Below are 54863 nucleotides of genomic sequence, written 5' to 3' on the forward strand. Positions count from 1 at the left end.
AAACACACATAACTACTCTCTACAAAAATTGTGGAATTTATCACTGAGCCCTGATCGTGACTTTAAATTTTGCCCTTTAAAAATATGTTTTTATAAGATTCCTTCTCTTTCTAAAATTGTGCTCAGAAATGGGTAAATTTCACCAGTTGCTTGTTCGAAGCCGCCAACAGATGTATTGTGGCCAAAAGGGTTACATTACTCTGAAAGGTACCCGCCCTTGCGAGCGTGCGGGTGCTAGCCGCTGTTCCAGTGTCATCTCCGGTTCAATCAGGTGCGTGTTGGGGCGAAAGAAAGTCAGGGCGAATGAGGCTGTCATGTCACGACAAGATGGCACCACCGTATACGTTCGTATTAAATTTAATTTAAAGCCACTTTTCGCTGTGATTTCAGACTCAATGAATTCTTCACTTGATATGCTTTCTTTCTCTTCAGCAGTTCAGCCATTCGCCGTAGAAACGTTGGAACAGATATTATGCTTCAAAAAATAGCTGCGCTGTTTTCGCTGTTGCATTTTTAAAGTGAAATAGGAGTTCACGCTCCTTTACACTTGCCCTTGTCTGAACAATGCGTTCGATAATTCCCGTGCAACAGAGGAATACAGTATGACAAAATATTTGATTTTTGGTTGTTAATTACTGCGGTTGGTCTGGAGCGCAAAGCTCGATCGACACCGCAGTGCAACACCAATGTGCTGGATTAATTACGGCAATTCAAAGTCGGTCCAGTTAAATTTTTCTTGGCTTTCCAAACTTCCAGTTTATGACCCCCGGACTAATGTAGCGGTACAACAACGTGGTCCTGCTTTTTGTTGGAAGCCAACAATTGTCGGCGGTTTGAATTATTGTAATTTTGCATTATTGTTTAACAGCAGAAAGATGATTTTAAAAAAAGAATTCAGTTTTCGTCCGTCAGCCAAACGGTGCTGACGTGATTTCTTTAATTGTGCAGAACCCGATTCAAAGGGGTGAGTCCAACCGTCAGTTAAACAAAAGAATTTATAACTTATTATTGTAAACCATTTCAGTTCTTGTACTTGATTAAAGAGGAATGATACTATGGAAAAGCCTGGAAAATGCTTGTTGCCAATGCATAAACTCGTCCCTTAGGATTCAGTTAAAGCCTAAATTGACCTAGGGAGCGCTGTAATTTTTTGAGAAAATTGGCTGGAAAGTTACCGTGCTTTTCAAATGGCAATGGCTGTCTCCTTACTTGAAATCCGATTTAATTTCAAAACCAAGAGTTTCCCCAATAAGTGGCATACACCGTTGAACAGATCTCGACGAGAGGAATCGGAATATGCCAAGAAAATATGTTCGAGCACTGTAAATTTGGGAGAAAATTGGCAAAATTTTAATTTTTACTGTAGGAAGGTCCTTTTTTATTATTGCAAATTGTTGAAAAAATTGTTTATGGCATCCAACAATTCAAATTATTTTCAATTGTTGCCCAGTATCATTCCACTTTAAGTATCCGATCGGATTTCCAACTGTAACTAATACACCAACAAAATTCGTCAATCTGAATTCAGCGGTCTTCATCAATTCAACTCTCTTCAATCCCCAAACATCTTTTTTACTTAATCAATAATTTTCTCCATTTTTGTAATTTGGAAAATATTCTAAAATGTACATTATCAGGGTAAATGTTTAAAAGTATAGGCACTGGAATTCTACTTCGTTTTGCTAATAGGGTCTGGCCAAAAACTGTTAAAGTAGCGGTGTTTACGTTGCTACGCATTTTCGGCACTTCGTGTCAAATTGTCGACTGAGAGAATCAACCCTCAGGAATCGATTAGCACTGTCAAAAATGAAATTCCAGCGATTGTTCAAATATGTAAAATGAATAATAGAGGATTTTTCCGAAACTTCAGAATTTTCTTCAACATTTTCTGAATCATTAAAAATAGACCAAACAACATAATTATGAAAATAAGATTGAGGAAATTGCTTTGGAAACAATCGATCGAGGTTGAAGCATCGCAGAAGCCGTGACGTCTGTTCCCATTCCGGAGAAGCCAGAAATTAGTCGCGAGTGGCGTGTGTGTGCGCGAAAGAGATTCGTCGGTATGCGAGTCACGAGATCGGGATATAGCATCCAATTTGCGACCCTTAAATTCCACAAACAGGCAGCGTAATTGATTCAGCAGCGGCGGCGGTGGCCAACAAAAAAGTATTAGCTCTTGTGATGGAAAATCAACATCAGCGGGCAAATTGTGATTTTGCGCCTCTTTCTATCTGTGGTCGCTCCGTTGTTCCTTTGTTGTCCATTGAGTCGCGGTGCGAACAAGATAGAGAAAGAGAGAAAGAGGACGCCGGGCGAGCGCTTATTGGATTTTATGTGCTCCAAAAGAGGATTGCGGCTATTCTAAAGAGGAGCTGGCTTGGCTGGCTGGCTGGCGGGAGCAGTTGTTGGTAATTGCTAGACACGCTCGCTTTTTGCTCTATCACATACATAATGAGAGTCAACGGACGCTGTGAAAAACGCCGAAGCGGATCCAATCGCTAAACCCGTCATAAGTGATTCTATTTCTCTCGCGCCCGGTGCATTCAAATCAGACACTCGAATGTGCATAAGTGCCTCGAATTACATTAATTCTTTTTTGCTTGCTTATTTTTTTCCTTTTCACTGCCGCCGCCGCCACATGTGAAGGGTTATAATTAAATTAGACAGAGCATCAGATGAAAGCCGCGGTTTGGAAAACTGATTTTTGTGCGTGCGTGTTTGAGAGAGTAAATTAAAATTAGTTTCACAAACAAAACAATTTTGCAGTGAAACATGCCACCTGGGGGTTTATTTCTTCAATCTAGCATTTCAATTTTTTAATCAAGTTGCACATAATGTTACAATAACCTTTTTTGTCTTAATTTCTACATAAAAATCTGTTATTCTGTATGAAACATTAATTCAGGACGGTTAGCTAATATAGCTGAAAATTACAATAGCTGATAATTATAAACTGGGAAATTTTAGTGAGGAAATAGGATAAAAAAAGGTCAAAGTTGAATGTACTCGGAAATGAGTAGCCCGCCGGGAAAAAGTAGAGCCATTAGGTTTTTTCCCTAAAATTTCAAGTTTGTGCTTAATGTTGCCATACAATTTGTCATTGTGTGCAACTCATGACATAATATTTTTATTGGTGCTTTATTGCAATTTTTTAGCTAACCATTGCGTTTCCGCTCTATTGGGCAATTAAAGTGGAATGATACTGGGCAACAATTGAAAATTATTTAAATTGTTGGATGCCTTAAACAATTTACCGATAAACAATTTGTTCAACAATTTGCAATAATAAAAAATGACATTCCTACAATAAAAATTCAAATTTTGCCAATTTTCTCCAAAATTTACAGTGCTCGAACATATTTTCTTGGCATATTCCGATTCCTTTCGTCGAGATCTGTTCAACGGTGTATGCCACTTATTGGGCAAACTTTCAAGTAAGGAGACAGCCATTGCCATTTGAAAAGCACGGTAACTTTCCAGCCAATTTTCTCAAAAAATTAAAGCGCTCCTTAGGTCAATTTAGGCTTTAACTGAATCCTAAGGGACGAGGTTATGCATTGGCTACAAGCATTTTCCAGGCTTTTCCAGTATCATTTCTCTTTAAAAATCAAATCAAAATTTGCAACAAGTTACACAATGAATTTGTTAAAAAGGATTTCTTTATTAATTTTTTGTGGTAACCTGCTGTCCATGGTTCAACTGCTTTTGTCCAATACATTTGTAACATTGTTTTAATTTTTAATCCGGCAGGGTTCAATAATCGCTTGGCATTTTAAATTGACGTGTGGTCAATTTTTGATACCATTTCACCCAAGACCGAATGTAAAAGTCTGAAAATTGATTATTAAAATTGTATTTATTTTTACGTGGTGCGAGAATTCCAAAATTTTCGCCTTTAGGAGAATACCACGCGCGTCAAGTCTTCACAAGCGCTTTTGAAATCTTTGTGTCTGATATCCCCTGTGTGTAAACAATCGTTAAAAATTTGTCAACCAACCCTGATCACTGTAGGAGCTTTGCTCCAGGGTAGTGTGTTTCGGTCTTGTAAATATGCGTTAATACAAAGACAATTTCTGCAAGAAATCCACGTTGGCCGTATGTTTTCAGCTCCCTGAGACAGGTGGTGCCAAGTTTGTTTAACTAAATATTAATTTATAAATTTTAAATAGTTTTTTAACATCCAAATCCCTCACGGGCTTTTTAAGAATTTATCTTATTTTTATTAAAGATCAATTTTGTTATATCGTAGACTCCTAGAGCTAAAATAACTCTGTTAATATTATTTGAATAGCATATACACTCGGTTCGAGACGCACGTTCTGTATAGAGAAGCATCATGAAATTATTTGACTTGCGCCTGACAACACGTGTCAGAAGAAGGTTCACTCGAGTGATGGGTTCGTTTCGAAAACGAAGACGAAAACAAAAACGCGCTTGCGTTTGTGATATTTCAATTTGTTGGGACGAAAATTATTAATCGCAGCAATCATGGAGGCGGCCGGGTCTGGCTGGGCAAGAAAAATGACGGCAAGCACACACCTCCTTTTATTTTAACAGCCTCGATCGCTCAGCACTTACAATTAGGCGAAAATAAATACATTTCCGTCAGACGAGAAGATGAGATTTGCCCCGGCGATTAATCAGATGCTTTGTGCTCCTTCAAATGTATATCATGCATATTACACCGCACGAGAGCTGCTCTGAAAATATTTCTCTCGCGCTGCGCAGTGATTTATAATAGGACGACGATTGCGCTTGAAAAATCAGGAGAAAATCACGCTGTGCGCGTCTCCTTTTCTACATTACTAAACACGTGGCACATACACACAATATAAGCGAGCGCGAGCAACCTGTCGGGCGAAGATGAAACACAAAATGTGTAGCAGGAATATTCATTGCAACACGCAGAGGCGATTGTGGCCGTTCGGATTCAATGCACCTTGTTGTCCGGCCAATAACAAAACTTTTGTAAAGCTTCCTAGAACTCCCAGCGTGAGTTGAGCGTTTTATAAAGCTCCCTTAGTTTATCTTACAACCCTGAGAGATTTAATTCTTTTCTTTCAAACTACGACAGGCATTATAATACAATGCAATTTGATTTACTGGTTGCGTGTTTCTCAACTTGACAATTTTTACTGTCACGGCTGGGGGTTGTAACATTGTAAGTTTTATCTCAAACTATGATGTGCGGGGAATTTGTCCGAACTATTGGACTATACACGAACATTTTGAGCGAAAGTATTTTATTTATACCAAATAAATAGAAGAATTCGTTCTTAAAAAAAGCTCGTTTGCTTTCTTTTTGGTACTTTTGAAGGTTAGTCACTATACCGCTCTTGCAGTAAAGGATAATGGATGTCTTCTTGAGGATAACTCTTGTACAGAGATGACCTCATGCACCATCAAACTTGGACAGAGTTTAGACTAGAGTGACCTTTTTTCACTCCTAAAACCCCTAATATTTAGGTCCTTTAGGTTAAATCGTTGTTTGCTCTTTAAGGAGTCACTTCGCTTTGCTTACGCACGCGTTTCAAATTTTGAAGAGTTTTTTTCTTAGTCGCACAACGCGCAAGTTTTGCCTTGGCTGGGGTACATTGTGTGGTGTCAAAACGAAATCTCGACACAATTGTGATCTAATTTGAATTAAATGAATTAATCGGATCAGAAAAAATAACTTCCGACCCCGACACTCGTGTAGAAAGCGACGGAGAGCTCAAATTTTCTTACATTTCGACTTCATTTTGGGTCTGCCCGTCAATTTCATCTGGCCACCAATAGCAGAACCGGATATTTTTGTTTGAATTGGATCGTTTTTTGGAAGCCACTTAATAAATTGACGCTAATAATCCTCTGCTGTTCCTGACTGATTGAGTTAAAACGCGTAAATTCGGAAAACATTTTTTACCACCAACTCCATATTTGTTTACAGATAAATTCCTGTTGGAAAAATGTGAACAATTTCCAATTTTTCTGGTAAACACCAAAATATCTACTTCCGACAAAGTGTATTACCCGATTGTGTGCCGGTAAAAATGAAACATCAAAGGCTCATCTGAACTATAAAAAAAGCTATTAAGGAAACGGTTTGAAAATCAAAGGAAATTTGACCGTCTCTTTACCTTCTCATTTCAGAAACAAACTTGATTCCTGATTCCTGAAGGCTTCAAGACCGGAAAATATTGCGGGCAATCAGAAAAGCCTGAAGAAATGCACCCCCATCAAGATATTGGATATCCGGGTATCTATAAAAGATGTCTGGATGATATGCTTTTAAACAGCCTATGTTCATAGGCGGGTTTATCGCTGGGAATTTTTATAAGCTGCTTAAAACTGACGAAAATACTTGCATTAAAATGGTTTTTAGATCTAGAGCATATAAGAATAATCCACCCGGGCACAGATATACGATAAAATTGGTTGCAATGAAAAACATTGCTCGCTTACAAAAAGGGAGAGTGAAGGAATGTTTTTCAAATAAAAGTATTAGTCCATTATCGGCGGATTAATGGACTATCCACATATATCTATTATCCCTGTGCAATCAAAACACGCCATCCAAACCTTTTCACAACAGTTCCAAACCGTTAGGCACCATCTGAGAAGCAGGGGTAACTATATAATTGAATAAAGTTTACCATTAAGATTATAAGTTGTTTAACCATCAAAGCTATTTACAAAAATCCGATACATTTTTTGAGTGGCTTAATCTAAAATTTCATACGCCAGTTTAGAAATATTTTCTGCTCTCAGAGACTCTCAAATTATTGATGTTGTATACATTGTTTATCCCTTAAAATTTAATTTAAAAAATTTAAACCTAAAATAAATTCAACATTTGGGTATATTTTTGTTGATTTGGTAATAGTTTCACTTTTGTCGTCAATTGATCTCTTGGAAATTCTTTTAAACATTTCTAATCTATCAGGAAGGCTTAAAAATGGAGAATTTTTAATTGGAGCAGATGAAACCAGAGAAAGCAACTTTTTCTCAAATGTTAGCTCCAACCAGTCCCAATCTAAATTTTTAAACAAAAGAATTAACTGTTATTTATTAATTTACTATGGAAGGATCCATATTAAGTGAACCCCTGTTTGGCAAGTGGTCTTCAGATCTTGATGAAATTCGTGGAGATGATGCCCTAGAGAACCTAAGTTAAACCCTAAAATATTAGGTCAAAATTCCAAAAATTGTTCATTTTACAGGGGTTCAAAGTTTGAGATTTTTGAAAAAGGTGATGTTTTCGGCGATTTGTAACTTGGACTCTGTTTATAGTAAACACAAAAATTAGGTATCCAAAATATTTTACGTTTGATGCCAAACAACTTTCCCACGATGACCAAGTTCGTAGGTCAAAGGTCAAGGTCACTAAATAGGGGTCAAACTTTTCAAAAAAATTCCACATACCCAAGTACATAAAATTTGGGAAATTCAAAATAGCCAAAATGTGCCTCATATCCATGGTAACAACATATAAAAAATTGGCGATACGTTTTTTTTCGTTTTCGAGATATTTTGAATTGAGTGTTTAAAATCGATGTTTTCCGGGTCTTCTGATCATAAATAAAAACACGTTTTCCGCTTAATCTCAGCTTCTATGGGTCCGATTTACAAAAACCGCACACCGTTTGATACCTAATGACCTCCCCTAGGTAATGCAAGTGATCATAAGGGTGCCCACCCCCCTCAAACCCTTAACCACCCCCTGGAAATCCAAAAAAATTATTTTTTCATATTTTTAACCTCTATCTCGACAAATTAAGCGTGACACCAATCAAGTATGTCCCAAATTAGTTACAATAATAAATATTAATATTTTCTTTGTAGAGAAACCTTCAAAAAAATAAAATTGCTAATATGAAGATGGTAAAAAAAATTTAGATTTATTTTAAAAATAATATTAAATCGGGTTTTAGTTTATTTAAAATAACTTGATTAACCTTTATTTATTAATATTTTAAAAATAAATTTATTATTTCACACTGTTCTTTTATTATTATAAATAAATTCAACCAATAATATATGTGGAACCATCATTATTTGGTGCGTATTGTGTGCAATTTCAGATATTTGAATTGGTTGCATTTATTAATTTTTTTGTTAAAATATTAATAAATAAAGGTTAATCAAGTTATTTTGAATAAACTAAAACCCGATTTAATATTAATTTTAAAATAAACCTAAAATTTTTTTTTACCATCTTCATATTAGCAATTTTATTTTTTTGAAGGTTTCCTCTACAAAGAAAATAATAATATTTATTATTGTAACTAATTTGGGACATACTTGATTGGTGTCACGCTTAATTTGTCGAGATAGAGGTTAAAAATATGAAAAAATAATTTTTTTGGATTTCCAGGGGGTGGTTAAGGGTTTGAGGGGGGTGGGCACCCTTATGATCACTTGCATTACCTAGGGGAGGTCATTAGGTATCAAACGGTGTGCGGTTTTTGTAAATCGGACCCATAGAAGCTGAGATTAAGCGGAAAACGTGTTTTTATTTATGATCAGAAGACCCGGAAAACATCGATTTTAAACACTCAATTCAAAATATCTCGAAAACGAAAAAAAACGTATCGCCAATTTTTTATATGTTGTTACCATGGATATGAGGCACATTTTGGCTATTTTGAATTTCCCAAATTTTATGTACTTGGGTATGTGGAATTTTTTTGAAAAGTTTGACCCCTATTTAGTGACCTTGACCTTTGACCTACGAACTTGGTCATCGTGGGAAAGTTGTTTGGCATCAAACGTAAAATATTTTGGATACCTAATTTTTGTGTTTACTATAAACAGAGTCCAAGTTACAAATCGCCGAAAACATCACCTTTTTCAAAAATCTCAAACTTTGAACCCCTGTAAAATGAACAATTTTTGGAATTTTGACCTAATATTTTAGGGTTTAACTTAGGTTCTCTAGGGCATCATCTCCACCGAATTTCATCAAGATCTGAAGACTACTTGCCAAACAGGGGTTCACTTAATATGGATCCTTCCCTATCCATATTTGACATTTAAGTGTATTTTGACAAACCAAAAGAATCACACAAAATATCAAATCAATTTTGCAGAAAATCCAATGTATGGAAAAAATATTTATTTTGTTCATGGAAAATTCCACGCAGTTTAGCAAAGCTGCAATTATTATAATATTCTGCTTCAACGACATGTTTTAAATTACTATACATAGAATAAAATGAGTTGAAATTCCATCCCTGTGACCAATTCCGTGGAGCGTGTGTGTCACAAAGTAATCAAAAGTGGAGTCAGTTGGCGAGAGGAGCGCACCGAATCGGATTCCGCGTACAAATAAACGGGCTCGGCTAACGAGGAGTTACACGTATGCGCGCGTATATATAAAAATAATGTCGGCGCCGCGCGCTATATGGCATTAACAACACAACACATTTGCATTTTATTCCATTTCTCGGCCGCGTCGTCGCGCGGAGATGCGTGCACGCTGAAAATAATTATCCGCGAGCGAGTGAGTGCAATATAACCGCCGCGCGACGAGAGTGAGTGAGGAAAAAAGGCCGCGTGATTTGTGCAGCGTGCAGTAAGCTGCTTTTTCCAGCTATTAGCGATGCTTGTCGAGCTCACCAGTGATAAATATGCACGCGCGTTAATCGTTACATTTAAAAATGACTGCACCGCGCGACACAACACTCTTTTTTCAATGAGCATTTTTCCTTGAGTGTCACGCACTCTTATTTGAGGTGCTCGAAAAGCTCTTCTCACAATTCACAATCAAAAGTCGGGAGAGCAGAGGGGCCAAGGCGACTTCTTAAACGGCGTGGCGATATTTTTTATTATAACTGTGTAAAAGGAAAAAGTGGAAACACGTGTTTCGATCACGGAATTTCAAAGGGTCTCGCTCCTTTTGTGGTGCACGTTTGATACCATTAGTGTCACGCACTAATTTTCCTCTCCAATAATGAATTGGCCGTTTAGAATGCAACAAAAACAATGTGCTCTTCTCGCGTCTCCAGACTATTTATTCCCAATCGTTTACATGAGCATCGACTCGTTCAAAAGCCTAAATAATGTTTAGACTTGGACAATTTTATTGGATCTTTTGGATGTATAGTGGTTGCTAACATAAAAAGCCGGTTTTAAAGAGGTTCAACCGGCAAAGACAATTCAGAAATTTAAAAACTGTTTTTTTAATTTGGTAAAATTTGCTATTTATCTGCTTTGGAAGAAAATAACTATCGCATTTACGGTGTATATAGCGATTCCCACTCACACTCACGTTAACTCTCAGTTTGTAACCTATAGACGTCGCTATTCTTTATGATAAGCTTTTCTGATGGACCCTACTTATACAATACCCATCGACAAGGGGGGGCGGAGTTGAGGGGCGGAGTTGAGGGGCGGAGTTGAGGGAGTTGAAAAAATCGCCAAAACGGGGCCGATCGGGCCGAAACCCGGATGGCCGACGCGCGGTCGCCAACAAACGCGTAAACAATGGAGAAACCCACGATTCCTGCCATAGGCGAATTTAAAAAAAAAATAAAACCAAAAGAGGCATTTTGGAGGGTCTTTCCGGGGCATCGGGGGGTGCGAGGGGGATGGGGGGTTGAAACCAGCGCCATCGCACGCAGAATTTAACCCCGGATTTAACGAACACCGGTTTTGGCCCGCAGGTCCCATAGGAGCCGAGATATAAAATTCCAAAGACCGAAAAACGTGGTTTGGACAAGAATTATTTTTTTTGAGGAGCCCCCGCGGAGGCCCGCGACGTCCGATGGCCCGCCGCGACCATTCATTAGAAATAAGCTGCAATTAGCTTCATTTTGATGTGCGGGTTTGTCATCCTGCTCGAACCGCGCGGAAGGTGGAAGTGCCGAAAGGGTTAAAACAGGCAAAAATCGAAGCTGACATAAGATTAACACGGCCCGGGACATGGAAAGCTAAAAATCCAAAAAACCCCATCAAAAATCAATTTTGCCCATCCTAAGACCTCCCAGCGAGTTTTAGGCCCGTGCGACCTCCTCAGGGTCAACGGTGACCCTTCAAAGTTCGAAAACGCGATTTTTCGGTACTCGCGGCCCCCCGCGGGGTCCCTATGGGCCCCAGCGCCCCCAAACTCGAGATTCGAAGAGGCGACGAGTGGAGAAAGCCAACGGTGTGCGGAAAAGATTTTTCCGCCCCATAGCGAAAAAGTTATTAACCGGGCAAATTTGCCCATTTGCTTCCTGAGCACCTTTCACTTAACGTTTGTTTTTTATTTTTGATTTCTCAAATGGTCTGCGTTGCATTGAGTAGCATCCCTTAGTATAGTACAAGTATCTTTTTTAATTGAGAATTAAAAAATTATTGTAAACTGAGATGCAAACATAGTCTGGAAGAAAATGGTAAAAATTGAAAAAAAAACGTTTTTACCACTGCACTGTTTCTTTAAATGCCGGTCTTTTGCAACCCTGCTCTCTATCCACCGAGGAAACTGCCTTTTATTTCATTTGAAAATTATAAAAGTTCGGGGCTGGGGGGGGGGGGGGTAGTGGGCCGCGGTGGCTCAGTGGGCCGCCAAAATCGACAGTCCCCGGTAAAAAATTTGGTGCCAGTCCGGGCCTGCTGACCGCTCACCCTTGCACGCATAGGGTCATGTCGCATTTACCCCTTCGGTCGGGGAGCAATATGTCGTGCGCATATTTGACGCTTATAATAACTAATAGACCCGAAGATTATACCGGGGTAAGCATTGTTAATAACTGTGATAATAATTGTTATTCTCGACTCGCATATTGATGCGTATATTAATTGTTTATATTATGACTTATTTCCTTTGTGATTTTATTGTGACTATTTATTATGTAATATTTACAGTCTTAATTATGGATTAAATACTACTACTACAAAGAACCCTTTTGTCTCGAACTCCAGTTTCCCACAACAGCAATTAACCAATTTAGTTCAAACTTGTGTTGAAGAAATATTTTTTTAAACGAGATTTCAAATGTTCGTCTAGTCCGTAAACGCTATTAAAGAAAAATTAAACTCATGACTTTAATTTAATCTGATTTATTGTAAACGCGACAGTCTACAATAAAATAACAAGCCAAGAAAATGCCGACGATCTTCAAGAAGATTTGTGCAACATTGATATTTGGTGCTGCGTTGGCACGCGCACACCGAGATCGTACGTGCAAAAGCGGCCCAAACGCTCAGTTTTGCGGCGCGCAACCTGAGAGGGTGCTCGCCCCGCATCAAGAGGGTGGCGTACTTGACGTTCGTTAGACCGGTCATGGCATACGGCCTCCCAGCCGGGCACCCGACAACCCAAGACAACATCAACAGGCTGGAGAGAGTGCAAAATAGGGCAGTGCACTTTATCTTCGGCCGAAACCCGCCGCCGATCCGCGAGCAAAATATCTTGCCTTTCCTAATGTTGCTAAAATACAACGAACTGAACTTATTTAAAAAGTGTGAGTGTGGTGAAACAGACTTCAATGCGCGCGCAAGAATCATTCAGGGTCGCGCTCTCAGAGGTGATAACGCCTTGCACCCGCGCTTACAGCCACCCCTCGCAGTGTTTTCGGCCAACGTGCACCCTGGAATGACTTGCCACCTGTGCTCAAAAACAGCTCCGCCGCGCAATTCCCCGCTCTTCTGAAGCAGCAATTGTGGAGTGATTTTTAAAGTGTTTTGTGATCGTCCAAAATAGTGCTAAGTTAAAATTCAAACGGGCGCATCGCGACGACTACGGTCTGTTTTATCGATTTTTCCCTACCTTTGTAGCCCTTTTTCATCTGTATATAACCTGAAATTGCATTTTACGTGTATATTGACTTAGATGAAAATAAACAAATATGTATAATAGATCAATATCTACAATTTAAAGCAGATTGAAAAACCCATCTTCTCACTATGTAACACAAAGTTGAGTGTTGCGACACGAAAATCCAATCCAATAACTCTTTCTTGTCACTTATGTAGGAAAAAAGGCACTGCAACAGCGAAATCCCTTGCCTTTATTTACCATTCATTTTTAGCGCATTATATTATGCGGTCAGTTTGTATGGATGTTATTTTAACTGAATTGACGAACCCATTGTTTGGATTTCGAAGGATTTTCCTCTGTATTTTTCCTCTGATTTTCGAACATGTATATATGAATGAATATCACTTAAAAAGCGTAAAAGTTTGTCATTGTGAGGGCGGCTCTTTTTCCCTTTATGTCATTCATATAATAAATGAAATCTAATACAAAATAATTGTTGAGTTAGTTCGTTGGCTCGCATTGATATTTGGCATTTCTAGGAGTCACAAAGAAATGCAGGTGGGAGGGTTTAATTTTTGTCAGAGATGGATTGATATTGACTCGAAGCTCTCAAATATATTTACAGCTCAACGGGCTGCGGGAAGCGAAAAATCTTCTTTGGGAGGCATACCATTATTTTCTGACTTCAGCATCTTTCCAGCGGATAAAGGGACAATATTATTGTCTCAATTAAAGACCTCGGCATATGGGGGTGCGAAAAGAAGGGCATACATTTGGTCCAAGCTCCTCTGCAGCTGCTCATGCTTGGCGGTGCAGAGGATTAAAAAAATTTAATGAGTTTGCAATTTTTAATAGTGAAAAGAGGATATTGTTACAATTATTAGAATTCAAGTTTGGCCAATTTCCTCCCAAATTAACTGCGCTTGACCATAATTACGCTTCAGATTTCGATTCCTCTATCAAGATTCAAAGCGCTGCGCCTGACACCTTTTGGGTATACTCTTTACTGCGTGAAATAAAAAAAGGCTTCAAGTACGTAGTTAGACAGGAAAACTTACAAATAAAATAAAGTTCTAAGCTTTAAAAAGACGATTAGAAATCCAGAAAAATATTAGTTTAAGTATTATTTTTATTAGTTTGCTGCTCTGTAAACGCATAAAAAGTAATATATTCAAATTAAACAAACTGTTAACCGAAAATGTGTGACATTGCGCATTCATTTTTCTGTTCCAAAGTTTGTTGTTGGTACATTATCGCTTCCCAGAAATGCCACATTTTCTCTCGTTCTGTCCTAACAATGAATCTAAATTTGATAATGCGCACATCGAGATAAGAATAAACTCAGTGCGGTCGAATGATAAAAGGGAAATTAATTTATGTCCGTTTGCGATCGCGCAGATAGGAATGAATATTCGGCATTTGTAGAATACAGCAGCTCTCTCTATTTCTTTCTCTGGCTCTTTAGAATCGAGCGTGCGAGTTTTGACGGGCGCGACACGATAAAAAATTGAATTCTGGCGACTCAGGGTGACATGACAAATCGCGTGCAGCATTGCACAACACAACAATAATGCCCAAATACATTTCACAGATCAGTGAATGAGATCATAACGGATCACGATCATAAATTCTCGAATTTTCACTGCATTATGACTTTCCTCTTGAAAAAGCCAAGCGAGGTGTAAGATAATATCCCCGTCCCGCGCGTCACACCAGCAAAGCAGGTATGAGGGTTGTAGAAAAATTCCACCCCCCTTGACTCATCTCTTCTTGGGTCCATATATTTTTATTCTTATTCTAGAAGAATAAACTATGTATGGGCGCATATACAGTAACAAAGCATTTTTCCTTTTTACGATTGCCTCTTTCTGTCCACCAACAGGTATACTGATCTAATTTTGACCTGACAACCTTATAGGGATGCAGTCTTTAAACGTTTTTCCACCTTTTGCCTTTTGTTATCCTCAGGCACACAATTCGTCTCGGGCACCTGGGGAGAACCTTTTAAAATTTTGACACCCGCACACGAATATCTGCTGCGAGTTTCTTCAAAACTATGAAAACTATATAAATATTCGAGGTATTCAATTAGGATTTTCGTAATCGGTAAAATATAATATCATCTCCTTCCATATTTGGATTTATTTTTTTCCTAGTTATATCTTAACAAACTCAGAAAAAATTTTAAAAATTAATTTTGTGTCAATATTGATTTTGACAGCGGCATTCATAGGGAGAAACTGAGGTTCGACGAGTGAACGCGCACCACCGGCAAGTCAAATTTTAATGGCGGCCATTCCGGCGGTTAATTTATGATTCACATGAGCATAACTAGAAAATGAATAAATCGGAATTGTTTTTTTTCACGTAAAATGCCTCCATTTAACGGATTAGAATATTTTTGGACTTTTGAATGTATGCCACAATTCTTATTTTTTTTCTAATTTACGGTTGAGGGTTATTTCCCCCCCCCCCCCAATAGCTGTCAATCCAAAGCTTTGTTGCGGGGGATCTCGCATAGTGATGCCGACACTTGGGCTGACTCGATTCATTCTTACCGGGGTGAGAAGTGAGAAAACATAATATTTGAAAAGTTTGAAAATAAAGAAAACCCCTTTAGACTCCATGTTTATGGTTTAGATTTACTGATAAATCTACAAAAAAATCTAACTATTATATCGTCCTGGTCAGGCCCGGACTGGCACCAAATTTTTTACCGGGGACTGTTGATTTTTGCAGCCCACTGAGCCACCGCAGCCCACTACCCCCCCCCCCGCCCCCACCCCCGAACTTTCATAATTTTCAAATGAAATAAAAAGCAGTTTCCTCGGTGGATAGATAGCAGGGTTGCGAAAGACCGGCATTTAAAAAAACAGTGCAGTGGTAAAAACGTTTTATTTTTCAATTTTTTTACCATTTTCTTCCAGGCCATGTTTGCATCTCAGTTTTCAATAATTTTTTAATTCTCAATTAAAAAAGATACTCGTACTATACTAAGGGATGCTACTCAATGCAACGCAGACCATTTGAGAAATCATCAAAAACAAACGTTAAGTGAATTTTTCAAAAACATTTTAAGCAAGTGCCAAAATGTCCCAGAAAAAAACACAAAACATTCATTGTCGCCAAACACCCGTGACTAGGGTTGAGATAATAAATGACAGTCTTGGATATATTGGACGGTCCGGGGCGGCCACCTGGGCCGCGGCTCACCGGGGTTTCGCCAGGTGCGCCCCGATTACCAGTCCAGGCCTATTATACGAATATTGGTTTTATAAAATTATAGCTCACTTTGTCACTTCAGTTTAGCTATGGTTGAAATTCATCACAAAGAATTAGAAAGTAATTTTTAACAAGTGTCGAGTTTTTTGCTTAAGCGTACGTAAACATCGACAGAAATTCATAAATTACAAATATACATAAAATAAATTAAAAAATAAACAACTTAATATAATATAAATTTTGTAAATTATGGTTAGTCATATTTGTTGGTAGAAAAAATCCGTCTTAATGCCGCTTTGTCACCTTGGCGAGGAGAAAGGTTGGTTTTTGTGCGAAACAGGCAGAAACCGATCGCTTTTCTCGAGCCCCGAGTTTATGAGATCTGCAATAAAATCTTTGCGGATTTATAAATGTGAGCTGCTTGCGGGGCAACAGGATACTGCGCTGGCATAGGCTCGGAAAAATAATAAATAAATTAAGAGCTCGTCGAGTGTGCGCGAAAATGTGGCACAAGCAGGCCGTTGGGAACAGCATCCTTCTCACTTTATAATACTTTTTGCATGTGTGTGATGTATGTGCCGCGTTTGGCTTTTCATGTTTTTTATCTTTGATTTAATAAATGCTTCATTTTTTACTCGGGCCCGTGTTAAATCTGACCGGCTAAAGGGCACGTAAAGTAACTTTTGCAGATCCTTGGAATATTAAATGTGTGCTTAAAGGCTCAAGGCGGCGCGTCTGCTTTTATCCGATTTTTTGTCATCTTCCCCGTGTGCGTCTCAAAAACATGGTTTGCATAACCACGTGCTTGCACTACATACTGTACCAAAAATTACTACACTTTTGCACAAAGATGCTGCCCTGCTTGCTAAATTTTCTCTGAATTAAAAAAAATGTCAATCTGACCCATAAGCTTACAATTTTTTAAAATTTCCACGACTTAAAATATCCAACAGATGGTGCTACCGTCCAATTAGAATTAATCCGATCCTTACTGTTGCTATACATTTTTGTCATGAAAATACTTTCTCGAAATGCATTACTAGAAAGATCTTCATTTTAAGAACAGCATTTTACCTCGGTTGGCTGAGATATTTTTTCCAGTTTATTTGTAAAGCGTCTAAGTAAGCAGGATTTATATTGAATCGGGGCATTTAAGGTATTCCCTTGACAGATATCGATCATTTAATCCATTTCGTTCAGCAACACGTTCCCTGTTGGAACGCCCGAGCAGGTACAAACCTTCGTTGGAGCAGGCCACGTCATGCAGCCACTATTTCTCATACTGTACCAAAAACTACTACACTTTTGCACCAAATTTTCTCTAAATTAAAAAAAAATCAATCTGAGCCCTAAAGCCGATATGACTGTTACAGTTTTTTAATACCGTGTTTTTTTTGATTATTATTTTTTTTAAATTTCCATGATTCAAAACATCCAAAAGATGATGCTACTGTCCTTTAAGAATTAATCCGTTCGCGGTGTTATTGGGACCAGCGCGGGTTTCACCATTCGTGCTAGTGCAATGCGCGCCATTCTCGGTCCTCTGGAAAGCGTCTTAACAATAAGCAGGATTTATATTGATTCGCGGCATTTAAGGTATTTCCCTTGACAGATATCGATCATTTCGTTTATTTCGTTCAGCAACACGTTCCCTGTTGGAACGCTCGAGCAGGTACAAACCTTCGTTGGTGCAGGCCACGTCATGCAGCCACTATTTCTCATACTGAACCAAAAACTACTACACTTTTGCACAAAATTTTCTCTGAATTAAAAAAAAAATCAATCTCAGCCCTAAAGCCGGCGGCTATTGAAGTTTTTTAATACCGTGTTTTATTTATTTATTTTTTTTTAAATTTCCACGATTCAAAACATCCAAAATATGATGCTACTGTGCATTAAGTATTAATCCGTTCGCGGTGTTATTTTCACCATTCGTGCTAGTGCAATGCGCGCCATTCCCCGTCTTCTCGGAAAGCGTCTAACAATAAGCAGGATTTGTATTGAATCGGAGCAGTTGAGCAATTCCCTCGACAGAAGATATACATCATCTTCTATTCGACGTTGCATTTTCGAGCAAACTCTTTGATGTGAAAACAAGATTTGAGAGAGAATGAAGCAATCGTCGCCATTTTTTTAAATCCGGCTTACTTTTGCAGCCATTTTTCCCTAAAATGTACATGGCTTTAAACTATCTCAATTTAGGCTTAAAATGAATCCTCAGCGATTAGTTTATAGGGAGCAAATAATTTGCTCTGGACATTCCATATTTAGAATTGTATTTATAAGATTGCTGCGTGTTGATTGAATGCGACTTCTGGTTTTGGGATCACGTCAGGAATACATAGTAGCTCAATGTGGGCTGCATGTGTCTATGACGAGGTAGCGAAAAAGGACTAAGATGAGAGTCGGCTCACTCGGCACGTTGCGATGACGTGTTCTGTTCCTATATTTGGTTGACAGAACAGGAACGTTCCCTGTTGGAACGCCCGAGCAGGTATAGCCCACGTCAGCCGAAGTGTTTTGTACCAATTGATGGGAAAAGAGCGCATCATCAGGGACAGTGAGTCATCTCTATGATCTGCAATCTGGGTTATAATTGAAAGAATTCTTGTTATTTTGAATTGTGTAATGCCCATTTCTATTCTTCGTAAAACAATGTGATGTGTCTGTTGAGATATTTGTGTGTTTTAATGGTCATTGACATTGTACATAATAGGTACTCCAAAAATTTCATGCAATGGCGGCAAAAATTTCCCGCGGGATGCAAGAAGAAATTGAAAATTATTTGAATTGTTGGATGCAATAAGCAGTTGATCAATAAACAATCTGTTCAATAATTTAAAATAATCAAAAAGAACATTTTTGCTAATTACTATACCAGAAAAATTTCAATTTTCTCCAAAATTTAAAGCACTTGACCATATTTTCTTGGCAGATTTCGATTTCTCTTGTCGATATACCTATCAAACAGTTTACCACTTAGGGAAACTCTTGTTGTGAAATACATTATAATAGAATTTCAAATTAAGAGACAGTCCTGAACCAATTGAAAAGCATGCTAACTTTTTGCAGTCTCTTTTCTAAAAAATTGCAGTGCTGCTTGGGTCAATTTCGGCTCCAACTATGTCCGGGCATTGCGGCAACAAGGATTTTCCAGGGGTTTGCAGTATTAATCCTCTTTAAGTGACTATTGTTCAGACGTTTATTTATTAATGTGAAATTTTTCAAACGTCGGATGTTCCATCCCACAGTGAATTTTAACCATCTCAATTGAGATAAAATTTGATTAAATCGACAACAGCTTGCACCCTTTAATTAAGTACACGCGAAAAATAATTGTTTTATTACCTTTCAAGTCGTTGCTAATTATCCGGTGAGACGGCGGCCGGGGTAATTAATGTGGTGCTCACGCGCATTCTTTCAGTTACGGCGCGCCTTACATATATATACCCGTGCTCTTTATTTTCCGAATGTTATAATTACAATCGACGCGCTCGTTGGTATCGCACCGATAATTCAACGTCTCGTCTGTCGACCTGCCGGGGAGGAATAAAAAATAAATGTTAATGGCGGAGATGATAAAGCGCTTTTGTGCTTTAAAAATGTGGTAGTGTGAGCAGTGTGTGTGTGTGTTTGATATAGTTGCAATATATGATCTTGAAATGCCGGCGCGCAGAGAGCTGTGCTCTTCCTCTCTTCTTGAAACGTTTCGTAACCCGCGTGTCAAGGGCACGCCGTTAATAAACATCAGCAAAGCACAAATAAGAATGCTGTCCCAGCGACCAACGAGTAAACCTCTTGTAAATGCACATCGCTCTCTTCTCTCTCGCGCGCACACACACACACACTCACATATAATTTATAAACTAGCGTGCCCGCACGAATCATATTTAGCAGTAAAAGTCGGAATTCAAAATTAATGCTCTCGTCCCAGCCCTTTGCTCGCTCGCTCGCTCTCGCACACAGATGAGACACGATAGTAAAAATGTCATTTGCATTTTTATTCTATCCGCAACCAAAATAGACACTCAAGCCTGCGAGAAAATGTCGCGATTAGCAAGTGTCAATATTTTCATTTATTTTAATAACTAATCAAAACATCTCATGCGGGATGAATTATGTGCTTTTCATGTTCTCAATATAATTGAATTTGGCTTCATCCTCGTTGTCAAAAGGAATTCGTCATTTTTAGCCTCGACTAGTTTCGACGTCCTCATCATGAGTTCGCCTTTGTGATAATATTTGGAAGAATATTTTACGCACTGAGAGGAGAAATTTTAGCTCACGGAACACAAAAGGGACCCTACCCTCTGTGAGGTGCGCGTATTTTCGATAAAAAGAATTTTCACATTTGCTCTTCGGAGCAGCCTCAACTGCCTCATGAATAGGTGGGTGATATTTGTTAGGAAATGTTTGGAATTTTTATGTATGGTTATTTCAGACGTGACAATTTGTATTATTGTGATTATTGAATGTATATGATTGTAATTAAAAACTCGTGATTAGGACGTATATATAGTCGAGGATTAAAAACGACGGATTCTTTTTGACAACGAGGATGAAGTATAGCCTTGTGTTATTTTATATTGAACATGGAAACAACCTCGAGTGTGGTCGCATATTTCAAAATTTATATATTTTTCATTTAGGAGAAAAGAGATCAACATAAAATACAAGTTTTAGATTCATTTCATTTGGATCATTATAAAGTATGTATTAATTTTGTCAGCACTTAAATTGAAATTACGGAAATTAATAAAAGTGAACGTGGCTTGGCATGGTTATTTAGATATATGATCTTGATTAAGTTGGCGAGGGCGTTTCCCTCTAAAATATTATAGGTTATTATGTGCAGCGGTTCAAAGTTTGGAATTTTTGAAAAAGGTTAATTTTTCAGATAATTGAAACTCCTTATTTTTTATATTGGGGAAATCCAGCAATTATCTTCGTTTGACGCACAACAACTTATCCATGGTGATCAACTTCTTAGATCAAAGGTTGATTTTTCAAACGTTTATTGGTATTCCCTAAAGTACAAAAAATTTTTAAATTGAAAATAAACGAAATCTGCGGTCCACAAAATTTGGTTAATTTGCAAAATCTTTATCCATTTTAATAAAGGCCCACATTTTTAATTTTCCAATCGATCCCTGAGGGTTGAAATTCGAAATAAGTGGGGTACACAATTTTTGTCCACGTATTGCAACCCTCAGGAATGCAGGAATACATTTGGAACAAATGAAAATGTGGTTTCAGTGGCTGTCTAAAAATTTATTGAAATGTTTATTAAACAATCCGAACCAGTTGAGGTTTTTGAATAATGACATAATGTATTTCTTAAAGAGGAAAGTGTTCGGACCATGAGTAATATTATAAAATTCCTGGAATTTTTCGCGCGCCTCTTTTCGTTTTTGTTGTAAAAGCATGAAATGATTAAAGGAAAAACATGAGCGCTTCTCGCGAAGAAATTGTTTCTTTCTCTCTCGCGCGCTTTCACACATGAGGAGTCAATTAATGGCAAATTAGCGTGTAATAGAATATTTTGATTTTCGCACTCGTTTTTCCTCTCCACCTCCACCCAAGCAGCAGTTCAAAGGAAAGAAATGGGAACCGTATGTGTGCTGCTGACGTCTATGCAAAGCGCACGACTCATCACGATTCGGCGGGTTTGGAAATAAACCAATTATGCCGGCAATTACCCAATTAAATGCATTAATTATCGCTGGCGCGCGGCCGCGGGTATTTGGAAACGCGATCACACACGAAACAGACGAGATTCTCACAGGCCGCGTTGCTCTCGAGCTCATTTTCGTAGCGTATCACTAGAAAGATCAAATGTCAGAGCATCTCTCGTGATGCAGGTTTTTTCACTGAATTGATTTTATTATTAGTGGAGCATTTAAAACCCGCCGCTGCCGCTGCCGCCGTTGCCGCGCCGCGATTTTATTTTGTAAACACAGCCAAGCGATGAGAAAACGGCGGTAGGCACTATTTAAAATCACGACCTTCGACTCTCTCATTATCATTTACACAAAAATGAGGCATATTTCTGTCTGTGGGAAAATGCTGTTCGCTCCGTTTTTTCGTTTTATATAGACCGCGTGTAGGAGGAATTTCCCTGCTCTTGAAAAAACGTTTTAACGTATCAGATCTGCTCTCTCTCTCTCTCTCTCTCTCTTGCGGCTGCCTGTTTGACCCGCTGCGTCGTGCAATACATTTTCACAACAAATATTTATGCATGTAATTCAGAGTTTTATGTGTTCCGCGAATTTATAGCACGATTTATTGCACTCCGGTAAGTGCAAATTAACAAAATAAATAAAATCATAAAAACGAAATTAAGCAGAAGCATTTCATTAGGATTTTGCGTTGAACACGTTGCGTAAAATTTTCCAGGAGCCGTACAATTACTTTCTTTTAAAGTGTAAATGAATGGAAAGTACATTGAGCTTTGAAAAAATTGTTTAATCACTAAAAATATTTCAATGGTTTTTGGTTTAATGCCGTTCTCAATCAAGGTGGCGAAACACGTTGACAAATTTTTCAAACACCGCCAGGTAGCGAGCAGTTAACAAAAGATAAACAATTTTGTACTGACCCGCGGGTAAGATTCCCTTTATGAACGCCTGACGCGGTCGTGTTGTTTTTTTTTACCGACCAGTGAACTATTTCAGACGGTTTTTGGGACACCCCTTTCGCCCTATAATATAAAGAGTAAAAAATACTAGGTTTAATGATGATTTAAAACCACGTTCTAATCTATTTAAGATTCCAATTCAAAGGTTTTAAACACATGGCGTAAAATCAAAAATATTTTTCTCACATTTTTCCCCACAGACGGGTTCCAACCAGAATTATGTGTACATTTTTCATGTTTTACGTGTTTTAACAATTTATAACTCCTTAATGGGTTTTTAGAAAAATTTTAGGCTGATTACATAACCATTCATTTTTACCTTTATCACTTGCGGGCTCATTAAAAGCTTTTTAAGAAATCCAATTCATTCTAAATAAAATTGTTGAGAAAATATTTTTAACTTTTCCCTGAAAACTCTCGTTAATATTACAATCATTGGTAAGAAATTTGTGAAACAGAAAATAGATAAAAACTTGAATTTTTCTGACTGAAAACTTGAATTGGTATATATTTATTGAGTCTTTGGGGAATTGAAAGGGTTGACAAGTAAAACAGCAATGTCACTACGGGTTTTTGATGACTGAAAACGATTTCTTTTCTCTTCTGAAACAATCATGAAAATTCGTTAGAGATGCTTACTGATTTTTAACCGTAAAATGGAAAAGGATTGCTTTTAAAAAGACAGTTCAAATCAGTTAGATCGATGAAGGCCCAACCAAAGAAATTTAATTTTCATTGCCTTCGCCCCTCGCACTAATAAACTCGAATCCCAATAAATCACTATAAAATCGAAATCTCGTTTCGCAGATATAGTCAAAGGGACTGCTTTCGCTTTCGCAGCTTTCCTATATCTAGCGCAACGAATTGTTGATCCCGTATTACCTATGGGGCAAAATGTACGTTTGAATTGGCTTCTTCACCGTGAATGCACTCGAAAGAGAAATAAACAAAATACATGCGCGCGTCCCCTGAGAGCTGAATTGACTGAGCGGCACCCAGGACGAATGAATGAATGGAAGGTGCTCAAGGGTGCATTGTGCGTTGCGCGGTGCTGTCAAAACACATACCCAAAAATTTCTGCTTTTCGAGTGCATTAAGCTTTTCACGCGTGATTAACTATTTCCAAGCCTGTAAGCAAGCTGGCTGATCCGGCGAAAAGCGCAGCTTGCCGCCGAGGAAATCCAATTATTATCAAAGCGAATGAATAAAATTTATTTAAACGGCACAAATGGGGAAAAAAGGGCGATAGCCCTTTTCATGCCGCAGACACGTTTCCAAACCGAGCGGATTTATTGCCTTTTAATGTGGCAAATGCAGAAAATCGATTCGACGATATTTAAGAGCTGCATTTGGGGCCCTGCCGGCGGCAATAAATCTGTCAGACACAGGCACACCGGCGTGTTTGCGGTCATTCGTGTTGATAGTTTTTCTATAACACTCGCAACGCGCGCAGCATCCCCTTTTTCCTCTCTATTTAATTCACTGCCGACGCGAACAATGCGAATTTATCGACTCCTGACAACGCGGACGCACAAGCAATAGGGACCGAAATTCATGAGATGAGATGAGATGCGATTCGCCTGCATCCCGCTGATGGCATTTGCTCTGCAGGTATTGCACAAGCTTGAGGGGAACTGCTAACTACGAGGAGGGACCAGCCGCCAGAGGAGGGGGGAACACTCTCACCACCGTAATATTCGCGATTCTTGCATTCGAATCTCCGCGAGCAAAATTTAAAAAAATAAAGGAATTTAAATAGTTGAGTTATGAGAACGAAAAAAAGCAAAAATTTGAAAGTAAGGATTAGGTACGGAATTATCATTATTTATTTATCTAGAAAAACGTAGAGATGTGCAGGTTTAAAACTAATTGTTATTTGATTAGGCAAAACTTGAGTTAATTATTATACACTTCTTTTAATTAAACAGAAAATAATTAAATCTAGATTAGATAAGCACTTAACTATATTTCAAGTACAGTATACAAAGTTAAGGCAAAAAGATAAATGCAATAAAGATGTAGCAAGAATGAGACCAAAAACAACTTTTTTTGTGGTATAATAACACTGACAAGTTCATTCCACGCACATTTATTTTGAAATATTTCTAAGGGTTTGTTGGTTATTTGAGTATACGATATAATAAATCTCTTTCTCGTTCGTCTTCTTTTATCTGTATACAATCATGGATTTTTGATCTCATAGATAGAGCCATTTTTCTTATATTGTGGGCTATTCTTTTGCTTACGAAATAATAAAGTATTTCTATCAATCAGATTAGGTTCGATTGAGTAAAAAGGGAGGAAATCCTTAACTAATACACCTGTTCCCAATAAAGTTTATATCATAATTTTATTTCTATAAAACGCAAAAACATCAACCCTCGAGCAAACCATATTGTTCTCGTTCTTACAGAGCAGAATTATAAATGTTATTTGTGTTATTATCCCTCTCAGAAACTTGTGTAAATGAATTGGAGCCATTCAGTTCTTCTTAAATTTAAAATTGAAACCTTTTGTGTTTATTTTGAAACTTGTTTAACAACTCCAGTTGATTTTGTTGCTGGAATCGACGTTTTTGAAATTGATTTAAAAGTGATTATCGAAAGGCTAATTTTTAGCTTGATAATTCCTAAACATGTTAATTATTTTTAATTTAGTTTAATGTCTGAATCAGAAATGAATATGATTAACACGTGAGAGAAGAGTAACGCATTGCCAGATTTGATGCCGGGGGCTGCTATCGCGAGAGGCGGGGAGATACGTAGGTGCGAGCGATGCTGTGCGATTGGCGCTCGCAATAGCAGCTGCGGCATGTTCATAGGTAGAAGCGAGTATGCACTTAATGATCTCACTCTAAATAAGGCACGCAAACGGAGCACATCTCCAAGTCGCGCGGCGACCCGCACCGATCGCACGTATAGACCAAACAAACCTGATTTCGCCCCTGAACCGAGGCAGCAGGCATTGGTCGGCGCATCCGTCGGCCCGAAACATGTCCCTGTACTGAGCGGCCCCAAATCGGATCACCTTTGACCGCCCGCGCGCCCGCCTGCCCGCTCAGGGTCAGCCCACCTGACCGATCGCGCACCAGAACAGTGAGTATCGAGCATTTTATTTTATTTTCGAGCAGCGCCGCAGAAGCGCAGACTGATTTTTGCACAATGGGCGCGTCGTTGGAAATATTTCTGTCTCTTTCTTTCTTTCGTGCGTGCGTGTGTTATGGATGGACCTAATTAAACAATGGGTGTATGTAATGTACCTTCTGGTGGCCGCGGGATGGGTGGGGGGACCACGAGAAGCGCCTTGCAGCCCATCATTGTTATTTGTGCTGAATTATCAAACGCAGTCGTTTCGAAATATTTTTCCCAGTCGCGGAGACTTCAACTCCCGGCGCACGAGGAAAGCGATTATTAATTTGCTCTGCGTGCTATGTGATTTACTTTTAGCCATTGACGTCATCAGCCGCAGCTTTTTGGTCAACGGTGACCTCTGGCGCCCTCGCACCTTCAGCCGCGCATCAAATTAAAACCGATTCCGCTACACAAACCATAAAGCAAAATAAATTTCGCCAGTTAACACTCGGGGTCGCCAGGCGATTTTTAATACTGATCATTGCCAATACATACTTTTGCTTCTTCCAGAGCCAATATAATAAATATATGCAAACGTCAGGTACTAATTTATAAATTGAGGATCTCTTGTGATTTTAAAGTGGAATGATGTAGTAAGATACTGGGCAACAATTGAAAATTATTTGAATTGTTGGATGCCATAAACAATTGATCGATAAACAATTTGTTCAACAATTTGCAATAATAAAAAAGGACCTTCCTACAGTAAAAATTCAAATTTTGCCAATTTTCTCCAAAATTTACAGAGCTTGAACATATTTTCTTGGCATATTCCGATTCCTCTCGTCGAGATCTGTCCAACGGTGTATGCCACTTATTAGGAAAACTCTTGATTTTGAAATTAAATGGTATTTCAAGTAAGGAGACAGCCCTTACCATTTGAAAAGCACGATAACTTTCCAGCCAATTTTCTCAAAAAATTACAGCGCTTCTTAGGTCAATTTAGGCTTTAACTGAATCCTAAGGGACGAGTTTATGTATTGGCAACAAGCATTTTCCAGGCTTTTCCAGTATCATTCCTCTTTAAACTGGCAACAATATAGCAATAATTGTTACTACAGTTATCAGCAGTTGATCAAATTGTTAGGTTGAGCAATTGTCTTAAGAATTATTTGCAATAATGAAATTAGAACCGTGTTACAGACAAATTTATCAAAAAATTAAACGGTTATTTATTAATGCTTTTTCTTTTGATTTTGATTCCTCTCGTCGCGGTCTATTCAGCAGCGGTGTGCAGATTTTTCCTCCAGGCAAAATAAATCATGATTTTCAATAAGAAGGCAGTGCTCGCCGCACAGGGTTACGAATTTTCCCCACCCGGGTAAAACCCACCCGGGTTTTATCGGGTTTAACCAGGCTAAAAAACCCAATAAAACCCACTATTTTACCCAAGCCTCCAATATTTTTAGTATCATGATTAAAAAATGCTGGAAAATAAAAAAAATCGTTTTTGGCTATTTTTTAACGCTAAAAAGGTAGTGCTGCATTTTTGCACATTGAAAAATTGGCACGTCTCGGGGCTTGAGGATTAAATTTCTTTGTTTCTTGAAAAAAAGCCGTGAATAGCAAATTTGAAAAAAAAACAGGAAAACCCAAAAAAAACCCAATAAAACCCAGGTCGGCCAAATGTAAAAAACCCGGGTTTTTCGGAACCCTGTTGCCGCATGATGCAGCCCATTTTGTTGCAAATTAAAATGCCAAACCTGAGACAATTTACGCTCTTTCTTAACTTTCAAAACTAAGGAAAAGTTAAAAATTAAAATTCGGTACATATTTTGCCTTTTCCATTTTGTAACGAGAATTGTTAATGTGGAGAGTGAATACAACGCACTGGAAAATTTTAAGAATTTGCCTGGGTTGTCGTACATGAATGGTGAAACACAACAGCCCACCAGGACACATTTTGGGGAAGGTAATTTATCACTTTGACTTACCCTGAAGGGGTTAATAGGGATCTACAAAAGGAATGTCTTACAAACTACACATTTTACAAAATAAATTCTACACTGGCGTACAATTTGTAACGGTAAAAAGATCAAAAGGGACGAAGAGAGAAAGAATTTTTAAAAATATTGAATATTCGTTAAATTTAACCCCAACGTGTATTTACTAATTCTCTAAATGAACAATTCCTCATTATATCTTTTAAAAATTTAATGTCTAATTTATAGGGTTTCCTTTCCTATTAACGATTGGCAGGTCAGAAATAAAATGTCTCTGTCCTAATGCTCAAAATTCAATTTTTTAATTAACGTGTGTTCCTTGGAGCAGAAAGAAATAGCAGAGATCATCTGGTTCTTGTTCAACATATATGTGATTCGAAACTAATTTAATTATCTCTGAGATCAAATCGAGGCTGACGTGTTTGGGTAGTGTGCGCACCAGGAATCTGACAGCTGAAGATTTGGGAAAAGCGCAGGGTGTTGACGTTGAGATCTGGTCCAGCTCTGCTCTAATTGAGGCCTGAGTCAGCGCGTCCGATGCCGAGAGTGATTCAGATTTAAAAGCAATAAGGAAAAATGCCTGGCGGGAATTTTTATTTTATTTTTTGTCTGTGATTCCGCAAAGGATGATTTACGGTTCGTCCCATTTCTAAACCGGAAACAATGCCGAAATCCCGAACAGAGCACCAACCATTACTGGACCGCCTGCTTTCTGCTTGCCTGTCACAAAAACGTACGTACACATAAATAAAATTCAAGGGCAGAGGTGCAGGAATTTTATGAGGAACCGAGAAAAGAAATAATTCCCTCTTGTAGAAAAATAGTTTGGCCGCGGTGTCATGCTGGGAGGTCAAAATTCTTTGTGACGCAGTGTGCTTTAAAATAAATGTGAACATAAAATATAAAATTTTCCAGTGAAATTGCTCGCGCAGCTCTCTCGGCGCTGCGATTGTGAGCTGCATTCCACATACGCCTCTGGCACTTTTACATTTCAACCTGCCCGCTTTATTTAATCTCATCCAGCCTCGTGAACTGATTTATATATATTTTATTTCGCAGTTATCTGCCATTAAAACGATGCACTTTTGCAAACGCATTCCGATTCGCACCAATGGGGAACAACTAGCAGGACAGTTTTAATTATAACCTGCTACAAATTATAACTGACAAAACCAGGATTTTGTTTTTTCAATAAAATAAATTCATCCACACTCTGACTTTTTAGTTAAATTTTAATTTTTAAATTAAAATTTTACTTTCAGAAATAAGTAATTATTTTTGTTCCAATTTAGCCTGCAAAAAAATTCCCATGGAAAGGATAATAAAATCAAAGTTCGTTCGTGTCAGGGCAATGAGCGCGCCACATTCATATTTGTCGCCCGCGGCCTCGCGTTTTTTTCGGAAGGAAGGGTCCACGCGTAAACATCCAACACGAGAAGCACTCCAGCCGCTCTTTGTAATTTTTTCTTGGATGAACAAGAAGGGGTCGTGCGTTTTCACATGTAGTGCATTTTTCATTGTCACGCACCTCATGAAAACGGGGTTGCTGCCCTATTTATTCTCCCCTTTCAAGTGTCAAAGGAGCCATTAAACTCTTGACAAATATTTATACCACCGCTGACTAAAATCGCGCCAAACAAAATCATTGTGTTGCTCTTTAAGACGCTATTTTCAAAGCAGATTTTTATTTATCAAGATTTAATGCTTATAAATAGGCTCTTAACTTCAAATGCTTTGAAATGACAGCAGCCAGTTTTGTAGGAAAACGAAAATAGTTTCAAATTTATTAAAACCTATTTCAACGTTTTTTTTTATATTTTATTCGCACAGAAACAATCAAAAGAGTAATCATGTAAAATTCACAAAGAATAGCTAAGTCTAAAAAATAGCATATTTTATAGTTATTGGTATTGGTAAAGCGTTTCAATTGACAAAAAGGAGCTCTCGAATTTTCAAGACTCACAAAGGAGTCGCGTAATTTAAGTTTTTTCCAAATCTTGGCAGTGATCGATGATATGTTTGAACACTATCTTCATTTCAATGATTTTAAATTTAATTTTTTAATATAAATTTTAATTCAATTACAGAATTTTTCGTGAGGAACTACAAGTAACCATTCAATATATAGCATATTATCCAACTATAGCATATTATCCAACTACTTGTTCTGAACACATTATTTATTTAAAAGTGTATATAAATAAAAATGTTAAGTAGGTATTTTATTAATAGTATTTTTGCACATGTCAGCGTGTTTCGTTGTTCTGATTATTTTTAATTGTAAAATGTTAATTATTAGAATTTTGCTTTTTCTCATTAAATATGTGGCCAGTTACGATTAATTTTCTGTAAAATAAATAAAGACAATCCTAAAAGAGATTAATTTCTCGCAAGCTTGAGATCCAAAGATACGTTTAAAAGGAAAAATGGTACCGTTTTAAAGTTCGATGTGTGCCATAAGTCTTGTCGGCTATATTATCACATTTTTCTCGCTTCACTTTACATCTCTCATGAAACTTCAGGCCGGATCGTGTGTCCCCGCTCTCTGTGTGTTCCTTTAGCTTTGATAAATAATCAGTGCCTATAAAGCTTTTGTGAAAAAATGCGGCTGCCGCGCGCGACTTTTATCATTTCTCAGCCGCGCGGATGCATTTCTGCTCACAGAGGATTGGCGAGATGGCTGACGGATAAAAATAGGTGCGGTGCAAGCGGCACATTGTTGCGTCTATTCGAACAACTCGCCCGACGGAACATCATTAATTTTGAATAATATTGCCCGTCACTAGAAAGAAGTATTTATTCTCTCTCTCTATCTCTCTGGTGTCGCCCGAAACGACAATTTCGCCGCTGCGTTTACTCTGATTTTTTGCCCGCGGCTCGTTTCTCATTCGTCATGTGTGTGTGAGTGTGTGCCGCATCGTACGTATAGATCCCCCAGGGGGTAGGAAGTTGTAATTTGAATAGCAGCTATTTGGCCCGATCCGCGCTTTTATTTCGTTAATGGGTCGCGGCTGACACTGCAGAGTGCCACGTCAAATTCGCCTTTTGTACGATACACGGGGTAGCACTTTTTTCTATTTCTCCAAATTTGCATGCACAAAAGGCGAATATGAAAATCATTGGCGCAAGTATCACTTTGATTGATTGGGTTTGAGTTTGTGCGTCAGTTGAAACCATATGGCTCTCGCTCCAACTTGGTTTTTTATTCGAGCTGAGAATTTGTGAGCATCAGGCGCGCACTAAAATAAATCTCGAGGTTTTTGGGAAAAGTCGTAAAAATTTCAGCAACAACCAGCATTTTCGGCTCATAAAAGAGAGCGGAAAGTGCTGTTTAGTGTTTTCCTCCTTTTTTGCTCAAATGCTGTTCTTTTACCAAATACATCCTTTGATTAGACTTACAAAGTTGGAAAGACTATATTTTTTTGAATTTTAGTTCCATATTCTTCACTTTCTGTAAGCCTTTCTTCGGCCAGAGGACAGAAAAATTAAGTGAAATTACAGAGAAGAATGGTTTCAGATCGTTGCAAATCGTTTAAGTAAAATTTTGCTTACACAATATAAATTTATATTTTAAATATAGCAAGACTAATTTGAACTCTTCTTCGGCCTATTATTATCTTAGTTGAATTACGTCAATACTGCTCGAGGACTTTTTGAAGTTTAAAAAAGTCATAATAAATTTATTTCTGTAATGCCTTATTGCTAGACGTTTATACCATGATGAAAGGGATTTATTAAGGATTGCCAATTTAAAGAAAATACCCACAGTGTACAAATATTGACAAATTTTATACGAAATGAACAGTGATTTATTAAAAGACTTTTTATTTTGTAATTTTGTCGTCGTGCAACACGGTAAAAGACTGCTAGAATTAAGTTCATGTGATAATGATGAACAATCTCGTGATTTAAAAGAACTAAGAGACAAATCCGAAGCGATTAAAAAATGGTTTTATACATCTCATATCTTTATCACTTTTTGAAGACATGGAAGAAACAAAGACTGTGGAACGAGTAAAGGTTCTTACAACATTATAATTCGTCCTGGTCCCGGAAAAATTGCGCAACGCTCAACAAACACCCAAATTTTCATTGTCGAATTGATTGTTGACCTTTTCTTGCAACAAGGAAATTAGCGGTTGATTGTTGAAAGTTACGCAATTTTGCCGGGACCGCAGGACGATTTAGTATTTCCGCAATTTAAAGAACACCCACAGCGTACAAATATTGACAAATTTTACACGAAATGAACGCAGTGATTTATTATTTAGACTTTTTATTTTGTAATTTTGTCATCGTGTAACACGGTATTATACGAGACTGCTAAAATGAAGTTCATGTGATAATGATGAACTATCTGACTTTTGATTCGTGTGGACGAAAACCACCATCAAAATGCGGGTTTTCTAAATTAAAGGCATCTTGGAAACCCTAGCGGTGGTTCGAAGACGATTCAGTCATGAACGCTCCTGCGACATCGTGATTTGAAAGAATTCATAGCAATACTTGTGTTATAGATATTAACGTTGTAAAGGTTCTTACACGTTACAAAGTTCTTTAACGTCGTAAAGGTTCGTACAACGTTACAATTAAAGTGGAATGATACTGGCCAACAATTGAAAATTATTTAAATTGTTGTATGCCTTAAACAATTGACCGATAAACAATTTGTTCAACAATTTGCAATAATAAAAAAATGACCTTCCTACAATAAAAATTCAAATTTTGCCAATTTTCTCCAAAATTTACAGTGCTAGAACATATTTTCTTGGCATATTCCGATTCCTCTCGTCGAGATCTGTCCAACGGTGTATGCCACTTATTGGGGAAACTCTTGGTTTTGAAATTAAATAGGATTTCAAGTAAGGAGACAGCCACTACCATTTGAAAAGCACGGTAACTTTCCAGCCAATTTTCTCAAAAAATTACAGCGCTCCTTAGGTCAATTTAGGCTTTAACTGAATCCTAAGGGATGAGTTTATGCATTGGCAACAAGCATTTTCCAGGCTTTTCCAGTATCATTCCTCTTTAATTGAAAATAGATAGTTTTAATAGTTGGCTACAATAAAGCATGCTGAACTGTGGGTGTCCACATTGTTGAGTAAAAACTTATTTGTTGGAATCAAATGAAACAAGTGTTTTTAAACTTCAAAATGCCGACAAAATTTAAACTCACAATCAGTGGCCTTATTTCTAATGTGCAATAACGAAAAGGACTTTGTAACCATTATAATTCACATTTTGTCCGTTTCTCCAAAATTTGGAGCAAGAGTAGACTGTGTTTTCTTGGAATTCGAATCCTCACATCGATATCTTAGCCCTTTTGGGGATAAACTCTTTATTGTGAAAAATGTATAGACCTATAGATTTCAAGAAGGGAGCTTACATAAGCTTACAAACTTTGCAGCAATCTTTAAAATACAGTGTTCTGGGCTTAAACCTAATCATATAGATGTTAGGGATTATTTTATTTACTGTCAACAAGTAATATTCTTGGGTTTCGCACTATCTACGTCCTCTTTAAATTGAGCGGTGCAAACGTTAGGAGCCATTACATGCCAATTTGCGTTTTCTAGAGTGAGTTTGCGGCCGCTTCCAGATTGTATCCAACGCTGTGAGAGATGCAATTCAGGCGCAAACATTTGTTGCAACAATCATTCTACAAGGTAGAGAGACGCGAGGAGAGTTTAACGCCTGAGATTTATTTGGCGTCTGAGGCAAACAACAATACGAGAGCGAGAGAGCAGGTCTCCATCTTGATCTGGTACACATATATACACACACACACACTCGCGTTGAAAAGTGGCAAAAAGGGCCGCTCGCGTGTCGCAACTTTTTCTATATGCATGCGCTCGTGTTTTGATGGCGAGAAACGGATGTCACCGCGTGTATCTGATGCACACACCGAAAACTGTGTTTGTTTTTCCTTCCCGACTTTCGTTGAAAAACAGAGAGTGCAATGTCGAGAACAATGCGCGCGAGAGCAGCCGATTACCGCCGCCTTTTATATTTATTATTATCGCGCGTTCGTCTTCGGAAGAATATCGTTCTGTGCTAGCATGCATTCTTCGCTGGCATTATACCTTTTCACCCCTGCAGCAGCAACAGACGAGCATAAGAAGAAGAAGAAGGTATCGGTGTGTGATTGTGCAATGATTAATGACTCGGCTGCTTTACTTCGCGCGCTCAGCTCGCGATGCAATTGTTGCGGCACAAAAAGCCACCGCGCCAACTATATACGTGCGCCCAGCTTGCCTGCTCGCCGACTTTGCCACTGCGTACGTCCGTTACAGCCCAAAAGCGATTTCTGCAAATGCGTTTCATCAAAATATGCTCTAAAATCTGGGAGAGAGCTTAAATTTGACCAATTTTTGAGAAAATTGGCACAAAAGTTAGCACTCTTTCCATTTTATAAAATGTGGCTGATAACTCAAATTAATTTCAATTGTTTTCCTGAAAATTTCCAGGCAATTTAAATTGCTGCTAGTCGTGATAAAAATGAATTAACATTTGTTTACAATAAGCCACACACCTTTTTGGAACAAATTACAACTAAATCAGCAAACTATACAATTTTAGCCGTGCAAAATATAAAAAATGCCGAATTTCGATCGTTGAATGACCCTTCTATATGTCGTTGTACATTTTAAAGCATGAACTCGCATTGCTTTATAGGATTCAGTTGAAGCCAAATTTGACCTAATAAAATATAAGTTGCACTGTAAAATTTTGAGAAAATTAAGTGGCTGTAAAGCCTGTAAAGTTAGCATGCTTTGCAAATGGTGAGGATTATACTGTCTCCTATTTGAAATCCTATTTTATTTCGCAAAAATAATCCTAAAAGGTTTCATACGCTGTTGGACAGATATCGACGAGATGAATCGAAATTTGCCAAGAAAATGTGGTCAAGTGCTCTAAATTTAGGAGAAAATATAAAAAACTTAAATTTTTACTGTAGCGAGGTCCTTTTTTATTTTCGCAAACTGTAGAACAAATTGTTTATCGATTAACTGCTTATTGCATCGAACAATTCAAATAATTTTCAATTATTGAGTCACTTTAAACAAAATGGGCATTATACATAATAGCTTTTATGTTGGAGGTCAACGTGCCGCTATTTGGAATTTTCCAGCAGTTTTATTTTTTAATTCTACCTCTAGGTAAATTTGGCTTTAATTTTGTTTCTCAATATCACGTGTTGAGTTCGTACCAGCACTGCCAGGGCATGTAGGAATTCCACAATAACGTGTATTTTTCCTCAGAAAACTTTGATTGAAAAGATATGTTTTGTCCAAATTGGAATTGCCTCAGATATTGGTAGGTAACAGCTGAAAACAAATCGTATCATATTCCACTTGGAAGAAATACTAAGTTTGGCGCTTTCGGTGCGTAACGTTTGCCTTTAAATACATGCATATACGTACACACGCGGACAGGAGTAAAAAAATGTGTCGAGATAACTGCTGCGATATTGCTCCTTTTCATGCGCCAACAGCAGCAGAACCGAGATCGAGCTCTGATATTATATTTTGTGCACAATCAAGCACACTATCGATATCGCACAATATAATACACACACGAGAGACGACGAGAGAGAGAAGAGAAGTGTAAAGCTCGTGCACGCACGCACACACATATACGGCTCCTGTGTGCTGCTGGGTGTGATTATCTTTTGGTAAAAATCCCGCCGCGGATGATGCGCACGAGAGCTAAATCATTATATATATTGATTTTGCTGCTAGATTCGAATTAACGGCTATTGTGGAAATTCGGTTTTGTTGCTGTGTAGATTCTTATCAAACAGGAAATCGTTGTGATGGTATATTTATATATTTCTCCGTGACAGTTGAAGCCGATTGCTTTCAATTGTTTGTGCAACTGGACAATAATTCATCTCTGCCGTGCACCAAACAATAACGATCATTTTCCAGGGTCCGCCGATATTTTTGTGTGATCGTGGCTGATCATTATAATAGACTCTCTTCTCATCGCACAGATTAATGGCAACGCAAAAAAAATCCAAATTAATTTTATCTAAACATTAAAAGGAAAGATCTCAAATTTGCACTGATAACCGTTTCATTTTCCGGGATAATTGATGGTTTTGCACTTGAATTCCTTTCGAAAATCATGAATTGAATTTTATTTAAACTGTGGAACAAATTGGAAAAAAATAATGCACATATATAGCATGCCAGTCCAAATAGTGCAAACTATCAAGACACTTTTTCTTCCTGGTGACAGCTGCGGTCAAAAAATTTATAATAAAATAAATAATGCGTGGTCGGAACGATGATCATTACATGGAAAAGAAGTCGCACAGTCATATGGCACCTTTTTAAGTAAGGGAGCCACACACGCAACCAATTATTTTGCGGGTCTGGAGCAAATTCTGCTCGTCGTCGGGCTCGTGCATGTTGTCAGTTAGTCCAATTATTTTGCAATCCGCCGCGAGTTTGAACTCTGAACTTTGCTGGCAAAAAGAAAGAAAGAGAAAAATCGATCGCAGCCCAAAATGCGCCACTCTAATAAAGGTTACTACACACTGCCCGCCCATCCTTTAATAAAAAAGCAGCCGAAGAAAAATATTGCGCCCAAGCAGAATGCTCTCGTCTCGAAGCAGCGCAAATTTAGCTCGTCAGCAACCTTGAATGTAAAACACGAGCTAAACTCACACACACACAACAGAGTTCACGAGGCTAAAATTGATCTCGGCGCTGCACCTTACCTTTTCCAACATTAATATACCTCTGACTGCGAATTACAAAGGTAAAGAAGGAGGAGGGGAGCGCGAGCAGGCGGATTCTAGTCGAAAAAAAGATTTAACTCCGGGATGTGAAACATTTAATGTTTTAATAGAGAAAAAATGCGATTCAAATTGAAATCGTCTAGAAATTTATTTCGGCAGAGGACTGTTTTTCACCGCCCTGTGAATAAAAATCGAGTATCGGCCCAGCGCTTAACATTTATTCGGCACGATCAGAGAAGAAAGGATGGCGAGTGATACACTTCCAAAGCATTATATGTATCGGGACACAATGGTCGCGGCCCGGCCGGCATTCTTTCTTGGCTTTGTATATAAATGGATATTGCGACTAGAATCCATCGCCGGTGCGCGGTGCGGTGCGGCGCGAGAGGAGAGCATAGCGCGAGAGAAATAAAAAGCAACAGGTTGGCCGGAGCTGAGACCCAGATATATGCGTGGCGGCTGCGCTAAGGTCATAATCCGCCGCCGCCGCCGCGCGGCCGATTGTCATTATTGCCTGCATGGGAGCAATAAGTCACCTGCCTTTATTCACTGATGAGGATCCTCTCGGTGGATCTTCTTCTTCTTCTGCCTCTGCTGCCGCTGCAATCCCGTTATTCAACCAGCTAGCTCGAGATGAAAAAGAGAAACATCCACATATTAATACATGTGTGCATGCTTTTTGACCTTACACTTTGAGAGCGAGCGAGCGAGCGAACGAGCGAGCGAGAGCAGAGGAGCCCCATAGCAGTTCATCTTCTTTTCTTTTGCGCGGAGCGCGCGAGAGCCACTTTCCCATAATGATCCGCAGGGATGGCAATCCAAGACAATCAACTCTTTTTTTTCTGTGCGGATGCGGAACTTAGTCATTTAACACGAATTATGAATTTTAAAAGATACGCAAAATCGTCTAATTCACCTTTTAGCTCACCTCAAAACTTTAAGTTCGTTAAAATCATCACTTTTCAGGTGCAATCTTTTTGTCTTTACTCATGGCGCGCTGTTTTCTATTTCGCTTTTAGTGTCCAATGCAAAATCAATTGACAAGGAGTTGGAGGAAAATAGTAAAAGGTTTCTTAAAAGGATCAAATTTTCTCATAAACTATCATCTGAATTAGACATAACCCTTTTTTTAAATTTAAAATGAAATTAAGCTTGAAGGTGAGTAAAAATCGGTCCATTAATGTCACGGTCGTGAATTTGTGTGGATTTGCCGGGCCATCTCTTACGGATTAACACCTGAAATGGGCTAATTTATCTGTATAGGAGAACGAGAGCAGGCTTGCGAGCTTGGATTTTTTCCACTTTGACCCTGAGACAGAAAGATGCTGCGACCGCTTCCCCCTTCCCCGCCCGCCCCATTCCCCTGTTTTGGTCAGGTCTGGCAGGTCGGCCTGCCGGCCGGCGCTCTTGCTCGCACGTTGTGGCGCTTGACGCAAAAACGGCCGCCGCCGCGCGCTTTGGCGGCACTTAGCTTTTGACGAGTGTTTCTCGACTCGACGACTCGTCTGTCCGTCGATATCGCTTTTTGCGAAGCGCAGTGTCGCCAGCTAGGTACTCAGATCGCCGGATAAAGGAACGTGCGTCCAGGCCAACTTTTTTCTCCCTTATATAATTGACCGAAAGTAAGACCGAATGCCTTTATTAGTCTTTTTGCCCAAAATTGGAAAGTGCAATAAAATATACCACGAGACACACACGTGGGAAATTTACTGCTTTTTGCCAGACGGATTTAATTTTGCCTTTGTAAAAGATATTTCAATTGATGAAAGATAAAATTAATAGTCAGTCTCTAGCTTAGATTAAATTTTTCCATGATTGTAATGTCAGTTTTTAAATAATTTTAAAATTTTGTGCAGCATTTATTTCACTGGAATATTTTGTAATTTTAGCCAATCATTCGAAAACTTGACTTTAAGAAAGAAATTTTAATAAGAAATTGTGGTTGTTTGCCTCCATTTTTTTCCGTTCTTGTGAAAATGTCAAAGTAGGTTATGGGCTTACCCTGGTGGAAGCAATCTACCATTATCCCTGTCACTGAAAACTGAACGTTCTGATTGGTGGCGTTCAGGGTGCTAGAGGGGGTAAAGAGCGGCAGCAGTCGTGAAAAGACTGCTGCTAGTAAGAGACGGTCCAGCGACGCGAGCAGTCGTGTCCTCCCTCTAGCAGCCCTGAGCAGTCGAAATGTATAATAGCAGACAAGCACCCAATACATATAAGTAAGTTAAAATCACTGTTTCCCTGCCTCGCACCCTTTTCCGAACATTAATCGTACTAAAGAGACAGATAGAACTATTAGATTATATTATTTTACGAGTCCTATAGCCGAACGGGTATTACGGGCGGGATGCACCCCCCTACCTACGGCCTCGGCAACCGAGGCGGCGATGGCCGGCAACGAACTCTCCTTCCGCGCAAAGCCGCCAGTATTTATGCGGGCGGGATGCACCCCCGTACCACGGCCGCGGCAACCGAGGTGGCGATGGGCGGCAACGAACTCTCCTTCCGCGCAAACCCGCCCGCCGCGTTACCCTGACAGAAAATATTTTGTTCAATAATAATAATAATAATTCAAGCACGCATGTTAAAAAGATTTATTGGTTTCTGGAATGTTCTAAATCGACTCAAGTCTAAAAGTGGTGCCAAAGAAAATTAAAATTCACATAAAAATTAATTAATTTCTATTTGGTTCGAAATGTATAATAGCAGACAAGCACCCAATACATTTAAGTAAGTTGAAATCACTGTTTCCCTGCCTCGCACCCTTTACCGAACATTAATCGTACTAAAGAGACAGATAGAACTATTGGATTATATTATTTTACGAGTCCTATAGCCGAACGGGTATTACGGGCGGGATGCACCCCCCTACCTACGGCCTCGGCAACCGAGGCGGCGATGGCCGGCAACGAACTCTCCTTCCGCGCAAAGCCGCCAGTATTTATACGGGCGGGATGCACCCCCGTATACCTACGGCCGCGGCAACCGAGGCGGCGATGGGCGGCAACGAACTCTTCTTCCGCGCAAACCCGCCCGCCGCGTTACCCTGACAGAAAATATTTTGTTCAATAATAATAATTCAAGCACGCATGTTAAAAAGATTTATTGGTTTCTGGAATGTTCTAAATCGACTTAAGTCTAAAAGTGGTGCCAAAGAAAATTAAAATTCACATAAAAATTAATTAATTTCTATTTGGTTCGAAATGTATAATAGCAGACAAGCACCGAATACATTAAGTAAGTTAAAATCACTGTTTCCCTGCCTCGCACCCTTTACCGAACATTAATCGTATGCTAAAGAGACAGATAGAAACGATATTATTTTACGAGTCCTATAGCTGAGAACGAGTATTTATACGGGCGGGATCCACCCCCGTGCCTCGGCAACCGAGGCGGCGATGGGCGGCAACGAACTCTCCTTCCGCGCAAACCCGCCCGCCGCGTTACCCTGACAGAAAATATTTTGTTCAATAATAATAATAATTCAAGCACGCAAGTTAAAAAGATTTATTGGTTTCTGGAATGTTCTAAATCGACTTAAGTCTAAAAGTGGTGCCAAAGAAAATTAAAATTCACATAAAAATTGATTAATTTCTCTTTGGTTAAAATAAATACGTCTTTCCCAAAATTGTTACATCTGCATTTGTATTTCAAGTATTTTTTCTTTGGCGCGTATTTACATCCACGAGGAAATTGAATGCACACGAACAAAGCCGCCGATCGTTTTCCCACCGTAATTTTAACGCATATCTCAAGTCAGGAGCAAGCACAATCTACGTACGGAGAAGCAAAGCTTTTTTGTAATGAGGAAACTGTTAACGCAGTCACGCGCTCGTTTTGTTTCTATTTTCAATTTGGTCCAATTACAAATAATTGACCGCACCGTATGAGAGTGAAGAGAGAGAAAAAATACGCCAGCCCGTTTAAAAGCAGCCGCTCCAGAAAGCAAATTATACGATCGGGGATTATTTTTATTTTGAGAAAAACCGCACTGCCGGCCGGGCCTGATTAGTTAGGGAGAAAATTGTTATTGCATTGTTGAGCATAATGGGCAGAATTGGGAGGTATTAGTCATATCAAATGAGCTTGCCGACGGCTCTCCCGGATAATATTTTACTCTAGCGTGTGAAAAGAGCGCGCGGCAATGAGCGAGCGCCCTTATTACTATTATTGGTATCACGCGAGATTCGGTGAGAGAGAGAGAGAGAGAGAATACAAGCGATGCGAAGGATGCTCTCGGCGCGCTATAATGGGATCACGTACGATTTAATTCCGCTCGCCGCTCTTTCTCACATCCAATTTGTTAGACGTTTTTAAGCCGAATCAAACGCACTGATTTCTAACGCAAACAGCTATTGGCAGGCGAAGCGAAAGTGTTTTTTTATTCATTTTGTTTGCGAAAATCAATTTAAATACACTTGTCTTGTTTTCTAAAGGCGGTGAAATGTCTTTTTATGGATGCACGGGAAAAGGGGTCAATTGACCTTTTTTGAACTCTCGCATGCTCTCAGCACAATCGTGTACTGTGTAGCTAATTTGCTTCTTCTGACATATTGTTAGCGTACGCACTCTGATTTTTATTTCCATCGACTGTTTCAGGCAGAAATAAACGCAAAATTAGCATATAATTATTCCGGCATTCAGCGTTCCTACATTTTACAACTTCTTGGAAGCTCAGACAATTCTATATTCGGGCATTTTTGTTTTAAATTTCAGGTAGGAAAAAATTAATTAATTATTCAGAACAATATGAATTTTTCATTTTTGTCTTTTTATACAAGGCTGCGAACCAAATGTTTCCATTTTACACGCGTCATCAAGTAAATTCGCTCCATTTTTTTCCAGCAGCGATGAACCAGACGTGCAGAGTTTGCGGCGAGGCTGCCGCGGGATACCATTTCGGAGCCTTCACCTGTGAAGGATGCAAGGTGAGTTATATTCAAGCTCTTAATTTGCAAAACTCCCGCGTCCTGTCAAATGTCATTGCCGGCGCTCAAATTTTCAGACCGTTTTATCCTGGTTTACCGTCACATATATCCCAGACTATTATTTTTTAAGTTAAAATTTACAGAAAATTAATGCTGAAAATCCTGGAAAATGCTTTTTTGTTTGAGCTAAAATTAAACAAGTATTTTTTTTAAAACCCATATCGTTCTGACTCGAGAAAACTCTTCAAAATTTTGATTATGGTTATTCCTTAGTAAGTTCGGGTACGTCGTATTAAAATTAAATTAAAAATATTTAAATTTTAACTGGGGCAAAAATGAAATAAATATGGACGCAACCTTTTGCTTTAAATTGTCGCGGTGTATATTTGAACAAGTCTATGCGCATTGAACGAAAACAAGAGTTAAGCAGGCGCAAAGTTGCATCACAGGCTCCTTTGTGCCCGGCGTGCTTATCAGAGTGCGAAAAGCGGCAGCGAAAGCGGCGCAGGGCTCACAATTCGACCGCTGCAGGCGGGCAGCTATTTTGCATCGGCAACAAAGCACAACAAACACACAGCGCGCTCCAATGCATGAATAATCGGCGCGATTTTGCCGCCGCCGCCGCTTCCGCTCTTATTTCGCCCTTTTTGTGACTCAACCAGTTGCTGCATTGTTAACCTTACATAACAATGCAATTAAATCCGACCTTCCTCTTAATTCGCTGCGAGCGCACTTGAGCCGACTGCATTGTCATCATAAACACATATACACTTACGCGCGCGTTATGAGAGCGGGCCTCTGTTTCGTGTAGCTCGCGATCCAGTTTGCAGCAGATTACTTCGCCGACCCTGGCATTGCTAATAAGGTTTTAATTGCGGCCTAAACTTGACAGAAAAAAACACAGCTAAGAGCTAGCTGGAAGAAGAGCAGGAATTTCGCTCTCTAAAATAAATGTAGCGATTATTATTTTTGAAATAATTGATGAATGAAAAATTAGACGGCGGCTGTTGAGACACTTCAGGCTTTGGAGCACGGAGCAAAAATTCTTTCCTGTAGGATAAAGTTATTCAAAATATATTAATGTCAAATTTTGCATAAATTTGAAGTAGATCAGTACTGAAAAAAATAAAACTTTTATTTTAACTTCTATGTACAGCATTGGAGAGGAATCTAAACCAAGAAAACAAAATCATATACATTGAAAATCAGTTTAGGTATTCGAGAAATCCGGCAAAATCTGAAAATTAACTTTTACACAGTCCTAATTTGATTATTAAACATTGTTGAGATAATCATTCAAACTAAAAATATCTTTTGCTAATATGCAGTCAATGATTTAAATTGTTGACTGGCATCAAACCACCTAAAATCAACGTAAAAAGTCGAAAAATTCAATGTCAAAACTGGCCCATCAAAAATTGTCTGGTTAAAATTTTTTTTACAAACAAAAATTCACTTATTAAACTCTATTTTTCAATCAATTTAAAAATATTTTATAACCTCAGTTAATCGCCCAAATTTTTGAATTGAAAAATTGCAACCATCGAACTTGATGGACTGGCTACACGAACACAATAAATTCACCGCAAAATTCATAGTATCCATTTGTGAGTGCAATCAAAGGGACAAACGAGAAACAGCATCCGATTCCAACAATAAAATTCCATTCGTATAAAGAGAAACGAATGGGTTTTCCTTAGTTTCATATTTTTATGATGAAAAATGACCGACATTCATTCAAAGAATCGATCTCATAAACTTAATCCTTTCTAAGGACGAGAAATCTGCACTTGATTGGAGTTCCCCATTCAAAGGGAAATAATACTCCCACGTTAATTGGCCTAATTCGATCCGATTTCCCGCAGGAAAGAAACGAACCCGCGACTATACAATGGTTATACATTTAATAATTCATCTCTCGTTTTTATTTTTTGCTTTTGTTTGCCTTGGCGGAGGACTGGCCGCGCGCGCTCATCTGATTCGCAATAAATTTTCGGCCGTTCTCTCGCGTGATTGATGAATATCTTTGTGCTGTGCACTAATTATATATCGGCTGAAACGTAAGAAAGAGCAAGCGTTGCAAATCAAAGTGCGCTCGCTGGCTGTCGTCGGCGCGGCGCTGCTCCTCTTCACTTTTACTTTTGCTCCTCGTGTTCCAGAATTAAAAAAAAAAATAAGAATTGCCCTTTGAAATTCGCACCTTGCTTTTACTTTTTAATTTACAGAGCGTAATTCTGATTCACTTTGCAAAATCCTTGTGAAACGAGAACAATGTGAATCAGTTGTTACATCCTCTCATGCCCGCTGCACGCCGACCTTGACAACTCACATCGCCCGAATCGTCCTCTCTTTATATGCTCGACTTTCAGCCGCTGAACAAAAAAAAAGACTAAAACGTGAATATTCACCCGGCCTCCAGGCCTTTTCCTTGAAGAAGAAATTCAGTTATTTTGTGCCGCAAATTTATTTATTTTTGTATTATTCATGCGACGGCCGAAATGTGTTAGCAGAGCACTGAAAAGGCAAAGAGTGCACGGTCGGATGCAAGCCAGCCAGCCAGCCAAGGATGAGAAAAGAAAAATGAAATGATAATGGCTCATTTGGAAGCATCACGCAATCAAATAATAACAAAAGTGCAAGTGCCCCAAGGGCGCCGTGATGGGAATTGGAGCATGTCCCATCCCAGCCGACCAAAAAATTCCCTTTCAACAGAACAAGCATGCATTCCATTATTATTATTTTCTCACAACACAGCCAGCCAGCCAGCCAGCGTATACGGTGAATCATTTGTAAACCGCAGGGATAAAAAGCTAAATCGCACGCAGTTGTTTAGAAGAAGAAATGATCAAAGAATGAAACAACAAATTGGAGCTTTTTGTTGCTAGTAATTTTACTTGATGCGAAAAAATTAATTAACTTGAACCTGAGGACTGAATTGGATCAAACCATTCTTTATAAATCATTTTTAAAAAAGAGGTGACCTTCACCATTGCTCCGAGATGAAATTTTCATGTTTGCGGAGGATTTGAATTAATTTGTGCTGAGTTTGGTTCGGATGGGGAAATTTATTTTTTGAGGTGTTGGTTGGTTGGTTGGTGTGGCATATTGAGCGACAAGCGATCCATGCTTCCTTCCTCCTGGCCGCGCTGTGAAAGATGCTCTAGAAAACACAATTGTCCGCCCACACCCTGCACCCATTTCATATGGCCGCTTTTCGATACACTTTGTGCTTTGTTCTGTCTTTCCATCGCACGCCCTGAATATTTAATTCATCGGAATAGATTGCGTCACTGCCGGATTTGCCGCTAGCTCGCTTGCTAAGCCGCTGAAAACGCATATAATTATCGTATCAAACGACACACGATTAATTAGATGAGTTTATTTTATTTTATTGCTAGAGGCGAGAGCGCGCTTAATGAATTTTTCACATATATACTTGTTTTTTCTTCATGTACACTCACTTGTTTTTGCAACAAGCACGGAAACTGGTTTCTGCGTACTTTGCAGGACATAATTAGCCGATTATTTGTTCTGAATAAATATTTAAAAAGAAATTCAGGCAAACCTCAGCGCAGAGCGATAATTTACGCAAAATTAAAAAGCACGGTCGTAAATTCTGGAAATATATCACGGCAGGAAGGGGTCAGAGGCTAACGAAGGGAAACTGTATAAAAATCTTTTTAACTTTAATTGTTACGGAATCATATTTATTTATTGCCAGAGATATATTAAATCACCTCCTTGTTTTTCTACTCGGCGCGCTGACTGGTTTAGCATATGCATGAATATATAAAATTAATCATTGTGCTTGCCACCTGAGATAATTGCGTAACGCGTGAAGAAGAGGAGCAAAAAGGTGAGTCTCGCTCGGAATTCCCGAGCAGACGGCAAACTTCGAGAGTGCATTATATGTATAGCCGCCGCTCCTCTTTTGCATTTGTACATATCTGAGGCGCGAGTAAGGCACCTGTTGTGACATTAAAATCGAATCCAACGTATAACCCAATGCTTTTATCACCGGGAAACCTTGGTGGAATAAAGAAATTTATTTATCCGATCCACTAAGCAAAATGAGATCTTTTCCTGCTTTTTTATCCGTCGAGGAGAGCGCTGCGAAAACTGCTCATTCACATCGGTTGACAGAGACAGACGGCGATTTTATTGCATTTCATCCGCTTGACGGACGACTGAGTGAACACTCGCGAATCAATCCGCTTTCAATTTCGTAACGTTTGCTTTCATATTTTTGCACTGACTCACAGCATTTTTGCTTTTCATCTTGAATGTGCCAGAGATTCTTTATTATAGTCTTTGCGCAATGATTTGTTATATTGTGCATTCATAAATAAAAATTATTTCTTCCTTTAAATCAATGCTTGGCACCTTTTTTGCATGATTAAAGTAAATCCTTTTTATCTTTGCATGAAATACGCTCTGAAAATTGGGAAAGAGCTAAAATTTTCACCATGGTTGCCGCTTAAATTTCTGAAAAATTATCTCCAAATCAATTATTGAGAACTGTCCTACTTCTTAAAACAGGAATTTTTCCCCCAGAATAATTCACACACTTTTGGATCTAGATTGCGATTAGAGGAATCGGATTTAAGCGAAAAATCACTGCCAAAATAATATATAAAATTAAACTGAGTTGATTATTGCACATTACAGAGTAACTTTGTTACTAAATTCCACAAAAAATAGACTCAGTGAGCCACTTCCTTGTTTAGTCAACAATTTCGAATTTGCCTTGAAATTTTTCCCCGAGGGAGCAGTTTCCCACAGCGATGAAGAAAATAAACAGACTTGTCTACAGTTCAGACTTTTCTGTTCTCGACATGTTTCTACCCCAACCGGCGCCCCCAATCAAGAGAATTGTATAAATCTCAATTAATCACACATTGTAAAATTATATTGTCAAAAAAGTCTATATTATGACAGAACGGATTTCCCCCTTGTTGCTCATAAAACTTCCTTCCACATTCCTCAAACGGTATCTGCGTCATATATAGTAGAGAAATAAATGATAAAACATTGCAGTATTGATAAATATACTTGAAATTAAAAAAACAATCTTACAGAATTTTATACTAATACTTCATGGAAAAACGTAACAATGTCAACGTAATATTAGAAAAAATGTTCTAAGAAAAGCTAAGGAATTACATAATAAGATAGGGCACTAATATGGTCAGTGAACTTACTATAAAGTTCATTTCATGATGAGAAACGACCAACCTTAAGTGTTGATATCTAAGATTTTCAAAAATTTCAGGAAACTTGATAATACGCTAAATATTTTTACAAAAAGTGTCTCTTGTCTCTTGAAGAGTTAACTGGTGCGAGGAAATTTTTCTTAATTATAAGCACACACATGTGCATGTCAAATTTGCTTATCCTGTTCGTACACAATAATAATTTCCTTAGAAAAATCACATCTGGACATCATACAGAGAAGGACCGCTTCTCACGGTCCTTTTTATATTTCAAGATAAATGAATTTCTTTTAGCTGTCAAAGCTGGTGTTTTACATCCCTGGTCATCCAAGGAGAATTTATCATTGCAAAAGTATTGAGTTCATTTATTATTGGTTTTCCTTCGATTTAATTACCTATTTTATTGCACTATTTATAGCGAAATTTATTTTATACTTGCTAAAATAGCATAGGTATAATTACAAATTATTAGCCTGCAAAGTTGCACTTAATTAATTAAAGCCAATCGGGAGGAAAGAAAAGCGTTGGTTTCACTGAAAATAAATCAAGTGGATTGTTACAGGTCAACAATTGAATTGTTGACTACAATCAGCAGCTGATCCTATTGTTGGTTTAATTAACTATCTCAACAACGTGCAAAAATAAAATCTGGGTCGAGCAACAGTTAAATTTCAGAGTTATCCATATTTTTAAAAAATTCGCGGTCTATTCAACGGTGTGTGAATTTCGGGGCAAATCTCCCTTCTGGAGAGATAAATCCTGATTTTCAATTGGGAGACAGTGTCCACCGCTTGATTAACAAGCCAACTTTCTCAGAATTGTAAATCTTTATAAATTTTAGCTCTTTCTGAATTTTCAGAGCTTAAGATAAAAGGCAACACGTTTTTTTCATTACTGATCCACTTTAAAAGCCAACAAAGTATAATCATTCCAAAAGTTATCTATTTAAATTTGCCACTCGTGAAGCTGCCGTTGCCGTATTAAGGCAAGCAAAAGACAGTGACACAGATTGTGAAATCGCGGCGATTGACCGCGTGCGTGCACTGCGCACACTATGGGAATGAGCATCGATTTTTTTTTCTTTTATTTCCATCCGGACTGGCTGCTCTTTGCATGACCAGTAAAAAATGGAATTTCTCCTCGAGCGGCGTGAACGGCAAAGGCAAGAAAGGATCTGTCACAGGTCACAGACGCATAAATAAATTTTAGCGCGGTTTCCTCGTTTACTTTCTCACGCGCTCGTCTCCTCCGCTACTTGAACGCTCGCTCATCAGTTAGTTTTCACCCATTTACCGACCGCGCGCCGCTAAGAAAAAGAGAGATAAAATTTCCAAACGCGCATAGAGCACCTGCCATTAACCGCAGAGATGATCTATGTCATGCGGAGGTGCGGCTGGAAATTGTCATTATTTGCCACCAAGCGCGCATTGTGCGAGATTTTATCGTCCGACGAGAGCTAACAAGCGACTCTGCGCGTATAGAATTTCAGTAAATCAATTTCGTTGGATTTATGGCACGAAAGATTTACCGTTTCTTCTCAAATGAAACTGATAATTGTAATTTGCTTTTGTCTTTATATGGTTTGCTAGATGATTAACGGGCTCTGGGGAATATTTAGTCATTTCCTTTGATTTTTCACGCACCTAAACAGAAGACTTTCCAATTTTTCATTGCAATAGTGAAAAATATTTTAGTTGGTTCGTTGAAAACAACAAAATATTAATTGAAATAAATTGAGGAAAAATATGCTGACCTTTACTAGAATATAACTCTCTAAAAATTGGGAAGTGCCAAAATTTCCAAGGTTTTGCCGTTTAAATTTGCGAGAAAATCGGCTTCAATGTTTGCATACTAATCAATCGCTGAGTACCCGTCTCCCTATTGAAAATCACGATTTATTCCTCATGAAGGGAAATTTAACTCATAATTCGCTCACCGTTGGATATAGAAAGCGACGAGATGAGGCGAAAAAATCATTGACAAATAACCGTAAAATTTATTCAAATTTAGTAAATTCTGAAATTAAACTGTTACTTGGTCCTATAATTTCATTATCGAACCTATTAAGGATAAATTGTTGCTAAATTCAACAAACAATAGATACCATGAGTGGCCAACAATGCAAAATGTTCCTTTTTAATTTTTTTAAACTCAGAAAATGAGTAAAAAACTGTAAGACACATCGATTTGTGCAATTTCCATTTTTATTTGACTTCCATTGTTCCATTAAATGTCTGTCTCCAAAGCCGTGAACATCTTGCAGATTACGCAATTGAATTTTTTTATGCGTGAAGTCGTCTGGGCACTTATTGTGTCTGCACGCCGAGTGAGTTATGGGGGGAAGAGGAAAAAGCAGAGCGCCGAGTGCACAGCACCAGCACAGAGAGCATTTATTATTTTGGCTTGATTCACGAGTTGGCGAGCGCTTTTCGACAGGCGGCTGAGGGCGCCACAGCTCTGCTTTTTGTATCCATGCTGCAGCAACCTGTCCGTTGATCTCTAACAAAAAGTGATGCAAATAAAAGTGACCTGGTTCTCACGACACGACGCGGCGCGCAGATGACGAGCCGAACGAACGAACGAACATTACCGCCGCGCTGCGCGCGTGTTTTCTAAATCGAGTCTGTGAACGCGCAGCCTCGCCCACCTTGCACTTTCCAATTAGATCAGACGCTAACGCCGTTTTAATCTCCGCCGACGTGACACTCCATTTATCACCTTTTTCAACAGTCGCACACCACAGAGAGAGAGAAAAAGACAAAGCTCGCGCTGTATGTACCCCGCGCTGCAATATAATAAAAACGGAATGTGAGTGTGTGCGAGATGAGCCGTGTGTGCTTTTAATGAAGTCGTAAGTTAATTATAGCTTTCCTCTGCTGCTCCAGCGAGGTGTTTTCGAAAAAACAAACGATGACGCCAGCAAATTATGATTCAGCCAGAAATGAGGAAACTGATCTCGCACTAATAAACTTTTTGTGTGTGTACCGCACCGTTATCTCGAAATACTCACACATCACCCGGATCTTTAGGTGAATTTTAATTTGCTTTTTTCCCTCTAATCCGCGAGGCGGCGGTCAAACTCGAGTAAAGTGGCGATTCGAATAAAATTTAATCAGACAAGCGGATTATTTATTTTATGAACACTAAATTGTGGCTCGCATTAACGCTTTTCTTTATTTCTTTTTCGCAGATCGTTATAAAAGACATAATTTCAATTTGAAAGGGCACTTCTGCGAATCGCGCCAGCTATTAGTTTCTAATTTGCCTCTCGTGCACGTGTTTGTGTGAAATTAGAATATGGTAGCAAACATCGCACTGCTGCGGCGGCTTCTCCGAATGCGCGGCCTTTCACCCGGCGCGCCGCCGTTTTTCCGCAGAATTGTGTGCATCTCAGCAGCTTATCGAGCGAATTTTTCGTGAGATTCGAGCTATTAGCGACGCAAAGGTCAGCCGCGGGTTAGGCCAATAGAGCGGCTGGCGTGCATCAAGGTTTATGGCCACGCTAAAAACTTGCTGCTCTCATCGACAAACAAAATTTTTTTACGCCAGCTCGCGCGTATTTGCGTTTTGTCCAGTATTAACATAATTACGATTCGCCGGGCGACAGGTGGTGTGTGTTGCAAATGGCCACGTCAGGAGAAAAAATTAAATTGGTAAATAAGCGAGAGCGAGTGAGCGAGCGAGAGCTTTACTATTCCGAGCATGCACTCTCTGAAGATTCACCTGCTCGTCGACACAAAGTATTCGGAGTGACACTTTCATTATTCGTTTTTATTGCTGCTGCGCGGCCGTAATTGCGCCACGCATCAGCTCGCCAGAGAGAGATACAAATAAAACACACCTACGCAGTGGCATCGCTTTTCTTTCTTTCTCGTCGCCAGTGAATTATTACTCTGTGTGGCAGCGCGGCTGCGAAATAAAATCAACTTTCTTTAACTTCTCCAAAAGCGTCGAGCGAGATGCTGCGCGCGGCGGCGAAGAAGCTGCACCGCGGAATTCGATCGCTTCTGCTGACACACTGTTATTAAAAGCACCGCGAACGAGCGCTCGAAATATATTATATATCTGTTTTTGTACAAAAGAAATCAAAAGGCCACATACACTCTCTGACCCGAGATCGAGAGACGCTGCTTTTTGCCTGTAAGTGCACTTTTAATGCACAACCGCTGATTGCCGATTCAATATTTGCACGGATCGAAAGTAAAGTTTGCGCTTTTTGAATCACATTTAATGCCTTTGACAGATTTTTGCCTTTCGCAGCCGAGAGTTTAAACGGCGCTAAAAGTTTTATTGTGGGTTGATTCGATGAGTACTGCACTCACTCACTCGCAGCTCCTTTTCAACTTTTAGCAGTTCACTCGGGTCACCAGAGGTCGGGCAAGAGCGCCGTTTTCGCTGCAATTTCCAACACCATTTTGCCGAAGATATTGTAGTTATTTGAGTTGAACGAGGTCGCCTCTGCGTCAGATCTGATGCCAGACCGATTATTCTCTTCGCCGAACAGCACCATCTGCGATGAAAATTTTTATTGCTTTGCACATCGGGTTCAAAATCGACTCATTCCCTCCCGATCGGCATGAGATCAAAATAACGTATTTCACACCACGGAAGTAAAGGGGAAATTGTTACAAAATTTTAAAATAAAATAACCCCCCGTTAAAAACCAGGGAGGAAATATTTTCATTGATTTTTTTAGAATTCTTAAAATTGGATTTATGAAGGGTAACAGTTAATGAAAATATTTCAAATTTTGACTGAGTTATGGTTTGAAAAATTTAACTTGAGCAATGTGATTTAACAAAAAAGAGAACAATAATTAAAGTTTTGTCTAGACTGATTTCTATTCCTCTCGAAAAGATCTCCCAGAAAAATAAATAATGTGACGGATATCAGTGTCATGATTTTGCAAAAAGGCTCTTCCTTGTAAACAAAATTAAAGGCGTTAGCTATTTAACCGTCGCAAAAATAACGGTTTGTGGCTAAAATCAGAGCAAGCCCCGAGTAAATTGCGAGTGTCACTTACAAAGAGCCGTTTAAACATGTCCCAATTGCGGTGAGAGCAATTATCTGCAAATGACTAATTTTTGCGTTTGTGTCCACAGTCATTCTTCGGGCGGACGTACAACAACCTGTCGAGCATCTCGGACTGCAAGAACAGCAACCAGTGCGTGATCAACCGGAAGAACCGGACGTCGTGCAAGGCGTGTCGACTGCGCAAGTGTTTGTTTGTGGGCATGTCCAAGAGCGGCTCGCGCTACGGCCGCCGCTCCAACTGGTTCAAAATCCACTGCCTACTGCAGGAGCAGAACGGCAACAACAACAACAACAACAACTCAGCGGCGGCGGCGGCGGCGCTGCAGGCCGGCGTGCTTTACCAAAACGCTATGCTTCACCACTCGTTCCTGGGGAGCGCAGGCGGCGGCCAGAAGCAACTGAAGCAGGGCTCCGTGGAGGACGTCCGCAGCACGCCGGACTCGATGCTGGACGACGGCTTTTACTGCAAGTCGGTGTCGCCACCGAACAGCGAAAAGGAGTCGTTGTCGCCGCCGGAGAGCGAGAAGGAGTCGGGGTTGCCGCTGTTCCCCAACAACATCATCTTCTCGCCGTTCCTCAAGCCGGCGGTGGTGGCCGATTTGGGGTTGCTTGGCCGCCTGCCGCTGCTCCCCTCGATTGCAGCGTCCAGGGAGGCCAGCGCCGAGAACCAGCAGCAGGACGAGCCCATCGACCTTTCCGTTAAAACGCAGCCCTCCGAACTCAAGCAGGCGCCGCTCGACCTCAGCAAATAATCAAACGCGCGTCCGACAAACACTTATTCGCATATGCCAGTGATATCGGAATGGACGGTGCTCTTAATAATCTCGAATTTGTATCTCGTGCCTTTAAAAAAAAGTTATGTCGTCAGACACATTTCATATGACTTCAATTCGGAGTTTTTTTTTTAGCTTTAAACAAAGATTGCGGCCAGTTAGTTTTTGTCGTGATCATGACATCACGACGGAACAGCTAACAATTTTTATTTTTCTTTGCAATTTTACAACAATAAAATTCGTCTTCTGCAATTTGCAAAAGTTGAGCGATGACAAATCGCTTGTGGCAGCGGCGATTGCCAGTAACTCCCAACAAGGGGTTGAATTTAAATGTAGAGCGATGATTAAAGTTTCAAGTTAAGTTTTAAGTATGCCAGAAGTGGTGCCCTTACTTTCACTGTTCTCATCCCTTGGCAAGTCATTTTTGGGATAATCGATAAGCGATGAATGTAAATATATTTTAAAGTAAGAAAAAACACTAATTAAAATTCAATCCTTTGTCGGAAGTTACTGGCAATCGCCGCTGCCGCACAATTAATGGTCTTATTAGATTTAAAAAAATTGAACGGCTAGACCGTCTCTTCCCAACGGTTTGTGAATTATGAGGTAAATTTCCCTTCTTGCGAAATTAATCCTCTTTTGATTTGATGACAGGTGCAAAAGTTTGCTCAAAAGCTAAACAAAATCCGGTGATCTAATTCCAGTGGCGCGACTAATCTGCATTATAGCAGCAGTGACGTCATTACTTTCTTTCTCGCTCGCATTTTCCGCTCCGTTAACTCCTCAGCTGTTACCTCACCGGACGGACGGACGGACGCATCACACAGATAGAGACAGAAGCTGCGGTGCAGCAGAGCGCGTCCGTTGGTCCGAGAGTTACTGTGACGAAAAGTCTTGATTTTGCAACGTGCGCGCGGCATTTATTGTGTTTTGTTTTCTCTGCTCTCTCGCATTGTACTTCAGCGTTTTAAGACTGTTGATAGGGATTAGTAGGCCAGTTTTGGTTGACACGTGCATCGCCGCACAACAATCGTACGTGTATTTTGAGTTTGGTGCGTCATGCACGATGAAAATATACTATAAACTTAACTTATTGACCAAGGTTGTGAAAATATCTTCAATTTTAATTTTTTTACTGTATATGTACTTGATTGACCAGTGTTCTATGTAGGCTTAAGGTTTTGTATGAAAATAGGCCAGTATTTGTACATATAATAAATATCTCTATAATGAACTCGAAATGCCTTTTAATTGAAATAATTTTTTACCTGGAACCGCAAAAAAAAAATAGTAATGAACTTTATTTGCAAGAAGCCTTTTTGAATGAAGCAAAAGTGCTTAGGTTTTTTCCCAAGCTCGCGGGAGCGCGATGGCAAGTTTTCCCACAGGTTTGCAAGTGCTTACGCATGCGGTAAATGCCTATTAGGGTTACTCTGGTTGCCATGCATGTGATACAATTAGCCTTTACTCCTATTAGGATGCCAAATAAGCGCACGAGAGCGAATGGAAGGAGCGAGATCTCGTTGCAGAGCAGACGAGCGCGCCGGTGATCGTGATAAATCGAAATTTGTGATATACATGCTCCGCACATAAAAGCAACGATAATAAAAGAACATATATTTTTATGAAGCAGTAAATATTGTTTTTCTTTTCATATCTCTCGTAATCTGAAAAAATGGGAGTTCGGTCGGGGCACCTTTGTGAATAAACCGGGGGGAGGGAGAGAGACGAAGAGGTCAAAGTGTCATCAACATTAATGAAAATAAATGAGGCAGGATTTCACTTTATATAAAATTCGGCTTGGGCGTATTCTGAAATACAGCCGCACGGCACTTGGCATAAATCAGATTGGAATCACTCAAAAATTCCTGTAGACCATCAGATTGCTGATTGTTGAAATATTGGTTTGATTTATTTGTATTGTCTTCCTTCCAGCGCGCTGCTTTGCGCTGCACAGCCTGCTCACTCACAATCGGCAATAAATCGAATACGCGAACGAGCAGCAGCAAAGCAGCAAAACAACCGAATCCGAAATGTTACGAGCGCGCCGCGCTTTATTATGATTAATCGCCGCGAATGCGAAAACGCGGTGGTTTCATAAAAATATGAAAACGTCTGGACTAGATTTACATGCGGTACGTGGGCAGAAAATTAAAGCCGCGTGCAATTAGCTCCGGCTGAAAAAGGCAGACGCGCAGTTTAATTAAATTACGAGCTGCCACGCTCTACAAGGAGTTCGGATAATCCAGCACATTTTCGCCAATTTTCCCGAAACCCCTTTTTCGTCCGGCGTCTGCGCGCGTCAGCCAACAGCAAACTTTTCTCGTGCAGGTCAAAACGTCCAGCGGCATATTTACATATATATTGTACTATGGCGCTGTTTCTTGGGAGGTAAGCATTCCAAAGGTCACACCAGAGTTCGTTATTTTTCATTTTTATCGTTAGAGACGCGCATTATCCATGAAAAAAGGCCGATCGCCGCGCGGTGCCCCGTGCTCGCGAGAGCCCA

General features: G+C 39.2%; 1 protein-coding gene across 2 annotated transcripts; it reads left to right on the forward strand.

Annotated features, from left to right (window-relative positions):
* The first annotated feature begins 25380 nt into the window (after nt 1-25380).
* Nucleotides 25381-53588, forward strand: LOC135945906 (zygotic gap protein knirps-like). 2 transcript variants are annotated; one of them, XM_065493851.1, is made up of 3 exons: nt 25381-25681; nt 41252-41334; nt 51650-53588. In XM_065493851.1, the coding sequence occupies exons 2-3, from the start codon at nt 41257-41259 to the stop codon at nt 52331-52333; spliced, it is 762 nt and encodes a 253-aa protein (XP_065349923.1). In that variant the 5' UTR covers nt 25381-25681; nt 41252-41256; the 3' UTR covers nt 52334-53588. The 2 variants fall into 2 exon arrangements, with proteins under 2 accessions (XP_065349923.1, XP_065349924.1); XM_065493852.1 differs by having other exon boundaries at nt 25382-25681; nt 41255-41334.
* Nucleotides 53589-54863: the final 1275 nt, after the last annotated feature.

The sequence above is a fragment of the Cloeon dipterum genome, chromosome X (assembly GCF_949628265.1).
Source record: "Cloeon dipterum chromosome X, ieCloDipt1.1, whole genome shotgun sequence".
NCBI classification, from domain to species: Eukaryota; Metazoa; Arthropoda; class Insecta; order Ephemeroptera; family Baetidae; genus Cloeon; species Cloeon dipterum.

Coding starts and splice junctions, on each gene's coding strand:
- LOC135945906 (XM_065493851.1), top strand. CDS start 41,257: ATGAACCAGACGTGCAGAGTTTGCGGCGAGGCTGCCGCGGGATACCAT. Junction 41,335..51,649: donor TCACCTGTGAAGGATGCAAG/GTGAGTTATATT, acceptor TTGTGTCCACAG/TCATTCTTCGGGCGGACGTA.